The sequence below is a fragment of the Nyctereutes procyonoides genome, unplaced genomic scaffold (assembly GCF_905146905.1).
Source record: "Nyctereutes procyonoides isolate TBG_1078 unplaced genomic scaffold, NYPRO_anot_genome, whole genome shotgun sequence".
Lineage (NCBI taxonomy): Eukaryota > Metazoa > Chordata > Mammalia > Carnivora > Canidae > Nyctereutes > Nyctereutes procyonoides.
The window spans coordinates 18275062-18347150 of NW_026575132.1; the positions used below are offsets into that span (position 1 = coordinate 18275062).

General features: G+C 39.2%; 1 protein-coding gene and 1 long non-coding RNA gene across 2 annotated transcripts; one reads left to right on the forward strand and one right to left on the reverse strand.

The window, feature by feature from the left end:
* Positions 1-3444: 3444 nt before the first annotated feature.
* Positions 3445-41125, reverse strand: LANCL1 (LanC like glutathione S-transferase 1). The gene is made up of 9 exons (XM_055345570.1): positions 40797-41125; positions 36371-36488; positions 21971-22178; positions 14049-14184; positions 13351-13497; positions 10065-10247; positions 7731-7907; positions 7214-7286; positions 3445-6597 (listed from the first exon to the last, which is right to left on the reverse strand). Exons 1-9 carry the CDS (start codon positions 40875-40877, stop codon positions 6521-6523), a joined length of 1200 nt encoding a protein of 399 aa, XP_055201545.1. The 5' UTR covers positions 40878-41125; the 3' UTR covers positions 3445-6520.
* On the forward strand, positions 24584-34234 carry LOC129522987 (uncharacterized). Its single transcript, XR_008667027.1, has 4 exons — positions 24584-24663; positions 25717-25852; positions 27518-27596; positions 33970-34234. It is a non-coding gene; the product is annotated as an uncharacterized LOC129522987 (long non-coding RNA).
* Positions 41126-72089: the final 30964 nt, after the last annotated feature.

Here is a 72089-nt window from a genome sequence, read left to right on the forward strand (position 1 = left end):
GAATAAAGGCAAACGATGCCTCTAGTGTACATTTACTACTCAGAACACGCTCAGGAAAAAAAACATGGAAACAGGAATGTGAAGATCTGCTTTTGCATTTCAAACACCTTCAGAAAGTTAGCTGGCTAATATATAGATTATATATTATAAATTATAAATTTATAAATTCTTATAAATTCTTTATAAATTCTTATAAATCCTTATAAATTCTCAACAAAGGGCAGAGGAGTTTCATTTTCCTCATTCAAGCCTTGATTCCAGATGATTGAAATTAATTCTTTAGTATAGATGTCTTCCATATGATTCTCAAATTACCAGAAGCCTATGACTCTCTTTGGATTGAAAAGACACCACATCTTTGGCAATTTTCCCAGTAAAATTATAAACACATATTTGTTCCAAGTCTGCTTCTTTCACTTGCTACAATAACCAGCACAGGAAATTAATCACCTCCAGACCTTATTGCCTGGACATTACGTGGAATCGTGTCACACAGGAAATCAGACTCCAGTCAGTCCAGTTCCTTCATGCTCTTGGACTAGTGCTTCTGCTCTTTGGCACACATTAATCAGTTCTTCCCGCTCATCGGCCAACTCTTGAGCTTCCTTACTTCTTCTCTACTGAGTCAGGATTCCATGCTCGATGGTCTGGGTCCGTGGACAGCAAACAGTATGATACTGTCTCGGAGCTTGTTAAAACTGTAGAACCTCAGGCCCCATCAGATGGGCATTTTGAAATCATTTTAAAAAGATCCCCAGGTGATCTACATGCATATGTGGTTAAAATGTCCTGACCTAGATTTTTTTTTTAAACAAGTTTCCTTGACTCTCCTATATTTCTATCTTCTCTCCAATACTCACTGAAAGCCAGTCTTTGTGAGATTGCTCATGCTCATGATGTTGAAATTACTGCTTTATATTTATCTCCAGATTTAAATACTCTTGTGAGCGGTATCATCTTATCTTCCTAATCCTAGCTAGACGCTGTGCCTAGCATGTGCTATTAGTATAATTGAAGTTCTGCAGATTAATTGCTATAGAGGTCATGAAACTAGGTACTAAGGGACTCATGACTAATAGTAGGTTAATGAACTACCGTTTTGAAGATTTTTGCATTTTAACTGGATCCTGGAAGGAAAAGGATTTAACCTAAATCATCAATAAATGTGCTGGGAGTTTTTGAGAAGTCAGCCAACTGAATGAAAGTAATTTTGGGGGCAAGTGACTTTATGTGCTCAAATTTCCCTCCACTTCACCCATCATCTGGGTGATTCAAAGGAAAGAGCTCTGAGTGCTTCTGGACTGGCTTTTAAAAGTGTCTTCCTCCCAGTGGGATTATAAAAACTCCAATATCTCCAGATATAGCCAGACACATGGTTCACACAGAAGACCGAGGCATTCTTGAAATTTGTGGAACAAGGAAGAGAAAGTTGGGGGTGAACAGGAATATTCAAATACATTGCCTTGTAATTGCTTGTCTCGTCACTGGTCTTCCTCACCAGACTGAGTCACCGGAGTAGGGATGTCTAGCCTATGCACACAGAACACCCCTGCCAGGCACCTTGCAGGTAAACATACCCATTTAATGAATTTGGGGGATAAAACGGTGTTAAAGCATTGCTCATGGGAGGTTTAAATGAAATGGCATGTTGGCAACAACATATCAGCAGCACTACCATTTGGATTATACCAGCAAGGGGCTGCCCATGTTAATTCCTAAATGCTGAATCCTGAGAGATCAATATTAACCATCAACTTTCACAGAGAGCCGCATCAGTACTTTTGGGGCTACAGATGCCTTTCTTAATGTCCCAGCTCCATCAGAGAAAGAAATTGGACAACTGTGACACTACTTTATAAACTGATTTATCAGGAGTCCTGCCTTCCCCTGCATAATGACTGCCTCACAAATGCTTTCTCTAACACTTGTTTGTAGAGTGACATAACATTGGCTGCAGATTTAATGTCACCATGGCTGTCATTTGCATGTGCATCAGAAACGAACGTGGTGTTGAAATGGGAAATTAAACTGGGGGACTATGAGCAGTGGTCCTGCTAAGATCCATCTCTCCATCCTCATTATTTCACCTGTTGGTTTATTTTTTGCTTTCTCCCATCACTCACGAAATTGTCAGGTCCCTGAGGATGCACAAGCCCAGGACTTCTGGAAAATAGTGTTTCAATAGTTTACATAATGGGACCAGTGAAGCCAGTATGTTCTCCATTGTGAAAAAGCCAATGTTCTCTTGCTTTGTTAATTGACCCTCAGCTTTAGAAGGAAAAGGGTGACTTCAGAGGGGAATGGAATAAGAAAGCAAATGATCAGGGGACTGACTTGTAGGTTTTTCTCAGTTTCAGTGATGCTTATAGAGAATACATGAAATTTTTAATGACACTGAATCCATAGTGGGAACGATCTAGAGAAAAAGAAATGACACACAAAATATTCTTATTCTATTCAGAAGATAGGAGGAGGGAGGCAAAGTTCTTTTCTAATGCAAAGTCAGGAAAAAATAAATCAAACTACTGTGGGTAAGTCACAGGAGATGAATTAGTTCTTCAAGTTTTGTTTGTTCATGAGCTTACCATTGTGGTGCAATTTAATGTGCTTGTCATTGTTCTTCTCCCATTCGGAGGATGAGCCAGGGAGTGGTAAATGGGAGAACAGTGCGGGCTGGCCTTATGCAGCACAATGTCATCTTGTGGAGAGTTAGGGGTAATGCTCCTAAGGCACCACTCTGGAGTCTCTGAGTGGCCTCTGTGAGGCACTGTCCTCTTCCTGCATCTCAAGATGTGATTATCACCATCTATCCTTTCATTTATTAATTCAAAGGAGTGAAATAAACATAAACCGTGCATTTACCTTACTATTATGAGTCATTCAAACACTAGGGTAGGGGTATGAAGGACATTTTAATCATATGTACCAGAGGACAAAATCTAATGCAGGGATGAAAATGAGTATTTTAGAATTTGGCAAATTTCTGTTGTGCACACTACACACCTGTGGCATGAAAATAATGGTATAAAGTCCTGCCAGGTGATTCAACCTTTTCAACCTCTGAATATATATTTTCTGATTAGGCCTCATTTAATCTCTTCCTCTATTCAAAGTTCCTTTAAGAATTGGTCAGGAGGGAAATCAATTTCTAGAATGAGGCCTTTGGTTATTAACCACAGGGTGGATTCTCGTATGTAGGAGATGGTTTAACACATTGCTCTGCTTGGATCCTAGTAGATTCCTCCTAATTCCATAATAATCATATTTAAAAATATTTCCCTCTAAATCCATTTTCAAACACTACTGCAAATCTTGTTTGACAAAACAATGAACAAAAAGTCAGGAACAAACTGTAGGGAATGTGTGTATAGAGAAAAAGCCCTCATTTACCATATAAGGAAAAGATTTCTTAAGTTTAAACCAAAGCAAAGCACATGACACATGTTAGTCCTAATAAAATTTTATTGAGAACCAGTATATGAAATTCTTTACAGAACACAGAAATACTTAATGATCCCAACCTTTCCCAGAGAATGGCAATATATCATTAGGGTGGGTTCCCTGAATATCCCACACACTCTGCTTTATACCTACAGGAGAGAAACAGTTCTACAGCTCAGCAATAGACAAATGGGATGCTCTGACCTATTTAGAAGAAGCAGAAGTAGAATCGGGATTCAGTATGAGTAAGAAAGGACTGCAGATGAGTTCTAGTAGCCAAAGGAGTAGATGAATAAATGTTCACTCTTCACATTCTGTATTTCGAATCAGCTAGTAGAAGGCAGGGCACCATAAGATCAGATACAAATAAACCCAAGGACATGTCTCTCAATTAGTTCTGTAGGGAAGTGGCAATAAGAAGACAGTGGTCTTGGATCCACTTTTACCTAAAACTCTTCCTACCATGAAGGCTTTTGATGCCAAATAATCAGAACTGACATCAAAGATGAAAAGGAGACCAATGACTCTAAGGATGAAAGACCAACTCAGAGTAAGCCAAAGCCCAATGGGATACATGGAAATGGCTGCGATAACTAACGTTCACATATTTTACATGATGAAAAGTTAACCACTGTAATTTCTCCTTACCACAGGAACAGAAACACATGGTGGGATAAATGAACATTGCTCAACACGCTTTGAAGGTTTTACTCCCTAGTCTTTGCATGGAGAGAGAAGAGGTACTGTGGATTTTTTGGGGAAGCAACTTTTGGGAAGGCATTTTTTAATCAAAAAAAGGTAAAAAAGAAGAAGAAATCTGAGAAATATCTGAGGGAAAATGACATAATAGAAATAGAACTACAGTGCTGTCTTTTCCTTTTAAAATGAAGAAGCTGTTATAAAAGTTTCTTAGTTTCCACTACGGTGTTAGGGTACTGGTCTTCGTTTTACAGCTTTGGCTTGAGTTTAAAGTCTTATCAAATTTTCTTACTTCTTAACCATAAATAAAACAACGGCATGAAGAGAAAATCCTGACAGTTAAACAAATTCTAAAAAGCTAAGGGAAAAAAAATGAAACTTGATTTGTGTTTGTACTGATGAATTCCTTAACGGATGACAGTAGTTAAAATGCAATCTAAATATTAACAAGAATCTTATTCAAAATGTTCTTCTCCCTGCCCTGAAGTTTTCCCAGGGTTAAGTTAATCAAGGCGTTTGGAGATGAACTGTGATTAAGGTTCCTCTGGCTAAGAGAAAGTGTGTTTTGCTCTCTTTCCCTTGGTTAGTAATTACAGTAGCTGGAAGTACAGGCACACTATAGTGAGATATCTAACTATACTAAATGGGTTTTGTTCTTTCAAGTTGGACACCCAGCCAAAGGCAAATTAGCTTTACTATGAATGCCAACATTGCTCATCAGAAACGAGCAACTCGTTTGCTAACCAGGAGCACTGGAGAAAGGCACAGCTAACCAGCAGCACCTCAGACCACAGAGAGGATAAGGTTTTCCCAACTAGCATGAGGAATAAGCTAATTCTAGGAACTAAGCAGTGGGCTATTTTTTTACTCCTTCTGTCAGTAGCCTTTAAAGGGTCAATTTCCAATATAAGATATTTTGGTGCTGAATGTGAAGTAACAGAGGACTTCTAGCCATAGGAACCAACATATACCCATAGATTTGGTTCAAAGTTAAAAATAGCATGCTTTTGTGATGGAGAAAGCCATGAAATAGGCACATTTAAAGTTTTTCAACCCTGTTTTTTTAAAGCTGCAAAATATTCTAAAATCACTTGAAACATACAGAAAAGATGAAATGAGCCTGGGAAAGGCAGCGAAGGAAGGAGGAGAAGGAAAGCTGATGAGTTGGAAAATTTATACAGAATGTGAAGCACCAGAGGTCCTTCATCTACCAAATGAATACATGACCTCAGGGGCTCAGAAATTGATGAATGTTAAGCTTAGGATACGCAAAGAGGATCAAGCTGTTCTAAACATTTTCATTGGATAATACCTCCTAAATAACAGCATTTCTATGAAAAGCTTAGTGTTTTTGTTCATGTTATTGGCTACATAGCACTCCTCGACCCTTTTTAAAGAGATGCAGCATACTGTACTATTTAGTGAAAAGACAAACATCCTGATAGATTGAAAGGAAGGAAAATATCTTATGGCTTGTAAACAAACAGCGAGCGCTAAAGCATAGTCATTGCCAAGGAAGTAGAACACAAGTCAAAGTGTAGGAGGTCAGTTGGACAGGGTGGACTCAAATCCTGTCACAACATATTCACATACAGAAAATTTGTTTCTTGATCTTATATTAATACCAAAGAACAAACACATTTAAATAAATAGTTCAAAAATACACTTGCTTATTTTAGAAAAGCAGTAAGCTTTTTGTTAGCTTATCTTGAATTAACCTTCAAATCAGAAATTTCAAAATCACATTGCATTTTAGAACTTTTTGATAACAATGTTGATTTCTAGAGACTGGATGCTATACTACCAAGCAGCAGCAAATTGGAAAGTATCTTTCTCTCTAGTTAAACCTGCAATGTGAATTTGAAAAATGATAGTTAGGTCCTTAAACCAGTTTGCAAATCTTGCAACTTCTGTCTCAGAAGCATATACTTAATATTTTTGTCCCCCTTCATAATCAACCACCTAAAGAAAAACAAAGTCATAAAACTGTCTGCCCTAGTGGAGGAAAAATACTATAAAGATAAAGGGTAATATCCACCAATAACCATATATTTATCTTTATCTACATTTAGTTTCCTTTAAACATGTTTTAGAACAGCAACATATGGTTATAAAGCTTTAAATAAGAGTAAGATTTCCTCCAAGTTCTGAAAATATATAGATACCTATGCCCTCAAAACACTGTACATATCACTCATCCTTCCTTTAGGAAGAAACAGGTTAAAGTTAAAAGATTTCCTTGGATATTTTTAAGTAAATGTAAATGACAAACAAAAGAAGCTAAAGACTCTATGTTTCCTTGAAAAGCAATGAAAGCACTTAGTCCAGTTTGACATACAGAAAGGGTCATGCAGTGAGTTGCAGGGGGTAGGCTTTCCTTTTATAGTTCAAACGCAGGGAACCTGGCTTTTGTGGGCACTAGGAGGTCAGCCAGGAAATAGATTGTTCCAGCCATTCCTGAAGGAAGAAAGAGGAAGTTATTACACCAAATGACTCTGTTCTATGCAGTGGCTGCATTCTGTAGCATCAACATTAAGACACTAATGGCAAGGGCTTCAATGAAATGGGCATCTGCCTATAATTATAAATGTTGCAGGTCAGTACCAGAGGAGATCGCTAGTAAGGTACTCAGTCCCTTCATCTGGGTGGAAGACAGGAAGGAGTGTTGAGCCAGAGAAGTTCAAGGCACAGCCCTGCCATTTATCACAGGTCAGCTCCTTCACATGGCACCATGGGCCACTTACCTGTCTGAGCTTCAGTGTTCTCACTGTGACACGAGGAGAATATGCCTGTATGTTTTTGGAGATGATGTATGATGGCATCTGCAAAATGCCAAGCGTGTGCATGACTCCATAGATGGCAGTCACCATTATGACTACTAGTCTTAGGTCTGAGAGAGTCCATGTACAATCTGATTTTTAATACTGAGTTTTCATATTAGGATGTAAGAAGTAGTTCAAGGAATGACTATAAAATTAATTCACTGATAAAGCTCAAATTCAAATACATTAATCACCAAGCAGAGAAGGAGATGCTGACATTATAAAGCAACTAAGTAACGTGTGGAAAATACCTTCGAAGAGGGAGAAAGGGGTGTCCGGTGTTCTGCAACCGTGTTCTCCGTAATCTAAACACCACTCAGCAAACTGAAAATGAGACAAGGTTAAATTACTGTAGTGACTTCTTCCAGAGACCCCCAAAAGTTGATAAAGATTATCCATAAGAATTACTCTGAAAAGTCAAAAACTATCTTCAAGGCAGAAAAAACGGGTTGATACAGAGACAGGTGGTCTGAAAGAGCGTATGAAGCAAGGGAGGGAGGAATTTTATGAGCTATGAACCACTATCTCCGAGGTTATCAGAAAACTACTTTCTTCTCTCCCCCCATAAATGCTTTTGAGTAGAACTGGGTCCTTATATAAGAAAGTGAATTCAACTGAATGGCTTTTGAAGGTTTTTTTCCTTAAGTAACTGGGTTTGTTCTACAGACTCATGGTTTAAAAGATAAATTAATTAAATCAGATTAACCAGAGCCCCTTCTACAATCTCCTGGAGGCAGGTGTTTTCCTTGTGACAGTTCTGGCACCTACCTTACAGGCCCGATACAGGTACTTCATGTCCTGTGTGAGGTTGTACAGTGTCAGGAAGGCGTAGGCATTCCCCGCAGTGCCATGGCACAGCCCATACCCCTTCCTCAGCAATCCGTACCGCCAGATCACATCAGCACACTGATGGGCGTCATTGAGATAATGTTCTCCTCTGAATGCCTGTAGAGCCAAGGCAAAGTCTTACTAGAAGGGATAGAAAAGAAACTTCTATTGACATTCCTTCTTAATGGGAAAGGCGGAGGGGAGTGGGAGGTGAGATGGAGGTGGCTTGGCAAGAAAAAGGGTAAAGGGATTTAGAGCCAGAGAAATGTGTCTCATTGGTGGGGGACAAATTACAAAAGTTTACTAGTTTTGTTTTTGCTTTTAGATAACTGCACATGACCTTGCCTGTACACTTTGTGCTTACGGATGTGGGCGTTACTGGAGAAGGAGCATTATTTGACTTGTGACTTGCTATTATTATTAGTTACTTTCCAAAGGACCACATACTATCTTCTCTGGTTAACAAAATGCCTTTCACTATTAGGAGATTTCTTTGCACAATGGAGAAGAAACTGTTTAGAAAACTGATTACAAAAGACAGATTTGATTATAAAATGCTATACTTTGTCAGAAAAATAGAGATATACCTTTACAATCTTTTGTGGCATCCTATATATTGATCAAAGATTCAAGAAGTACTCTGAGTAGACATTTCTAATATCTCATTGCAAACTAAGTGTTCTTAAAAGTAGAATAAGACAGTTTAAAAAGCTTTTCCATGATATCTAACTTCTTGCAAGTAAAATTTGATACACTAAAAGCTTATTTAGGGTATGGGATGCCAATGCTTGTTTATAGTTCATAGATTTGTAATTTGTAGATGTGGCATCAATGGACACAGATATCTTGATTTACTTCTATTTTTTTTTCTTTCAATTAAAACTCTTTTTATTTTTTTATTCTGGCCCTGCGATAGCATGCTTTATAGAAGTAGTATTTGTGTTTTTATTATAGTAAAATAAAGAAAATGTAAAAATTACAGTTCTAATCACTGGAAGTATACAATTGAATTGCAATAATTACCTTCACAATGTTGTATAATCATTACCACTATTGCCAAAACTTTTCATCACCCTAAACATACTGTGTACCCATTAAGTAAAAATGCACTCCCACCCCAGCACCAGTCCCTGGTAACTTCTATTCTACTTTCTTTCTGTATGAATTTGCCTATTCTAGATACTTCATATTAACCATCACATCATATAAAAGGATTCATGTAGTATTTGTACTTTAGTATCTGGCTTATTTCACTTACCATAATGTTTCCAAGGTTCATGCATATTGTAGTATGGATCAGAAGTTCATTCCTTCATATGGCTGAATGAATTCCATTGTGTGCATAAATACCACATTTTGTCTATCCATTCATCTGCTGATGGACACTTGAACTCTTTCTACCTTTTGGCTACTGTGAATAATGCTGCTGTGGAACATTTGTGTACAAGTATTGATATGAATCCTTGTGTTAATTTTTTGGGTATATATGCCTAGGAGTTGAATTGCTGAATCATCTATTAATTCTACGTTTAATTTTTTGAGGAACTACCACAGTCTCTTCTGTGGCAGCTGTACCATTTTATAATCCCACCAGCAATGCACAAGGAAGATTCTATCTTTTTTAAAGATATATTTATTTATTTGAGAGAGGGAGCATGTGGCAGGGAGGAGCAGAGGGAGAGGAAGAGAGAAACTTAAGCAGATTCTGCACCGAGGGCGGAGACCAATGTGGGGTTCAATCTCATGACACCAAGATCACAACCTGAGCCTAAACCAAATTAGACACTTAATTGACTGCACCACTCAGGTGCACCCCTTCATTTTCATAAAGAGAGGAAGAGAGGGCCGGGGGCAGAATGTTAAGCAGGCTGCATGCCCTGTGTGGAGCCCAATGCAGGGCTCAGTCCCATAACCCTGAAATCATGACCAGAGCCAAAATCCAGAGTTGGACATTTAACCAAATGAACCAATCAGGCACCAAAGAAAGATTCTATTTTTAATTGAACTTCTGGGATACTTATCTTGGCTCTGCCACTGATCCTATAACTTGGCTATTCTATCAATGAAGCAGTCTCCTTATCTATGAGATAGTGTCTGCTGTGATATAGATGGGTACTGTGAGAAGGAATTATAATTCATTTAGCAAAGTGATTATAGGTCCAACAAGTTATTTATACATTGCTCCTTTAAAGATTATGCATAAAACAATAAGAAGTTATAGAATTTTATCTTACAGTTTCCAATTTATTTTGAAAATGAGAAAATTCACAGTACCTTATAGGCCTGGATGAGCATGTAGATCACTCCAGGTGAACCGTGACACCAATGGACTAGAAGATCTCGATTGTCATCCACACAAGGAGGATAATTGCCGGAAGGAAATTTCAGCTGGCAGACATAATCTACACTGGGCTTGACCAAATTATGTAACTTCACATGGCTCACTTGAAGACTGGGCTAAAAATAAGAAAGGGAATTATTAGTTCTGCTAAAGCAAACAGGTCTTCCTAAATCTCAAGGTTAAGTGGCTAGTGTGTGTGTGTGTGTGTGTGTGTGTGTGAGTTTAGTGAGGGAGACAGAGAGGGAGTACGAAGGGCAGAAGGAGAGGGACAGAAAAAATCCTAAGCAAACTCCACACCCAGTGCGGAGCCCAAAGTGGGGCTTGACTCACAACCCTGAGATCATGACCTGAGCTGAAATCAGGAATTGGATGCTAACCAACTGAGCCACCCAGGTGCCCCTGGGATTAATTTTAAACTAGAAAGAAAATATGACCAAAAAGAACTAGAAGTTAAGAGGCTTTGGATTCCATTCCAATTTTTTTTTACCTATCAGAACCACCTAAAATTAGGCTACCAGTTACCTCTTGGGACTTTATGTACATACTATTTTTCAATATTTATTGTGTATACATACATATAAATATTTTCCTAAGTCAATGCATGAGCATAAGAGATGTTTCCTAAGGTTTTAATACCTTAAGCATATTTTATTTTTTTTAAATTTTTATTTTCAGTAGGTTTCACACCTAGCATGGAGCCCAATGCAGGGCTTGAACTCATGATCAAAACCTGAGCTGAGATCAAGAGTCAGATGTTTAACCAACTGAGCCAGCAAGATACCCCCATATCTTAAAAGCCACAAAGAAGATGCATTAGACAACATAAGTGGAATTTTCATTATTGCATTTAGAGAAGCAGCAGATGTTTCCAATAGAAGAGGAAGCTAACAAGTCAGGAGACCTAGAATCTAGATCCCAAACTGCTGTGTGACTCTAGATTAAGTCTTTCTGCAGAGGATTTGGGACTAGTATTTATGTAGGATTATTATGATACAATGATGTACAAACTTGTAGGATGCACTAACATAAGGCATATGAGCCTCTTTTTTTTTTTTTTAACAATTTGGCCTTCTCTCTCTTTTTTTTTAAGATTTATTTATTTATTTTAGAGAGTGAGAGAGAGAGAGCACATGGGGGGAGAGAGAGAGAGGCAGCAGGAGAGGGAAAGAGAGAATGTAAAGCAGACTCCCCACTGAGCACAGAACCCGACCTAGGTCTCAATCTCACGACCCTGAGATCATGACCTGAGTGGAAAGCAAGAGCCAGACATTCAACCAACTGAGCCACCCAGATGCCCCAAGCCTCCATTTTTGATATTATTTTTTAGTTTCTTTTTGGTCCTATTTTAAGTCATGCACTGAATTAGATGCATACATTAATTAAATTCACTGTTCACTTTTTCAAATAAGTGACTGTCCTCATCAGGCGGGGGTGGGCATGTGGGTAAGGGGATAGGCAGTTGTGTAAAAAAAAAAAAGCACAGGTACTGAATCTGCACTAAGTTCTTTAGGGGCATATATGGATTTTGCTTTATCAGAAGAATATTGTTCAAGCTCAGTTTAAAATGCCACAGTAGTAGGGGCACCTGGGTGGCTCAGTTAGTTAAGTGTCTGCCTTTGGCTCAGGTCATGATCCCAGGGTCCTGGTATCAAGCCTTGAGTCGGGCTCCTTGCTCAGTGGGGAGCCTGCTTCTCGCTCTCCCTTTATCTGCCCCTCCCCCTGCTTGTGTTCTTTCTGTCATATAAATAAATAAAATCTTAAAAATAAAATGCTACAATAGAATGAGTAGATTTTCCTCAAATTTGCAGGAATTTTCCAAAATGACTACAAATAATATTTTGTCTTATGTTGATACATAAGCACATACTGGAATGGACTTTTAGTATTAAAAGTTAAATCATTTCAATTAGACAATAATCTGCCAATGGAAAACTCAGAACATAGATTTCCAGATTTTTCACTGCCACCAAAAGGAAGCAGATGGAAGTAAGATGACTCCTAATGATCTGCTTCAAAGAAAGGTAATGAGGCTGTCCAGTCACTGACATATATGATTCTAACTCACCTTGAAACTTCAGAATACATGAACTCTCCTTTCCTGAAAACTTAATATATATTTACTTCTGGAAATACAGAGCCAGTGAAGGTTTATACCAGAAAAATAAAAGAGTCTAAGTCTGAATTGTCAAAACCCCTCATTATAAAGCTCTTGAGAAGTGCAGAACAAACACGAAAGTTGGTCTCTTACTGCCACTAACACTCAAAGTGTGACTTTGCATTCAAAAGCAATAATAACCTTGAGTTTTTCAGCTTCGTTGTCATTGTTTAGTTGTAGGGAGACGCAAGGTCTGACATTGATTCTGCATTATTGCAGCCAGCTACTCAACCAGCTAATAGTATGTATATCCGAGCACTCATGTTGAACATATTAATGAAACACTTTTCTTTATGCTGCATTGTACTTTGGGAAGGTGAGGGGGGCACCTTTGCTGCCATTAAAAATCAATTTTCTTTTGCTATGAATTCTTATTCACAGTGCCAATTTCTCTTTAAAGAGAGCTAAATAAGCCCCCGGAAATGATGCTCTCAGGAGAAGTCCTCTTCTGACCTCCCCTTCCAGGTTATGCTTGCTGCAGTAAATCCTATTTGTCCTTAGTCTGTTTGACTTTGGCTGATGTTTCCCAATAGTATTAGGTCCAAAGAACTGCTGGGCATATAGCGCATTCAGCTATTTTTCAGGTAAGTTATACAAAATCCACTGAAAAGGCTCTGTGGCTTTGCTCTCGAAGTGAGCCTTAGGCAACATATGCATTTGTTTTCTATTGATTTTGTTCTTACTTTTGGAATTTGTTTCAGTGGGTTGTATCTAATAATATGCAATAATATTAATTCAAGGCTTTTGCTCAAAGAGAAGAGCAGAGCAGAAGGCACTTCATATGGAAGTATAGGTCAAACCCTTCAGTCTGCAAAATGGCACTAGGCATGCAAGTACAGTCACCTACAAATCAAACGCCATCCCACAGCACAATGCTTTTTATGTTTATACACTTTAAAACGCACTGTGGCAAACACTGTCCTTGTTTGTCAAGGCCAGGTGATTACAGGGAGAGTGATGCAGCGGTTGACAGAATGACAAAACGGAGGGGAGCCCCGGGCTTCTCACCCTGGCCAGGGCAATGAGCAAGCACATTTTTGAGTTTCACCAGCTTCACCTCTTACCTGCATCAGCAAATAATAAATTCCTGCCAGGCCGTGAGCAGCCCCCACGTAATATTCTTGGTACCATTCATACATCAGTGGAGTCTTTGCTGTGAAGTTTCTCTTTTGGGCTAGGTTTTCTCCAGAGGTTAAAACTGCTTCACAAATCTACAGGGAGAAAATGGATTGAAATAATGAGAGAATCAGAGAATCAGAATAAAAATCTTCCCGGCGGAGATAAGGAACTTTTCGCTAAGAGAGGTATGGAGAACATGGTGAATCAGACCCAGTCTTATGGCCATGGGCGGGCAGTTTAGTTCTGTGCTCAGAAAGCAGGGGGGACTGCATTCTGCCTAAAAGAGGGAGAGATGGCAATCCTTAACTCTCTTTACTGGAGCTTACAAGAATTCACTTGACCAGGAAAGCTTTGCAGGCACGAAAGGAGACGCCTGCACCTGGGAGGTGAAATCTGGCCCTCATCTTCTGAAGGGCCTCGACACTCCAACAGAGTGGGTTGGACTTCCCACTCTTAGAACTCTCTAAGTGTTTCCAACAGCACTCAGCGTGACACTGTCAGCTCTCTGATCCCACCTGACCTTCAGAAGCCAGCTGACACTTTCCTTCTACCTGGGGTATGCTAACTGGAGAAACAAAACCAAAGTTCACATAGTAACAACTGGGATCCTAACAAGACTCCAAAAAGCACAAAAATGTGGTACCTGCTGAATATGGCTTTGAGGAATCTTTTCCACTCCAAAGTTCTTATTCACAAAGAGAAGAGCATAGACATAGCCCATTCGTCCATAGAGCATTTCATTTGGAGCATGGCGGTCAATTTTATTTAGGTGAATTAGTCTGGGAATAAAAATACATGCCGAAGATGACTTGAAAGGGATCGGGTAGTGGCATATACCTAAAGATGATACATTTAAAAAATACACACAAATATACATCTAAGTATTATAAATTACTATTATAGTTATTTTATTTTTAAAAAGATTTTATTTCAAAGATTTTATTTCTTTATTTGAGAGAGAGACATAGAGAGAGCATCAGTAGGGGGTGGGCGCTGGGAACTTGGGGGGAGGGGTAGAGGGAGAGGGAGTCCTACACAGGGCTCAATCCTAGGATCCTGGGATCACGACCTGAGCCAAAGGCAGGTGCTTAACCAACTGAGCCACCCATGTGCCCCACTAATATAGTTATTTTAAACATTTTAAATATATTAAAATTAATTTAATATATAAAAGGTAAATATTTTCACATATTTATATTATAAATTATATTATTATACATTAAGTGGGCTGAGCTGGATTACAAAGGGTAGTCAGGATTTAAAAATTAACCCTCAACTAAATTTTTCTTCAGTTCACAATGGAACTGACAAATTCAAAGAATTAAAGAATACACATGTGAGGCAGAAGCTACCTGGAGCCTCCCGGGTTCCTCCTGGAGCCTCCCCGGTTCCTCCTGGAGCTATGCCCTGAAACCAGCAGCTGGGAAGGTTAAGAGAAGCTAAGGACTGCTGCCCAGTATGGCATTTAGTCTGGAGAAAGGCCTCAGTCAGTGCTCAGAGGGTCACCTATTTCCATAAAATGAAAGCCTGCTGCACCCCCCCGTTACCTCCTCCTGTGGTTTGTTTCTTAACATGTCATCAGGTCAGGCTTACCTGAGGTGTCTGTATGGCAGCCTGATCTACCGTAATCGATAAAAATGCACAAACGTAACAGTCAGCCTCCCTTGTCTTCCCAGGCTCCCCCTTCTAGCCGTTCTTTTCAGAAATAGCCATGATTACCAAATTCTTAGATATTCCTAGAAGTACTTTATGCACATATAAGCAACTGTAAATATGCCTCTCCCTAAATGTTCTGTGGCTTGCTTTTGACAATACATTTCCACATATATTCTCGATCAGTCTCATTCCTTATCATAGTTGCATAATATTCCATGGAATGGCTATATTATATTAACTCTCTGTTGATAGACTCAGTTCAGCTTCTCAGAAAAAGTTATTTTTGGTTTTGGCTTCAGGTAAGATGGAGTAGATATATGCCCCACCCTGACTCTCCCAGTAGATGCAGCTCCAAGACCTGGAGAGAGGGCACAAAGCGGCATTTGAGGGCTCTAAACAGTAAACATTAGCAGGCAGAGTGGGGAAGACCAGAATTTGAAGTACCACCAAACCAGTGGTGAGTCTGCTATATTTTCATCTATGGTATTCCCCTGGCTTGAATTCAGAACAGCCTCAAACCTGGAAATGGGTAAAAAGAGCTGAAAGAGAGAGTCCTGGAAGAAGCCCTTTAGTTCTGTCTCAAGAAAGAATGGGTAAGGGAACTCCTAGTATCAGAGAGAGTAGGTCAAGCCCCTCAGTTTTGTTTCCTTGCATTCGCTCTGTTTATCCACACCCGAGGCCACAAGCAGTCTCGTGGTAGCAGCAGAAATGAAGGCAGGAGTAGTCCACAGAAGCCAGGTCTCTGAGGGAAGGACCCTTCCTCATAGGTTGAAGGAGCTGTGGCCCCATGAGGGTGAGGTAAGCCCCTATCGCTTTACTAATCTTTCTCGCCTCCCCATCATTTGGCCCCAGATACAGGCCCAGTCATGGGAATACTTGGTAGGGCAGGGTAACAGAAGCCCCAGATTTCTTTCCAGAGAACATGGGGAGTCCTAGGAAACCAGAAAGCAGGTGACAGTCACAGGAAATGAGCTCAGGAGAGCAACCATATTTGCAGTCTAAACTCAGAGAATGAATTTTTCTTCTTTTTGAGGGGGATAAGGGATGTGTGGAGGGTATAGGAAAGCAAATATCATAGGTAGGGAAAGTGTCTTTATTATTTGGATTTTATTACATGAAATTTTGAAAGCACATCTCAGTATCTTTAAATTATCCTATATATTCAAAGTAACACCATTTAAGTCATTAAAACAATATAATTTTTGGTGGTGAAGATGGGTGGAAGGTTTGGGAGGTGCTTGCTACAGGTTCTACTACTGTTTGATAAATAAGATCTACTAAGATTGTCTGGGGACAATATGGTTTTCTCTGAGCCGTAAGAATAGGGCAGGAGACTACTCGTGTGTATGTGTGTACATCTTCCTAATTAATGTTTGTACACTTGGTTTATTTGGCAGAATTTGGTCCACTGCTTGTGCTTTCATTTTAACATACTTAGTTATGATTATAGCTGAGGGGGTATATAGCTCCTAATAGCTACAAAAAACAAAAAACAAAACAAAACAAAACAAAACAAAAAACAAACAAACCAAAAAACAAAAAAACACCCTAAAAAGTGCTGCTACCAGGCTATAACCACCAGATACAGCAAAGTGTGTCTGGGCTCCCAAGGGGGGGTACTTGTGAAAGAGCAGACAGTTGCCGTCTCCCAACCCTACCTTCCCCTTCCATAACCCTGTGGGGTAAGGGGAGAGAAACACAGTTTAAAATTAAAAAGCCATGTTTAAATAAATAAATAAATAGCCATGTTTTAATAACCAGAATGAGGTACTTTTCGTGACTGAGAGGGGCTAACAGTTATAAACAAACTGAAAAAAAGTTATAAAAGTATCCACTCCTCATCAGGAAAGAAGGGTGTGAAAAAGCATGGCGGGCTGCATAACTGACAAAGTTATGTTATAACTCAACAAATGAAGGCATCTCAATAAATTGGTTACACATGCATGGTTTTTCTTCTGTAAATATAGCCATTAAACTCATAGTGGAATAGTGGTTATCTTAGGATTAGGGACATGGTGGCCAAAGGTTACTTTTCATTTTCTTGTATACTTTGAATTTTTCCCCCAATATCAACAGGGCTGTTTGGATGGTAGAATTATGGGTCATTTTGTTTTCTACTTCAATATCATACATGGACACACACACACACACACACACCCCTAATATTTTTAAGAACTTAAAAACATTTATTAAGAGAAATTCTATTTTTTTCTCATGCCAAAACTGGAGGTTCAGTAATGTTGAAATCTTAAGAAAATAAAATCTTTTTACTAGATACAAATGCAACTGTTGTAGTAAACAGAAGGAATATCTCAGAGTTTTGATTTAAAAGTTTATTATCAAGTTTTAACAAAGTATGTCAAATTGTATAGAATTTAAATATAACTACTTTTGTAAGGAAAATTTAATTCAAAAGGAAAATTAGCACGAATTTTTTAAGCAAATAGCTCCGTGGGAATTATCTGGAAGAATTATTGCATTAATTCCAATGATGTTCTCACACCTAAATGTGTTTGAACACATTTCCTATTTGCCAATGTTAGGGATCACACTACCCCTAGGTGGCGATATATAATTAGCATTCCAATTATTTTGCAGCCAAACTCATTTGCATTTGGGATGTTTAAAGTTGATAGCAAATACCTTTCAAATACCTGAAAATGAAGTATTGCTTAGAGTATCCTGATAAAATTATATTTCATAATTTAGGGTAAGAAAGGAAGTATTCCTTTTTTTTTTTTTTCTGGATTTGGCTTCAAGTCATTAAAACTCATGAGCTAGGTCTGATGATCAGTAAAGGTAGGACTTTTAACTACATGTTATACATGCTATAGTCTCAAAGTGAAGAAATGATAGCATTTATAAATCATAAAGATTATTTTATGTGTTTTCAAAAACTCTCAAACCCAGAGGCACATCATTGCAGCTCCATTTGTTTTGCTATGTTGATATTAATAGCAACCAATCTTCAGAAGAGACACATCGCTGAAATGTCACTGAAGGGAGAATAGACAACATATAAAGTGGGGGCAGTTCTGTTCCACTCCTAGCAATATTTCTCCAGGGTTTTACTGGGAAGAGTTTTGACCTTGTATCATCTAACTTTTTAAAAAAGAAGTTCTTTTCTTACTCATCACACTACAAAAAAAAAAAAAAAGTATACACTTTCTGACCAGAAAGCCGAAATTCTTCATCCTTCTGAGTTCTGGCCCCAAAGCACTGGACCTGTCAGGTTAGTCACTTAATTGCGTACTGTAAATAGGCAACTCTATCTCTTTGTGTAGTGGCACCAACTATCTGTGTGGAAGGAAGGTGAAAACGAACACGATACAAATCAAACAGCAGGAAAAATCAGTGCTGTTTATTCTCTTCCTTGCCACCTGCCCCAGCCCACTGTAGGACATTCTGCACATGAACAGATATACATAGGAACACACACTCCTTTTGGGGGAGTCACAGACTCCTCCAAAAAAGCATAAGTGTTCTCTCCATGCTGAACACGATTTGGGGATTTTATATGTACCTTTGGAAGCCCTAAGATTCTCAGGGCCCCAAAGTTAAGAATCCCTGCCTTAGGGAAACATTGACTTCTTTGATCTCTAAAACTCAAAATTATGATTCTGAAAGACTATTATATTAAGAAACCATAGGAAAGGTAATCCAAAAAAATGACGGTAGTGGAGGACAACACAGATACCACATAGAGAACTTGAGTGTCTCTGGTATTGCCAAAGGACTGTGTGATATGAGAAAGAAGGTTCAGTAAAAAATGAAACAAGTAGGTTTATTAAATACCTGATGACATCAAATTATTTCAATTGAGTTACAGAGACTTACAGATTTTTTTTTCCCTTAAAAGAGAGGAGACGTGAAAGCAATTACAAATAATTCCTTTTTTCTTCCTGTTCTTGCTATGAACTCTAAAAATCTGAAAAATCAAAACGGTGGCCATAAATGGCCTATTTTCCTATCATTATGCTCATTCTATATATTTTTTAAAAATTTTTATTTATGATGGAGAGAGAGAGAGAGAGAGAGAGAGAGAGAGAGAGAGAGAGGGCAAGACACAGGCAGAGGGAGAAGCAGGCTCCATGCACTGGGAGCCCAACGTGGGATTCGATCCCGGGTCTCCAGGATCACACCCTGGGCCAAAGGCAGGCGCTAAACCACTGCGCCACCCAGGGATCCCTCATTCTATATATTTAATCTTAAAAAATCTACTGGCTATATATAAAATATTGTTGAGCCATTGTAAAAGTTTTTAAAATGATATAAATAACAAAGTCATCTTTTTTTAAATCAAGGTATCAAAAAATTTTTTAGTTTACTTTTAAGAGTGTTAATAAACCAATATTAATATATAGTACTATTCCTCAAAGAGTGTTTGTTAAAACAGTACACCCTAAAATGTCATGAGGAAAAGGGTTGTCTACTTGACAAGTTTGGCAAATTCCACTCCCTAGTCTCTGGAGTTTCCTCCATGTAGCAAAAGTTACTCAAGACTCTACTCTGAGCAGCTGGTAGAGGTGTATATTTAACTTTGCTTAATTAGTGTTTCCCCAATCTGAATGCACAAATCTTGTTTTCATTTTTCACACAGCATACCATAACTACCTGGCTGTACGTAAATTGAGAAAGGCTGGCATTACATAAAAAATAACAGGACCCCTATGGCTTATTTTTATGATACTTAAGAGTGATTCACTGAATGAGACTTCTTTCTCAGCATATGTGTGGCTAATGGCTTTAAACTAGCTGTGCAAAGAAACAGAAAGGTCGTGTCTGTGTTGCAAATTTAGATAGTATATGCATTTGTCAAAACTCAACCAATATATATAAAACTTGGGCAGCTCGTTGTGTGTTAACTATATGCCAAAAGAAGAAAACTAAATGGGTATTGAACGCTGGTAAATGATATATGAGCTTTAGTATTTAGAAGGAAGGATACTGATGCCTGCAATTCACTCTGAAGTGCATCCTCCACCCCTAAAAGGATTAATAATGGATAGGGGAATGGACTGATGGATTAGATACGTGATAAAGCGAGTATAAAAAAATGTTAATGGTAGAATCTATGTAGTTAGATATACAGCTACTCACTGTTGTTTCAACATTTCTGTATGTTTGAAATTTTTCAATAAAATTTTGAGGAGAAAAAACCGTAGTTATCAGAATTTTAGGCCAAAAGCCTGTTAACGAAATACACTACTGCACAGTGTAAAATTAACCAAAGATCTTCTACAAATGAAATCAGTGATGTTGCTGGACCTAATTAAAAACATGGCTAAAGACCTTAACAGACACTTCACCAAAGAAGCAATGGTAATGGCAAGTAAGCATATAAAAAGATGCTCCGCATCATACGTCGTCAGGGAGTTGCAAATTAAATCATCGAGATACCACTACATATCTACTGGAATGGCCAAAATCTGGAACTCTGGCAAGGATGTAGCGCACCAGGGACTTTTCATTCATCACTAGTAAGAATGCAAAATAGCACAGCCACTTTGGAAGATGGTTTGGAAATTCTTACAAAACTACACACACCCTTACAATATGATCCAGCAACTGTGCTCCCTGATGTTTACCCAAAGGAGCTGTAAACTTATATCTGCACAAAACCCTGCACAATTGGATGTTTACATTAGCTTTATTCATAACTGCCAATACCTGAAAGCAACCAAGGTGCCCTTCAGTTAGGTGAATGGATAAACTGTGGTCCATCCAGACAATGGAATGTTATTCGGTGCTAAAAAGAACTGAGCTATGAAGCTTTTCAGGCCATGAAAAGACATGGAGGAACCTTAAATACACATTTTGAAGTGACAGAAGCCAATTTGAGAAGACTACATATTGTAATGTTTCCAACTATGACATTCTGGAAAAGACAAAACTATGGAGACAGTAAAATGATCAGAAGTTGCTAGGAGCCAGAGAGCAGGAAGGGGGATTAGCAAACAGAGCATAGTGGATTTTCAGGAAGGGAAAGTACTCTACATGATAACAGAATGATGGATCCATGCAGAATGCACACCACCAAGATGTAACTAATATAAACTATGGACTTTGGCTGGTAATGACGTGTCCGGGTACCTCCATCCATTGTACCAAGTGTACCACTCCAGTGGAGAATGTTGATACTGGGGGAGGCCATGTATATGGTGGGCAACAGTAGGTATATGAGAAATCTCTGTACCTTTCTCTCACTTTTTCTGTGAACTGAAAATTGCTCTAAAAAGTAAAGTCTATTAAACAACAAAACACAACCCAAAAGCTCTGCTGGAATTGCAACTGTGTGTTAACATGCTCAGTGGGAGCCTAACAGCACTATGTGCAGAGCTGCATGGCAGCCAGATTTCTTCATAGAAATCTCTGTGCTCCATAAAACCTAGTAAAATAATATTTGTAGTTTATTAGTACACAAGTTTAGTAATTCTTCATAATTCACAAGCTTCTAGTAGGCTTCCCTGATCTATATTAAAAAAAAAAATCTAGATTTGCATGTTCATTTGCTCCTAAGAAAAGCAATTCTGAATCAGTTTGTAGTTCAAGAGGAGGCCTCCCCCAGCCCACCACAGGAGATGAACCACATTTTTCAAATTATTGATCTTGGATAGCACCCTGGATTTAGTAATCACATGATTAGGCTTTTTTTTTTTTTTTTGTTATTAAACTGGTGTTTGATCTGGTGTGTGTCAGTGTCATTACATCTTACAATAAAATAGGGACTATAAGGGTTGTTCCTTAACTACCCTGGAATGATGTGAGACGTGATCAAATGACAGTAATAAGATTTACTGCGGAGAGAAAAGTAACTTTACTAAAATGTTCTTCTGCTAACGCACACAGAATCAATATGTAAATACGTCTAGATAATAATCCTCAAAAAAAAAAAAAATCCAAGATTACCGAGTGATGCAGTCTTCTGCTTGCTTCTCATTGTTCATCTTGTGATACACCACAGCGCCTATGGCCAGGGGGCCTGCATCCCCGCAGAGGAAGGTGATGGAACGCTTAGTCAAACTGTTCAGACTTTGCTTTACATAGCCATGTGCCATCTGTAGGTAAGCAGGGTCCCCAAACACATCATAGAGATGTAAGTAGAGCAGAGCGATACCTGAGAAGCAATAAGAAAATAATGTAAAGATGAGGAATGGCCTGTTGGCTGTATTATTTTGGTTTGTTGCCAACAGACAGACACTTCACCAAAAAGCAGTTGGACTGTTGACAAGCCATAACACATACGTAAATTAACCGTAAGTTCGGATGCCCTTAGTTCTAGACTCAGCTTCATTACCAAGCAGCTCTAAGAATCAGACACAGGCACTTGCTCTGTTTCTTCATCATGGCAACTGTAAATAACAGGCACTCTAAGACCCTCAAAGAATGCTAACTGAAGTTTATTATTAATCCTTGTCTCACTCAGACTGTGTGTTAATGTGTTATTCTTGATGATTAAATGACAGATTATTGAAACTCCGGTTCTAAATAGTCACCTGTTTAACAAATAATCATTTACTTAATCAATAAACAAGTAACATTTGTTCTTGTGAGCTAAAGAAATTCAAAGACTAGGGAGTGAAAAACTCAATTTTTCTTTATATAGAAGATAGTTTTTTTGAGTGAGAAGGTAGGTAGAGTAACCAAATTCCCTACTCCAGTATCATTCCAGGCAGGGATTATAGGAAAACTATTAAGTTATGTGAGATCTGAGAAAATAAAGTCAATTCCTCCTTAATTTTGTTTTCTCTGTGAAGGACTCAGCCACTTTAGGAATTATACTGTAAAAACTGCCAATGACTTTTGCTTTGGGCTGTACTCGATTTGCTTCTTACCCTGCTCTTGAAGCCTGCTATATATATAAAATTGAGGCGTTGTCTGAATGTCCTTATTCCAAATGCTTGTCACAGTAGATAGAGCTTCTGTCTGAAGCTGACTGACTGGTCTCAGGGCAGACTCAAAGATGTGGAGTAGGGGACCGGCCTGCCTGCAGCATTTCTAGAAAGTCATCTCTCCCCTTAAAGTACATTTTCCAACTCATTTACCATTTTTAGAAGATATAGAGCCTCTGTTTAAATCTAAATTAATAGAGCCCATCTCTTCATGGATTTCAGTGTAGTAAAAATGCAGTCTGCAAAATTACTTTTCACTGTACTGAGGACAATTTTAAATTTAGATAGTTTTCTCATTTTGCATGGGTAATCTCCAAAGCTTTGTTCTACAGACAATTCAATTTCACATGTATATTAAGGCCAAATTTTCACTTCCTGCCAAAGTTAATAACCTTGTCTGCTCTTTCAAAGTGGCTTGGTGTTAGTAATTCCACAAGCTGATGATCAGACATACCAATGCTGAAGGTCTGTAGACATAAGTGTACAAAACCACGCATGTAAGGCGAAAAAAAAAACTCCTTTTCACAAATGATCAGTGTCAAGAGCTTCTTCTACAATTAGGTTCTTAAATGGCTTCATCTCCATCCACACTAGGCATCTGCCGGCGATCCGTTTAAATTGTTACCCTTTCATTTTGGCCTCCTATTCCCCTTGCTGCCTGAACTCCCCTAATTAAGTTCTGTAAGCACCACAGCCAGATAATGACATGACTGAAGTCTGAGAAAATACAAAGTGATTAAATACAAGCCCAATGATTGTTTTCCTTTTCAGACCTTTGTCTCTCATTATAAACAATTCCTCTTGGCCTAAATCTTTAACAAACAAAACCCATTGAAGTTTGCAACTGTAAGGTCGGATGCATTTCTCAGACAAACAGGTAGTCATTTCTCCAGTCCACAATATTTCATTCATTTGAAAACCTTTTTCGTTTTTATCAGCAGGATGATCTTTCTGGCTTCTGGGATTCTACAACCTCAGGTTCTGTTTCTCTCCTTTCTCTCATACTGGGCCTCCGTGTCCATATATTTTGATTAAGCAATCTGCTGCACCTTGCAGTTTGCAGCAACCACCTCCCCCCTTTAACAAAAACACCCATGAATGAAACGGTTTAAAGTAAGGAGTGCTGCTGCCAATTCGAGAAAGTTTCCTGGACAAGCCTACTAGAAAACAATCTAGGTCTAGGGTACAAGACAAAATGTAGAAGTCAAAGACATGTAATGCCCCAATATTCTGTACCCCAGATGCCCTAATCTAATAGACAAATGGAGGAACTGTGTATAGCTAAATGTCTTGAACTTGATCCTTATGATCTTCCAACAATATTCACACACATGACATCACCTTAGCATAAATACCAAATGCTGAGAGGTAACTAGCAAGGTGGGAAATAAAGACACAGCCCTTAGGGCCCGGCAGAGAAAACTCACCCAGTCCCCTTACATATACAGTTATGCTTGTATCCATTCATAAACTCATCCCCAAGTAGGATTCCATTCTCCAAAGGACACTGAACATCATGAGAAAGAACACCGTAACTGACTACTAGGATAACAACCATCAAAACTGCTCATGAGACTCAACACATATATGGAATTTAATCTTTTTAATGTTTCCTTTTTCTTTTTGTCACAGGATATGTTATTTAATCAGAGTGTCTGGAGCTTAAATTTGAATAGTGGATAAAATTTCCTTCTATATTATTTGCAAAAGGTAGGATAAAGGAGATTTGCTTCCTTCTTCTCTTTCACCTTTTCTTCCAGAACAGAAAAGACTGAAGTGAGATTTAAATTTTGATTGCTTTTAATTGTAAATATGCTCCAAATCATTTTAGATTTTAGATTTTATTAAAAGAAAAAAAGAAACCCACTCCCCTCCCTTTTAAATCTGGAGGGATTTTGACATTTTCGTTGACATAAAATTGATGTTAAATATTCTGTTTCTTAGATGGTCCACTCTACGATAACTATTGTTATTAAGCTATGAAAACTAATGCTTTTTTTGGTCTGAATTTTATGGTCTTTTTAGATTTAGTCATATATATGACTTAAATTTATTGACATATTCTAAATGGGAAAATATTCCACATGAAGAGAGATACAATGAGAAAGGAATAAAGCAAAATCTAATCCATTATTTGCCCATTAATACCAAACTTATTAAAGATGACCAATAAAGCATTTGGGATAACTAATTCTGTTAGGTAATGAGTCCTCTCCTTCAGGAATTGGAGGTTATTCCCACTCTGGTTGGTCATACTTCATTTCCTAAAGGGTATAGGAAAGTTGTAATAGGGATGCCACTTCTATTTTACATGAAATCCAGACAAATTTAATATCAGTAAAAAACCAATCAAGTACCTTTTAGAATTAGGCATGTGAAATCAGTAAGCGTTTTAGAAATGCCATGTTCATTCTTAATTCACAGCTCTGGAGACTGGCTTAGTGGAGAAAGAATTGAGAGAGGTGGACAGAGTATCCCCTCCATCTCTGGGGAAAAAACAATACAACCAAGGAGAAGGAAGTATGTATGGAATGTGGACCAAAAGGGGAAGGCTGAGAATGAGCCAGTGCATAGTACTCCCAGCAAGTGGAATTACCTAAAAAGTTCATGTGGATGGGAAGGCTAGGGGATGACATGGTTAATAGAGATAGACTCCTTGGGGGTTCAAATTATCAAAAAATCAGACACAGGTTTGATGCTAATCTATGGATGGTTTATATAAAGGAGTAGTATTTCCCTCTAAAACCTTTTTTTTTTTTAAAGTAGGCTCCACACCCAAGCATGGAGCCCAATGTTGGACTTGAACACACAACCCCAAGACTGAGACCTGAACAGAAATCAAGAGTTGAACGCTTAACCAACTGAGCCACCCAGGCGTCCCAAAAAGGATTTTTCAAAGGTAACCCTATGGGTCAATCCAGATGCGACTGAATATGCAGGACTTTATTAGGGAACTGGATCCTAGTCATGTACCACATGAAGAGTGCTACAGGGCATCACACCAGCTATTACATGCTTTGGCTTGGAAGCCATACATGCCACTTCCAACTGCAGCCCCTGGACTAGAAGAGGTCACCTCACCTAATTACACTGAAGTTGAGCGGTTTAACCCTCCTGGGAGTCCAGAAAGAGGGGGACACCAGATATAGGTGAGCACGAGACATATCTAACACAGGGCCTGGTAGTGGGGAAGAGGCAGAGACAATGAGCCAAATCTTTTACAGTTCAGGTTTGAGATGTTCATCAGACATCCAAGTGGAGAAGTCAAGTAGGCAGTTGGATGTGTCTTTTCTTAGGGAAGAGAGTCTGGACAAATGTCCTTAAAAGGTGTGGGGAATCACTGACTACTAGAACAGTCAGTGATTCTCTGATGCACTTTAGGAGCAAGTGGGCTAGAAGATTCATCAATCCAGTGTAGGTAGGGGTTGTTTTTAATAAAAACAAAAGCAAAATACCCTTCTTTTTGGTCTGAGGCTAGAAGAAACCCAGACATATATTACTTTGTTCTTACAACTCCTAGAGCTTGTTTGGTTGCTTACAACTGTGGTGTCCGATATGAGAGCTTATAACCATAAGTGTCAAGGAAGTTAATTAAAAGTAACCAAAATTTAAAATTCAATTTCTCACACTAGCCATATTTCAAATGCTCAATAGCTACATGTGGCTAGTGGCTGCTGTAATGGACAACAAAATAACATTTCTATCACTGCAGAACATTCTAAGGACAGCACTGCTCTGAACACCAAAGATAGATGTCATTGTGCGTAAGAAGTTCAGGAAGTCTGGCACTGCCCTCATATCCTAGAAATCAGTTTTTGGAATGTTGACAACTAACTTACTTGAAAGAAAAAAAATAATGACATAGGGACCGAAGAAAACTTTGCTGTAATAGGAATCTGTCCTGGTTCTTAGTATGGAAGCTCTGAACTAGATTTTTCTACTGTTTCCTTCTGTAGCTATTACTCTGGGAAGGGAGGGTAAACTGCTTAGGGATACTTCTAAATCTGCAATTTCCTTACTCAGCTACTTATTCCCAGTAGTACTATAAATATAGCCAGCTGTTGAGAAGTAATTAATACTAAGCCTTCACATTTCTGAGGGATCATTAGTCCTATTCATCTTGACCAATCAAGACCTTCGTGCGTCTCAAATGTATGTGGACATGATAAAAATCTCCACAGATGTATGAACTCTCAAAAACACTTGTCTGTAATCCTGCATTTTAGAGATTATCTCTTAACATTATTCATTTATTTTATAACCAGTCTGCACTGATGTGAGAACCTTTGGCGTGGTACTTCCTCTGTAAGGTATATCCTTGTAAGTGAGGTCTTTTAAAGATTCTCTTCATGTACTCTGGTAGGGAAAGTCATGCTTATATTCAAATACTGCTGGAGTCACTAGAGGTACCCAGCTAACACCCAAAGAACAGGTGTCAATAGTTTTGAGTGTTACTGAAACAGAAACTCCCTAGAAGGGTGATGGGTTAATCTGAGTTTCAAATAAACGGTTCCCTAATCAAAACTTTGAAAGCTCATCAATACCATGGTTTTTTCCCTTTCAGGTTTATGAAAATGTGACAGTTTTCTCTCATTAACTCATTAACTCCATACAGGGTATGATCACCTGTCTTTCTACATCAGGTTGGTACTTTCTGATACTGTTTTGAACTGTTTCTCAGTTTTGTGAAGGTGTCTAAGTGTATTTTTATTTTTTCAACAAAATTACAGTTGTCTAGGGTTGCCTGCATGGTTCAGACCACTAAGCATCTGACCCTTGATTTTGGCTCAGGTCACGGTATCAGGTAGTGAGATCAAGCTCTGCATCAGGCTTTGCGCTCAGCAGGGAGTCTATTTGGAATTCTCTTTCTTTCCCTCTGCCCCTCCCTATCTCTTTCTCCCTTCCTCCCTTATTAAAAAAAAAAAAAATTATGGTTGTCTTGAGGGCAGGATTTCCATTCCCAGTCACTGTCATTACTGTGTACAGTGCTCTCCACAGAGCCTGTATATCAACACTGTCTCGACCTAGTATATCTGCTCAACTGTCAGCTTAAAGTCAAGCATCACAAGCTGCTGTCCACTGAGAGCTGCTCTTCTCCAAATACTTGAGTACAAGTAATATGGCAAAACCAGTTGTGACTGTGTACCATTAACTAAATAGTATTATCTCAAACAAAGTAGTAAAGAAATGAGGGCAAAGATGTGCACTCAGAAGATGTGCTTTTTCTCTTTTTGTATTTCTAGAGCTGATTGTCTAATAGGAAAATTCGATTTTTAAAAAAGGAGACCTCATACTTTCCTCTTCCTTCCCTCGGTACCCTGCCTCCTATCAAAATAGGAAGTGTCCCTAGTCTTTTATTCAGGCTGCCATTAACAGGTGATCAATCTTTCAACAGAGTAGTCATTAAGAGAGCAGGCTCAGGAATCAATGTCTGGGATTGAAGCTGCCAGTTACTCGCTGTATTTTACCTCATTTACTAAACCTATCTATGCCTAAGCATGTTTATCTATAAAATGGAAATAACAGTAGCTACTCCATTGTTACTGTGATTCATGCTGAACATTTCAAGTCCTTAGCACATAGTAACTACTCAATAAATGCCCAACCCCATTAGACTGCGAGCTTCAATGAGTGTTGAATCAGTCACTTTGTCTCATCTCTGATGCCTGATTGAAAAGGACAGAAAGGGGATCCCTGGGTGGCGCAGTGGCTTGGCGCTTGCCTTTGGCCCAGGGCGCAATCCTGGAGACCCGGGATCGAATCCCACATCGGGCTCCCGGTGCATGGAGCCTGCTTCTCCCTCTGCCTCTCTCTATCTCTCTGTGACTATCATAAATAAATAAAAATTAAAAAAAATTAAAGAAAAAAAAAGAAAAGGACAGAAAGTACAGAGGGAAGCAAACTCTTCTTCCCATGTTCCTGCCTCTCTCCACCCTTACTGGCTCCTCGGACTAGAAAAATGTTTCTTGTACTTGTGCCATCTGGCCCCTCTCTTGAGCTTTCTGGGAGTCTTATCTGTCTCCAGGCATTCCCTCTTCTCTCTCCTTTTTCTCATATAGTAATCCATATTTGGACTATCCAGATGGTTTGAGTTTAAGGAGGTAAATTCAAGTCAGGCAGCAAAAAAGACACCCCCTTTATATCCAGTGCTAAACAATAGGCTCTCTCTCCAGCTTTACAAAGTATAGAGCAGATATTATGAGCTCTAATTTCTTAGTTCATTTCTCAATTGGACCAGAAGCCAAGGGAAAGAGATGTGATCGACTCTTCTACATCCTAAGAGATATGAAATAAGTTGAATTCCACTCCTTCCCCATTCCTAGTTTGGTTTAAGTTATTGTTTTTAGTTTGTATAGGTGGTAGCTTGAATAGTAATGGCAGGACACTCTCCGTTTGTTCGTTCATTCATTCAATACATATTTATTAAGCACCAACCTTGGACCTGGCATTGTGTTAAATGCTTAAGTTACTGGAATAAAAATGACAAAACACTTCCCCAGTCTCCTCGCTGTTATCTCTAAAAGGCAAGTTGCTTAGATAGGTCTTCTTTCTTTCCCTCCTGTCATTTCTTTAATCTATCAACATATTTTTCCTGCTTTCGGTGTTTCATCCAAGCACACTGGTAGCATTTAAATCCTATAGCTGTTTCAAGCCTATATCTCAGCCACTTAAGATAACCTATGTACAATGACATCAGCACTGCAGAAAATGCAGTCTGAAAGGAGCAAGTGGCAATGACACTCTGGCAGTTCTCTATCTAGTAGTCACTGCAAAGGGCTGTAATTAATCCAGCAGAGATCCATGCCCTTTATTCCTTCTGCTTGCCCAGACAGCTCTGGCTGGGAGGCATAGGTGCTTCTCATGAAGGTGAAGGACATCTGCATAGATCTCACATTAGACACTGAAATGCTGGCTCTGACTGAAGAGCTATGTAATAAAAAGATCAAATTGCAAAGAAAAGATACCTGGCCAGAGTGATTCCTTTCAAATAAGTCTGTTATCAGCAGAAACTAAGCCCCAAATGCTAAAGCTGGAGCTCAAAGGCTATACATTTGGCAGATCAGAGGAACAGCATCTTGAAACACTTTAATGACTTGCATTTAGAGCGCAAGTTAATATTACTCCAGGGATTATGCTGCATATCCTCTTATTTAAAATGTTATCTAATACTTGAAAAGAGGAAATATATGCTGATCTTAGCTTCATTAACTTTGTGAGTTGGTTATAGAAGATTGGGTTATGTCTTTTAGAACTAAAGCCCCTAAGAGTCCTGTGTGTATTTTTTTTTTTTTAAGCGCGAGCTGATCATCATTTCCCTTAGGAATCATCAGCGTTAAGAGTGGGAAAAAATGAAATTAAATGAGGGCTGGCACTTTCTCTCATTCTCTCTTAAAGACACTGGTGAGATCAGCTATCCCTTGGGTTTACTTACCTCTTCTACTATGTTATCTGCAAGGGAAGCAATCTTTTCTCCTAAACGCTTATTTCTAACACAAGAATATTTCATCTGCTCATTTAATTCTCTATAATAACAATTCCTCACTAGTGTCCCATAATTTTCTAATTTATAAGGCACTTTAGAATCTCTTCCTCCCTGAAACCTACACCTATCTGGAACAAAACCCAGAGCAGCCCAAACATAGGTGCTGTTAGACCCTCTGGTGAGTCCCAACAGATTCCTGGACACCACTTTGGACCCCTTGACAGCTGGCCATGGGGTTCATCTTAAGGGCCCTGCATGCCTATTCTTTGTCTCTACTGTCTGCTGCTGTGTGCATAGGCATAAAGAACACTTCTTGATGCAGCATATAAAGAACCGGAATGTTTGCCTTGCTTCCCAAGCTGGGAGTGCATTCTGTAAAGAACTCTTAGGTAAATCTACCAGGAAAGGATTATGGCTAAGAACAAACAATTCAGTGCTTATTGGTGGCATATTTTATACAATAATATAATGATGCGTTATACTTCAATGTACTAAATTTTATAAAGGACGACTCCAGTGAAAAGAACTATTTCAAGGGCAGCCCAAGTGGCCCAGCGGTTTAGCGCCGACTTCAGCCCAGGGTGTGATCCTGGAGACCCAGGATCGAGTCCCCCATCAGGCTTTCTGCATGGAGCCTGCTTCTCCCTCTGCCTGTGTCTCTGCCTCTCTTTCTCTGTGTCTCTCATGAATAAATAAAATCTTTAAAAAAAATTTAAAAAAAAGAACCATTTCAAATATCACTTATTAACAGCTGTAAGAGCTACTGATTGTTTTCAGACTATGGGTGATACTTCATATAAGATCCTCAACGAGTCTTTTCAAATACAAGCAATTATGAGGAAATGCTTCTGTTTTGGCCCAGTTAATTTTCTATCCTGAAACCATATCCTAATTCAGGATTCGGAAGTACAGAAGCAACTTTGGTAGCAAAATGCTGGAGATAACATTGTTCTGGCTACAAATGCCCAAAAATCCTTCCAGGTTTACTTTATGTCCAGTCCCAAACAACTTCTTCCTGGAGGCTATTTAATAGTAATGATTTCTGCCTATCTCATGTCCCTCCTTCTTTCCAAATTCCTTTCATGTTCTATCTACTCTATTTTTTTCCTAAAACACTTAAGACTGACTAGTCATTAGCCACTTCTAAAATGTTTGCACAGCATGAGTATCATCATGTTACCAGTGTTCGAATTACTCCATCTTACAAATTATGTGTAGACCTTCTTCACTTACAAAATATACGGAGTGAACCCGAATATAGAAGTGGAGAGTAAATACACAGACAAGGGCACACACTGTCATGGGGTAAAGACCAGGTTTCTAAAGCCAGACTCACTGAGTTGAATCCTCACTTTCTCACTGGCCATGTGACCTTGAATAGGTACTCAGCCTGGTTTTGCTTCAGTTTTCTCATCTGTGAAACAGGGATACGTATAGTATCCATGCCATAGAGTGGTTCTGAGGTTTAGGTTAGTCATTCAATGCAAAGCACTCAGAATGGTGCCTGGCATATGACATTAGTTACTGGCATATGTGCACACACACTCTGGCTCCTGTCATTCAAATGTCGATCCTAACAATATCTTACTAATAGCAATCACTTTTAATCTTTACTTTTGTCCTTTAAAATGATCATGAAACTGCATATTGGGGCAGCCCCAGTGGCGCAGCGGTTTGGCGCCACCTGCAGCCTGGGGTGTGATCCTGGAGACCTGGGATCGAGTCCCACATCGGGCTCCCTGCATGAAGCCTGCTTCTCCCTCTCCCTCTGCCTGTGTCTCTGCCTCTTTCTCTATGAATAAAATAAATAAAATCTTAAAAAAAAAAAAAAGAAGGGATCCCTGGGTGGCGCAGCAGTTTGGCGCCTGCCTTTGGCCCAGGGCGCAATCCTGGAGACCCGGAATCTAATTCCACATCGGGCTCCCGGTGCATGGAGCCTGCTTCTCCCTCTGCCTGTGTCTCTGCCTCTCTCTCTCTCTCTCTCTCTCTCTCTCTGTGACTATCATAAATAAATAAAAAAAAATTAAAAAAAAAAAAGAAACTGCATATTGATGATCCTCATTCCCTTGGGAACTAAAATTTACTGAATATATTTATTATTAAATTACTGAATTCTTGTTTCTGAACATCAGTAATAATTTTTTTTAACTCTCAATTACTGTCCGCAAAATTGATTATTCACAATACTTCATTCCTGGATAAGCACTGAGACCCCAGAGCAATATATTGCCATAACTGCCTCATTGGCCAATATGAGACAGCTGCAAGGTTTGAAAATTTCTCCCTTCTTTTCTTTCCAAGGGTCAAGGCATCTTCTCTCTCTGTTATGAGTAAAAAAGGGTAAAAGTCAGGAATACAGGTTATAAAACTGCACTGTGGCAACCCATAGGAGTAAATATGTAGGCTTTAGTGAAAATGATGTCTGAATCCTATTAAAAGCCTATGTTAACTGTTCTCACCACTGTGTTATATCCTCTGCTCCCATTTTACAATAAAACCAAGATAATTTCAGTTGTCAAATAGTTGGTAAAGTGAATGTACTTTCTATAGCAATGATTCGCTTCTTTTTATTTAAACCTGTACATATCACTCTTACCAATAAAGCATTATGCACACAGTGTTTTCTAAAACATCTAACATAGAGGTACAGAAATTCTACTAAGTACCTTGTCACTGTTAGTTTCAATTTTTTCCTAAAAAGACGTAAAATGGGAAAAAATGATGGAAGTCCAATTTTTCTGTTTTAAGTACATACAGAATATTAAAAACACACAGTAGTTCATCTCTTCACTAAAACTCTTTCACTTTCAAGATCAAGTGAGCAACTGAGGCAAATACAGTCATAGCATGAATGTGGTATTATGAAGCTGGGCAGCCTAGCTCTGTTGCTTTTTTTTTACTGTCATGAAGCAGAAACACAATCACATGACTATGGGTTTACTATGGATTGATGCATGGTACAAACAAATTAAGGACTTTATAACCTGTGACAAGCAAACAAGAGTTTGAGGGGAAGTGGAAAGGAGAGGCAGAGAACTGTTTAGTCAAGCTGAGAAAATGTGAACATTTCATAGTATTAAAGTTTAGAACCAGTTGTAGTCCCTTTCTTGATATAAGTTACACTTAACTCTAGGAAAATTATTATGATTTGGCATTCCTACAATATGTCCTTCCGATGGCAGGGTTTATGAAAGACTAATACTTATTAAAAAGAAAAAAAATTAAAATGAGTAAATTTTGAAAAATTTGTATCTTGAAACGAATTCCATATGTTAAGTCTCCCTAGAAACACAGAATGGGCAAAATATTGCTTAAGAAATTTCAAAATATAGACAAAAACTCCTCCCAAATGGACAGACATTAGAGATCTTTTTGCAGATGGAAAAAATGGAGGCTCATTGTCTAAAGGAGAATAAGAAAAAGGATCTCTCTTCTTCTCATACAGGACTTATGGCAGAGATTACTAGGTCTTATCCCCACATGCACTTAACTCTTGCTAACAGACTACATTTACTATTCCTCCTTGCTAACAGGTGTGACCATGTGACTATGTTCCAGCCAATGAGAAGCAAGCAAAATTGAAATGTTGAATGGGGCTTCCAAGAAGTCTTTTAAAATGGGGAGAATGCATTTTTTTTTTCCCCACTGCTTTTTCCTTTCTGCAGCCTGAGAAATTGATGTAATCCGTGAATCTTCAGCAGCTATCTGGCCAAGAGGTAGGAGCCAGTGGCTGAGGGATGATGAGGTAGAAAGAAAGGAATCTGGGTTCTTATTGACATCCTGAGGCCTCTATATCAACTCTGGACTGCACTGGCCTTCTTTTACATAAGAGAAAAAATAAACTTTTATTTAAGTCACTTTATTTATTTATTTATTTATTTATTTATTTATTTATTTATTTTATTGATTTAAGTCACTTTAATTTTGATTCTTTTGGATATATGCAGCAGAATCTAATCCTATTCTAAATCCTAATTCTTTCTGAATGAGCATCAACTATCAGATCATACTTCTATTGGGGAATGAAACTTAACAAAATAGGTGGTAATTTAAAGTTCTACTTAATAATAATCTTGAAGTTTTCTCAAAGTACATAATGATAACTTTTAAAAGCTTTCATTGTAGACTGACAACAAATGCTCAGTAAGTACCAATGCTCTAGAAGGTGATCAAGTTTTAAAGGTTTTCTACAATAGCGTTTCCCAAAGTAATATGATTTTGGACATGTTAGCAACAAGAGCAAACAACAAATTAATATTTACAATTATATGACACTAAATTTGGTGACCAAAGTTAAATTTGGTGAACAAAATTAAAGAGAATCCTTATTTTCCAAAAGGTATCACTCTTTGGAAGACAATATGGGGAACACACGAAGTAACATACAAATCTACACATCATTATGTAAACACTGCTTAGACACACAACAGCAAATATTTTTGTGTCAAAATGTTTATGAATGCATTTTTTGGTGAGAAAATTGCAATAATAAAGAGCTCATACTTAGTAAGATACAATAATGGGAAGAGAAGGCATCGACATGATTTTATGTGTTGAATTAGCTTTAGTTTGTTATGCAATTCGGTTTCATGCTATCTAGATTGAACACTAGCAGGGAAGAAAAGCATTTTATTTACGGTAACATTGAAGGAGACAGTCCATTTTATGTGGGAATAATGGCTTTTTAACAGTGCTCAATTAAGAGACATTTAGGACCCCTGCCTCAAAAGCCATTAGCAAATTTATCTGGAAGATTTTATGCTATATCATAAAACGGCCTAAACTGCCTAGGATGCCAATTTGCCTAAGACTCTTGCCACATAAGCTGCTTTCAGGAGCCAGCAATAAGTATCATAAATACTTAAATATAAAAAGTTGAAGGATATTGGCATTCAAAGGAGATGACACTGTTAACTCACACTGCCAAAAATTTAAACACAATTGCATTTTGCTTTGATGTGAAATTTTTCTATTTCCATTTCTATTTAACCTTTAGTTTTTCAAATAGCCCTGGCAGTAGAGGGCCTGATTGATGGTTTTCCTTAACATGTCAACTATTAATTCAAAATCGAAGTCAAGCTCCATCGTGAGGCCCAGAAATCTGTGTGTTGGTGACAAGCACCAATGCATTAAAGTCAAATTCAAATTCCTTAAGCTGAACACTTGTTCCTCCTTATCTCCTTTTCAGTGTAACTGGAACACACGGAGTCTCTCAACTGTGCATCCTTGAGATTACAAAGCTATCTTTCGGTCTGTCTACATTAGCGAACTGAAGTTCTTCAACATTCCCTCTTAGGTTTGTCTCTCACCTCTTTGACACTATTTGTCACTATTTGACACTATTTGACTTTGACACTATCTACTATTTCTTCTCAAACCTTCTCCAGCCTCTCAATGACTAGAAAACAGTAAATGCAAACCAACCAGCAATGACTATTCAGAAGGATAATTCACAAAATCTCTGGTTTACTCTATGTTGATGTATGGATATGTATTAGGTGAGAACTTCCTTTTTTTTTTTTTTTTTTTTTTTTTTTAAAGAGACATCTGGGTGCGTTTTATTTTCTGTGGATAAATTCTCCTTACTTGTTTCACACACTGTATTCTGGGACTCTTCCCAACTCTTCCCACTGTAATTCCATCTCCAAATTATGTAATGCTAAACAGCAATTTTTCTTTCTACAAGCAGCCATCCAAATTTGTGGCAGGTATGAATTCCATGAATATGCTTACCTTGCCCTAAATTCAGAGCACTGTTAAAAATCCAGATACCGAGGCCCCTAGCTAGGCTGAGAGCACAGCATTCTCCCAGAAGCAACAATTCATATACAGATGCAGGAAGCATTTAAGGGTGTCCCATTCAGTCAGCTCAAAAGGTAACGCTTTGGCTCTTGTCTACAATACTTATGCCAACTCAAGGTGAGCACTTCATACCTGCCCAGCCAGTGTAAACAGTGCTATCCCGAGGGTCTGCCGACTTTAGGCCCCTCTCCATTTGCTGAAGAAGCTCTCGAATCTTATTGTTTAAGCGTTGTGAGAACTCAGGAGTCAGCTGTAGATATTAAAGGGAAAACAAATATCAAAAAATATGGACCACTCAACTTGCTGGACTACAGGCTATCAAAAATAGGAGAGCACTTCCTTTCCACTTAAACCACTTCTTCTGCCTGGGGAAACTGGACAAATTAATAAAACCTAAAAGGGCTATGACATTTTCCTACTCTATGCAAGAAACGTTCTTTAACTTAAATGTTCTACATAAGATTTATAATTAAATACTAAAATAGACTGCTGATGAAAAGGTGGCATGCAGTAATTCCCATCTAAGAGGGAGCATCTCTTATTTAAATCAATATTCTTTATTATAATAAAAGTCATCTTAAAAAATTCAGCACAAATCCGAAGATGTTCACTGTTTTCCAGCCATTAAAGAGGCAGCAATGATAACTCCCTAAGGAAACACTCTCATTGCTTTAGTTATTTAAAAAAATGAGGGTCAATGTTCCTAAAAATCCATTTGCAAAAAATGGATAAACAAATTTTAAAAATTGTACAAGTAGCAGAAGAAAGTCAAAATAAATTCATGGATATCAGGGGCCGTGGGCAGAGTGGAGAGAACATCAGACCTAGCATCAGGAAACCCAGGCCTGCACAATGCCTAGCCAAGTGAGGGGCTTCATCAATACTGCCCAATGAATGAGGCTGAGTGCTCTTAGCTCTCAGCACCTGCTATTAGCTGAGTGCTCTCGCTCTACTCATAACTTCTTTATGCTTCAGTTACCTTTATGAAGTCAGGATAATAACACCTGCCCCACCAACGTCAAAAGGTACTCTGAGGATTAAATGAGATCATTTACATCCGGAGACTGTTAGTACTGTTACAATTTTAAGCAGTCCAGAGGTCTATAACAAGTAATAATTTGGATATGGATTAAAAAGCCTATGAAGGTTGGGGCTGTGGGGGTAGTGACATCCATATGGAGACCCACCCACGCACTGTTATGCATCCTAAAGGCTACTGAAAAATATTTTGCAAGTTCTGTATACCCTGAATCATGAAGTGTCTTAAAAGGTCACTTTAATGTATCCCTCAACAATTTTAGGAACCTGCTATAATTCCCAAACTTGGATTTTACAAAGCAGTAAAATTTCAAAACAGTGTTGGGGAATATTACATGGGCACAAACATTTTATTTCACCCTGCAAGGATTATAAAAACAAACCTAACTACTACCTGTTAACATAATCTCCTTTTGGGATCCCTGGGTGGCGCAGCGGTTTGGCGCTTGCCTTTGGCCCAGGGCGCGATCCTGGAGACCCGGGATCGAATCCCACAACAGGCTCCCGGTGCATGGAGCCTGCTTCTCCCTCTGCCTATGTCTCTGCCTCTCTCTCTCTCACTGTGTGACTATCATAAATAAATAAAAATTAAAAAAAAAAACCATAATCTCCTTTTTTTAAAAAGGGTTAACATAATCTCATTTTTTAAAAAGGGCATCTTAAGCCTGAAAAAAGAAAGCAGGTTGTATCAGAATTATTATAAACGATATTAAATTTTACTTCTGAAGAGCATCTCTGATAAGGCAAATCAAACTATCAACCAAATCTGGACTGATTCTGAAGCACCACTATCATCCCTTATTTCACTCTCTGAAGAAGAAACCAGACTGTCTGACGGACACACTCCCATTATTTAACAATTTCTGCCAAGAGGTGAAGGTTTCAATAAGTCTTGAAAATACATTTAGGAAGATAAAACGTACTTCAATATTAATATAAAAGGTCTATGAATCTCAACTAGATAGAAGAGTACATCTACATGAGAACATGTCATCTTCTGTTCATAGATCATGGATAATTTATCATCTTGCCGGGCCTTACTCTGAGACCGAGAATGAGAACACCTCAGCCTCAGAAACAGAAGTTACTTTCTATTTGTCACATAATTGCATTTAATAAAGGTGACCTGCCTGAGAATACTGACTGCTTGTGGCAGACCACAAAATTATTCAAACTCTAGCAATAATCTGCAGAGTCTCCAAAAGCCCTTTTTTTTTTTTTTTAATGATAGATGCCAGAAAACACTCCTTACTCAACGTCTGTGTTAACAAATTAAGGAGGACAGATCTCTAGGGTCTGAACCTTGATGTTCAACACTAAACAATTTTAGAACTGGTATGCTAGTTTCTTTCTGGAATTGGTCCAAAACCATGTGTTAGGTAATAAATTACTTTGTTATTTTTGGAACAGAGTTTAAATTCTTGAATATCTTTTTTTCTCCCTTGGAAATGGTTAAATTTGTAAAAGCATTTAACTTATAAACAGGCTGAATAGTGAGCTTATTTTATTGAAGGCGTCTGTCATTAGGATAAACCCTCAGGCATGCTCTCTTTGCCAAGTTAGCATGAAACAGCAGGTCTCCCTCCAACAAGACCGGACAAAATACTTCAGCTTTAGGATCTGCAGAGCTGGACAGAACACAGGGCCAAATGGCCAAAAGGAAGCCATATGACATCAAGATCATTCTAAGAAGCTTTGCTTGGGTGGTTCAAGTTTGGTCGTTAAAAAAAAAAAAAAAAAAGAAAAAGAAAAAAATCAGGGGAGCCTGGGTGTCTCAGTCAGTTAAGCATCCAACTGTTTCCGCCCAAGTCATGATCTTCTGGTTGTGGGACTGAGCCCTAAGTCTGTGCTCAGTGTGGAGTCTGCTTCAGATTCTCTCTCTCTCAAATAAATAAATAAACAATATCTCTAAAAAAAAAAAAAATCAGACTCACTAGAGATTCACACACACTTTGGCACCCTTCTATCCTACAACTCTTCTCCACCTCTTTCATCCTCCTACTTGCATTACTGATGTAAAATGAATCCATCGTGACAAATGTTTCAAGGGAAGAACCAAAAGAGCCACACATCAAGTTAACTTGGCAGGTAGGAGAGCTCTGAGGCCATTTAGGGTTCACGAGAAATGCTTTTCGTATGGCGAGTCTAGGAGATATAAACTGGTAGAACTAAAAAAAAAAAAAAGTGCGTGCACTTCAAAGAGATCACTCTTCTGACCTAACCACTCTAGAATTTCTCAGCTGGGTATTCTTAGAAAGAACTGCATCTCCAAGGGACACAGAACATAAAGACTTCTAACTCTGGGAAATGAACTAGGGGTGGTGGAAGGGGAGGAGGGCGGGGGGTGGGGGTGAATGGGTGACGGGCACGGAGGGGGACACTTGACGGGATGAGCACTGGGTGTTATTCTGTATGTTGGTAAATTGAACACCAATAAAAATTAATTTATAAAAAAAAAAAAAAAAAAAAAAGAACTGCATCTCCTCTTGATTAGGTTCACTCAAAGAGGCATGAGAAAACACAGGCCTGGGGGATGTTACAATCAGCTTCTCTTTTGCTCAGTGCTTTACAAATAACATGATTAAAATAAAATAAAATAAAATAAAATAAAATAAAATAAAATAAAAATAAAATAAATTAATTAAAAATTAAAAAATCACAAAATAAAATAAAATAAAAATTAAATAAAAATGAAATAAATCAAAAAATGAATAAAAAATAAAATAAATAAAACAAAAAATAAAATAAAAAATGAAATAAAATAAAAAATTAAATTAAAAAATAAAATAAAAAAATTAAAATAAAAAAATTAAATTGAATTAAAAAATTAAAATAAAATAAAAAATAATAAGATAAAAAATAAAATAAAAATTAAATTAATTTAAAAAATAAAAATAAATAAAATTTAAAAATTAAAATAAAATAAAAAAATTAAATTGAATCAAAAAATCAAAAAAGAATATTGAAATAAATAAAAAATAAAATAAATAAAACAAAAAAAATAAAAAGGTAAATAAAATAAAATAACAGTTATTCCCCCCGCCCCCCCAGCTGTGGGGATGTCCTGCAAAAAGTGGCAACACTAGGGCGATTTTCAGGCCTGTGTCCCCACATTGTAACTTAGCACTTCGAGCTTAACGCTGCCTTTACCGCGCATCCCAGCTTCTCCATGTCCTCGTTTACCTGCCCAGGTTCCTACACACACCTAAGGCTGGAACATGGCACATGGGACATCCCACCGGACTGCTCTCCTCTCTTTCAACTGATCAAAAAAAAAAAAAGAACACAACACAATTGCATAGAAAAAAAAAAAAAAGACACATTCGCCAATTTTTAGGATCTAAATGATCAATGACGGAGCCCATGTCCCTGAGGACTAAGCTCCAGTTGCAGAGCCGGACCCGTGGCTGACAGCGGCATCTCGCGATAACACGCGTCCTAAGGGGGGACGCTCCCCCCTTCCTCCTCTCCACGCTGGGCCCCGGGGGCAGGGATGCGGGCGCGGGTATCCCACACTCACCCGCCCGGCACAATCAAAGTAGCTTTCGGCCAGGGATTTGTTAAAATCGGCGTACGGGTTCGGGAAGGCCCTTTGAGCCATGACGCCGGAGGCGAGCCTGCAGAGCGGAGGGAAGGACGCGGCGGGGCACAGGCCGGGGCCTCGGCGGAGCAGCGCGCGGGCGGGGAGGCTCGGACCCAGGGCCCACGGCGGCGCGGCTGCCGGGAAGCTGCACCTCCGCGAGCAGGCCGCCAGGGCCCAGCGCGCGCCGCGGCACAGGGACCCCGTGCGGCGCCCTCGGCTCTGCTCTCCGGACGCGGAGCAGCGAGCCGCCCGCACGCCCGGCCACGCCTCGGCCTCTCACGCAGCGGCCTCGGACGCCGGCAGCCGCGACGCTTTCACCGCCCACTTCCTGCCAGCCGGACCAATCAGGAGCGTCCACACCCCGGAGCCCCGCCCCCTTCTCGTGTACAGTTTGTTAAAGAGACAGTAGCGTGCTGTCGAAAGGGTTGGCCCGGGTGCTTCCTCCGGGGGGCGGGGGCGGGGCGGGGGCGGGGATGGGTGTCCGTGCCGAGTATTCCCGTGCCTTTCTTCTCTTTTATTTATTTATTTTTTATTTTTTTAAAAAAGAAAAACTAATTCAAGTGCAGACGATTCATTTTATTAAAAAAAAAACTAATTCAAGTGCAGATGATTCATAAGAACTAGGAATTTATCTGGAGAACAACAACAACAACAACAAAGGCTGCTTTGGGGTCTGAACATATTCCTATTTCTACTGCTCGGACTGAATAAAATCGGGGAGGATGATGTGTCTGCAGAGACCTTCCAGACTTTGTCTTTTGCTTCCGAAAAAGCAAAAGGGAAGAAAATAAACAAAACACCATTGCCACCATTAGCAGCTTGGAGGACAAAAAGCAAAAACAAAAACAGAGTATATTGAAGAGCTGCGTCCTGGGTCCCTTGGAGACAGTGATGACAATTCGCCCTCCAGGGCCCAAAGGCCGAGCTGTGAATGGCCGAGGGACCAGCTATCAAAGGGCAACCGAAACTTCAAGGAAAATGCATGAAAACACAAGACTCAAGTAGTCGGATCTGCTCCTTGGCCTCAGGTGGACCCTGATGCCGTGTCTACCTGAATCCTTGGCTACCTGATCATGGACCTGGAGTGACCAAGTCCCACAGAGCAGGATATCCGCAACATTGAAGTTCAATGTTTAACAGTCTCCAGTATCTGAAAATCAGTCCTTTCCTTAACAATTAAATCCCACCGGGTACATATTAATCCCAGCCTGTAGCTGAGAGAATCCTGGAATGCAGTTAAAAAAGAGTTACTGTCTCTACTCTTTTTCCTTCCTCTTGTTTCAGTGGAGGACTCAGGGCATCAAGCATGGAATTCCCGGAGCACTCGGTTGGTTAAGCAGCTGCCTTCGGCTTAGGTCATGACCTCAGGGTCCTGGGATGGAGGCCCGGGTAGGCCTTCCTGCTCAGCCGGACCCGCTTACCCACTCCTGCTATCTCTGTCACTATTTCTATCTCTCTCTCAAATAAATAAGTGAAATCTTAAAACAACAAAAACAACAACAAGAAAACCCCATTCAAGTGGTGAAGCTCAATCCCCACCTCCACCCCCATCTTGGTCTGATATTGTCCCTTTGTGGCTGCCCTCTCACAGTCTACATCTGACTCCCCCCCCCCTTGCTTTTTTTCCTAAACTATTGCCTTCTAAGACATTTGTTAGCGCTTTCACCCAATTCATGAAGATTTAGTAGAGGCCCTCAGTGAATCTCCGATTGGTACTCTTCCCATTTTAATAGATGGATGTGTGGTAGAGCAACTCATAAGAAAGAAGAGGAAAAGGACTGAGAGGCATTTTATCAATTAATTTTCTTTAATTATTAATGGCTTACTATCAGTTTATCTCGTTCGCAGTCTTTATGAGCAATTAGCATCAGTGCCGCATTTAAGTAGATTAATGACTACTAGAGGGAGAGAGGCAACCAAGACAGTAGATTGTGCTTGAGCAGAAATAAAAGACAAACGGAAGGGGGAAGATGGAAAAAGAGTAAGTAGAAGAGTAAGATGGAAAGAAGAAAGGAGCATCTTGAAGGAAAGGAGCATTCTTTGATCTTCCGGTCAGCTTGCAAGGCAGCCTCCCAAGGATCTTAGAAGGTAAATGGAAAATGCAATGAAAAAGTGTAAGGGTTTTTGCTCTCAGCACTATTGATTGTTGGAAAGGGATGTTTCTTTGCTGGGGGAGCCCATTCCGTCCATTAGAGTGTGTTTAGTAGCATCCCCAGCCCCTGCCCACTGAATGCCAGTAGCACCCAACTCCCATGTGGTGATGACCAAAGATGTTTGCAGATGTTGCCAAATGCCAAATATCCCTTGTGGCGAGGAGGAGGGCAACAAATTGCCCCTGGCTTGTGAACATTGAGATATAGCGTGACCAACAACTTTTAGTAAGATTAGGCAACTGTCTAATTAATTCCAGTGTCCTCCTCGTTGAAGATTTGGTTTGCTCGAATAATGTGCAGAAAGAAATTCAGGAGGAACCCGGGGAAGGAGGTTTTTGTTGTATGGGCGTCTGTATTTAAATCTCCGCTGCAGAAATGAACTAATTATACTCCTCGGTTTTTTGTATAACATTATCGGTGTATGCAAGACCTTATTCTATTTTAATTTTTCTCTTAATGCCCAGTTCCCACCCAGTCTTCTCCTCCAGAAGGCAATCACCACAATATGTTTAATTTATAGATCTTTGGAAAATATATCATGAATACTTGTAATAAGTGGAACAGTGCTACAAATACTCCACAGCTTGTGACCTAGATCTGTGTTGCTCTGCGTACAGTTGGTTGTTCTAGTTAATGTGTAATATTTTCATAGTAGACCTCCACCTCATTTTACTTATCCCCCCCCCCCCCCCCCGAGGATGGACATTGTTTCTCACTTCCACATCACAAATAACCAGCCAGGTATAGCCAGGCACATGTTTTCAGAAGGATCTGGATGTGAGTATTCCTGAGATGAACACTGCAGGCCGCCCTCATCTGCCATTTGGCTTTCCGCACTTTCGGTTCCCCCGTAGTCAGCCTTGCTCTGGACGCAGAGGGTCCTCCTTGTGAGGAATCATCAGAAGGTCATTAATAGCCTAACTCTACCTCACGATGTCTGCATCGTTCTCACCTCATCTCACCACAGGGGCCTTTTGTCATCTCACATCATCACAAGAAGAGGGAGCGTCAGTACAATATAATACAAGAAAAGATTTTGATGTAGAGAAACCACAATCACATAACTTTGATTATTATATTTTTATAACTCCTCTATTATTAGTTACTGCTGTTAACCTCTTACTGTGCTTAAGTTATAAATGAAACTTGATCTAGTATATGCCTAGGGAAAAAAAAATATGTAATATATGTAGGATTCGGAGCTACCTGTGGTTTGAGGCATCCACCGGGGATCTCGGAACGAATCTTCCACAGGTAAGGGTGGACTACTGTACCCAAAAGTAGATTGCTGTATCAAAGGACATCTTATCTTTGGTTTCCCTTGTCCCTTTAGAATGCTTTCCAGAACTATTGGACTAGTTTATTTTCCCTCCAATAGTATCTAATCGTTTCTGTCATTCCCATGTCCTCTCCAACACTGGTTATTATCTAATGTTCTAGTTTTCACAGTTCTAATGGGCAACGTGGAAATATCATTGATGGTTAAACTTTCAGTATTTTTGTTGCTGAGGATGTTGAGCTTTGCTTGTTAGACATCTGGCCTTTCTCTGAGATTTACTGGCTCATAAACTTTGGCCATTTTTCTATCGGGTATTGCGTTATTTTCTTGTTGATTTGCAGGAGTTGTTTTTGTTTTTTGTCTGTGCGTGGGGGGAGCAAGTTATTATAGATATTAATCTTTTTCTGCTTTATATGTTGCAGAATCTCTTCTGGTCTCTTAGCTTATTCGAGGGTATCCTTCCTTGTACCATAATTCTTCATTTTAATGCAGTTAAACTCATCCAACTTTGCCATTGTCATTTGAGGATTTAGCTTCATGTCCAAAAAGTCTTTATCTACTCCTAGGCTGCAAAGATGGCTCTCTGCATTTTATTTTTTCATCTTTTTAAGTTTACATTTAGGTCTGTAGCCTCTTTGGAGTTTGAATATAGCATAAGGCATGGATCCAGACTTATTTTGGGGAGGGTACAGAATTGTTTTGAAGGTTCAGATATAGTCAAAGTATGAGCAAGTTCTCTCTTTGTTAGTCAGAAGAACCCATAGATCTGAAATACTAGAAATCATGTAGAACCCATTTCTTTTGTTTTGTTTCGTTTTGTTAGAGAAGCAACCCAAAGAATTTCTCCTTAGTTCTGGCTCAAAAGAAAAACACTTGACGTAGACATACTTGTATTAGTCTTCTAGGGCTGTCATAACAAAGGATCACCAGATTGGGTGGCTTAAACGACAGAAGTTGATTGTCTCACAGTTCTGGAGGTTGGATATCTGAGATACAGGTGCTGGCAGGGTTGATTTCTTCTTCTTCTTTTTAGATTTTATTTATTTTTTCATGAGAGACACAGAGAAAGAAGCAGAGAGACATATGCAGAGGGAGAAGCAAGCTCCTTGCAGGGAGCTGATGTGGGACTCGATCCCCAGACCTTGGGATCATGTCCTGGGCCGAAGGCAAACACTCAACTGCTGAGCCATCCAGGCTTATTAGGGTTGATTTCTTCTGAAGCCTGTCTCTTTAGCTTGCACATGGCTGTCTTCTCCCTGTGTCTTTGCGTGATCTCTGTGTGTCTGTTTCCTAATCTCTTCTTGTAAGGACACCAGTCATAATGGATTATTACCCACCAGAATGACCTCATTTCACCTTAACTACATTCTTGAAGAACCCATATCTCCAAGTATAGCCACACGCTGAGGTTCTGGCAGTTAGGCCTTCAACATACGCATGTATGGGAGGGGGGCACAATTCTGCCCATAACAGTACTATTTTCATCTGTGGCTATGGTGGCTGAACACATTTATGGTTAATAGAGTTTTGATTGTTGATGATTTTTCAAGGCCCATTCCATTTTTTTATAAATTTAGAATAATTTTTTTTTTGGAAAAAAATATTAGAGTTTTACTTCTTTCATTTTGTAAATGTACCTTGTGTAAACTCTCAGGAAATACTCATTGTATTATTGCTTTTAGAACAGAATACCTCTAGAAATCTGGTAAGGTCTATGTTAAACTGAGAAAATGGGTATGATCTGAGAGCTCTTTAGTTTTGTTCTGATATCTTAGTTTCAAAATGTTACAGTGTGTACTAGTTACAAAGAAGGTCAGAAGCATAATCAGTGAAATATGTTTATTTTTCTCTTCATTTCATCTTATTGTTTTTCCCTCCCTCAGTGTGTTATCCTTGTCTGTAAGATCCTCATTGGTCATGGCACATCTGTATTCCAGCTTGTGGGAAGGTCGGTTAAACACAGGGGTGCACTTGCCTCAGCCCTAGGCCTGGAAGTGGAAACCATCACTTCTACATTATTCCACTGATGAGGATTTAGTCACTTTGGCATGCCTAGCTGTCCAGAAGGCTGTGAAATCAAGTCTTTTGCTTCTGCTGAGTGTCCAGCCACAAAGAAAGGAGGAGGAGGACTGATTTTGGTGGCCAGTTTGTGGCTCCAGTGCATAATGGCAGTCTAGTAACTGCTACTATGTGTCTGCTATCAAAGGGGCAACAGCTTATCTTTCTGTTGATGTTACCTTTCCCTCTGACCTCCTAGCAACTACACCTTCTGTTTCCTCCCAGAATTTCCCTAGAGCTTTCTTGGCAACTAGGTCATTGAGAGAGAAGGTCTCTCTTTTTTCTATAATCTATAGTCTTTTTTTGATAGTCTGTTTTTTTATAGTCTCTCTCTTTTTACTCTTCTTCTTTTTTAAAAGATTTTATTTATTTATTCATGAGAGACATAGAGAGAGGTGGAGACCTAGGCAGAGGGAGAAGCAGGCCCCCCACTGCAGCAAGCCCGATGCAGAACTTGATCCCAGGACCCTGGAATCATGACCTGAGCCAAAATGAGATGCTTAACCACTGAGCCACCCAGATGCCCCTCTGTCTCTTTTTTCTAGAAAATTCTCCCCCTTCACAAAGCAAAACATACACACAAAATTAGGCATATAGCTGTTACTTTTTCCACTTTTCTCCTTAGTATTGCATGTGTTGTGGAGAGTACCCTATTTCCTTTCCAGCCCAAAGAAGCATAAAGGAAGAGTTATCTAAGCTTGAGTTTAAAAGCACCATGCTGTTGGTTTAACATCCAGCTGGGACTTTTTAATACTGAAGCAATTTTCTATTTCATTCATAGTGGAGAATTCATGGATTGACAGGAGCTATTGCCAGTGAAGGAAACAAGAGCATAAACACACACACACACACACACACACACACACACACCCTACACACTACGGTACACTTTTAATTTTCCAGAGATAGTATTTCCTATGGTGCTGGCAACATTTCCTCCCTCCCTTGTCAGGACCGTTATTAGTGTGCTGACAGATTCTTTTCTCTAAATGTACCTGCTGGGCAAGAGCCTCTTTCATGTGAAACACAGGTATGCTGGGGTTTTCTTAGGAGATTAAAGACTGTGAGTACAGAAAGTTGGTAAAAAGTGTACAGACATTTAAACTGTCTTTTCCTCTCTGTACTTAATGTTTGAGAAGGGATCTTGATCAACTCTGTTAGCACACATCTTTACAAGCAAAATGAAAAACAGGATTTGTCCTCTGTTGTTGGACGTATGTACCTACATTGCATTGTTAAAATACATAGGTCTCCATTTCTCTATATGCTTAAAATGTATAATGAAGGTAGAAATGGAAAGCGTCCCTTACCAGAGCAACCTTCTTGCAGCAATGAATCATTAATCAGGAGGGTTACATTTTCTTCCACCCCCAGTCAACCATATAAAACTCACCTATGGAATGGAGACGATGTATTGCCAAAGCCCCATAAAATATTGTCACATTTTGAGGTGTTTTTTTGGCATATCGGGCAGTCCTACTTCCTGGCAGGGGAAAGTCACCAACAGAGAGACACTGTGGCTCATATAGTCTCTCTTTTAAGCTTCAGAATTGCCTCGCAGCAGGTCCTTTTCAGTTATTTAAAAGAGAAACTTCAAAATTTTCTGACTTGCCCGGTAGCCACGTTTTTTGTACTTCTTTTTTCCCTTTCTATTTGCCACGAGAGACAAGAGTTCAAATGCACAGGCGAGTAACTATGTGAGAAGTTTAGTTTATAATAAGAGGTGGGCAAAGCTGCTCCTATGGAGCACTATGAATTCAGCACTGTAACTTAGATCTGGAAGGAAACTTCAAGAATTCAGCTACTGCCATGTAGGATCATCTGGAAGGGATCACACAACAGGTCAGCCTGTGACCCTGGTACCAATGGAAGGGGCTGCGACAGGGTCTATAGCTGTAGGGAGGAGCTGGCTCCTTTGCTATCCTCCCAACCCCTGGGTTGAGCCTTGAATTTGAGTCCAGGGCTGTTCTCGAGGTCAGCTGAGAAAGCAAGGATCAGATTCTCAGGCTGAATTTTCTGCCCTCTGAGGGACAGGACTTGGAGTCCAAGAAGCTATACAAAACTTTTTCCCTGGGTAACTTCAAGTTCTTGAGCAGTAATTCTGATATGCCACTGTGGGGGCTTACTAACAATACAGATTTTCAGACTTCACTACTGGAGATTATGATTCAGGAGGTTCAGGTTCAATCTGCATTTTAAAATCTCTATATATGATTGTCTTTCTGACCAAAGTTTGAAAAATAGCTGAGAGAGAGAGAGAGAGAGAGAGAGAGAGAGAGAGAGTCTTGAATACAAAAACTATGGTGCTAAATGGTAACAAGTACACTCTGTGAGTACCATGGCCTCCAGTTTATGTCTGACTCATCATAGCCCTAAGTGTTTCCTGGCTACTGTAAAAAAAAAAAAAAACAAAACAAAAGAAAAAGAGAAAAGAAAGGAAAGAGAAATGTCCATTTACTCTAACCTGTCACAACCTCTACTTAATATCCTCATAACTTCTAGTAGTGCTTTCTTAGAGCTAACCTAAATATCTCTCAACCAGAAGTTTAAACGTGTTTAGAGCAAGGTGGAGAACAACTAGTCAGAACAAGTCTTTTTACCTTTTGAAACTTTAATCTGCTTTCCTTCAGGCAGAATAATTCCACTTTACACCTTCTCATCATGGGGCCTAACTCAGAGCCTTTAGTAAAGCCTTGACCATCACTCCAGGGGCCAGGCAGGGTAGTGCTGAGGGTTGCCTTTTCATCTTCTAAACAGTGTCTTTGGGATCCCTGGGTGGTTCAGCAGTTTGAGGCCTGCCCTCAGCCCAGGGCGTGATCCGGGAGACCCCGGATCGAGTCCCGCGTCGGGCTCCCTGCATGGAGCCTGCTTCTTCCTCTGCCTGTGTCTCTGCCTCTCTCTCTCTATATGTGTGTCCCTCATGAATAACTAAATAAAATCTTTAAAAAAATAAAAAAATAAATTAAAAAATAAACAGTGTCTTTGAAGAGCATCAAATGACTGGCTATTTTGAGGAGTACAAGAGCCTAGTCCCATTGATTCAATCTGGGATCTCTCTGAAGGGGCATCCTAGACCCAAAACTGCCCATGCCATAGGTCGGGTCCTCTGTGGCAACTGCGTTGTGATCGGCTTCTCCAATGGCTTGGGCTGCCCCTTCTCCTTCACCGCCCTCATCCTTGAGGGTACTCAGCAATAATCTCCTACATGCAGCCTCTCTCTTGGGTCAGTTTTAAGGAGCCAGGCTTAAGTAGGACCTATGACTGTCTTCACTTGCTTTCATCCTTCCTCTGTAAATGAATCCTACACTATATATACACACACACAAAGCACATTGAAGCTCATCTTGCCTCTACCAGCAATTTCTGGAAATGAAGCTTAATTTAAGTATATTCTTAACTTCCTACCCTCTCATGGGCTTAAAGAATCTATACGTTGCTTTCTCAGAGGATCTACTGAATGACACGCCACTCTGCATGCCTTTCATGTGGCTCTAGCTGTAGTGTTCCCCCTTCCCTGCTAGCTTATGGTCACTTTTTTCTTCCCCTCTGCCCTTAGCCATTTAGATATTCAGCAGGAGGATTTGTACTCTGGTGTCTTACAAGTAGTTGAAACAAATGATAGGTGGATCCTGCTATATAACAGATTCAATTTGAGTCATCTGAATGTTGTGGCAGCTCCATAATTATACATGGGAGTGGTTCAGGCAGCTGTCTCATGGGGTGGGACGCAGAATGGGATTGTCTGAACCTGCATTTGCAAAACACTTCACATAAGAAAGAAAAAGCATCAGTTGTGCATATTAAGTTATGAGGTTGGTGGAAATTGTGCTGTGTTCCAACAAGCCACCTCTTGGCACTGGCATTCTTTGACTAACTTGCCGTCTTTGGGTTTAAGCTCATCTTGGGTGTTGTTTAGTACATTGTGAGTCTAGCCCACCACCCCCTCACCCCCAGTCCCTTTTAAAGCTAAGTCTGATTTCCCTTTTTTTTTTTTTTAAGTTTTCTTTCCTCCACAGTTTGTCTTTCTTCATTCAAGAGTTTGGATAGTAAATTTACCTTTACACATGTTTGTGCTCACAGCTATACGTATCAATTTGTAAAAAGCCAAATGGAGAACAGTTTAGCATCAGTGAAATGTCAGGAAAATGCCCAGAAGGCACCAATGCAATACTGGAGTTTCAAATTTTGAGAATGGAATTAGGCCACTAAATCAGTTTTCCTGCCTATGTCAGGGACCTTAGGGATATGTCCTAGTTCTTTAAAAAAAAAAAAAAAGGGCATCTGAACCTCACTCAGTATAACTCACAGGTCTTTGTTGGGGACTTGTGGGAAACCTGTGGACTTGAAACTAATTGAATCTACATTGAAATGGCCTTTTCCTTTCTTTATTAAATATCTGATTTGCTCTACAACCTTTTTCTTTGACTTGCTTGCATTATTCTTTTTTAGCTGCACAAATTGGCTATTCTCCAAGGTTGAAAGGGAAGAAAGAAAAAGAAAAGAAAAGATCAGGACTGAATTATGCTGTTTGTTAGATCATGAGTATAACTTTCCCCTTTGTGTTAGAGGAAAGGACACACCTCCTCTGATTTAGTGGGGAGATGAGCCAGTTGTCAGTGTAAAGTATTATTATAATGTTTCCAGTGCCATAGTTAGAGCAAAAACATCCTTTCTGTTTGAAAAGTGAGGAAGGATGGCAACATATGTCTGGGCTCATCATTATCATTCAGACCCATACCATGAAAACTCTGTCTCTGATTGCAGGCTGAATTTGCTCATGACCACATTTATTTTCCAGGGCTTGACAGACTGTGGTTTTCTAACCATCTTCTTATTAGCATGCTGTCGGTTCTCTCTATCTATTCCTCCTGCACCTGCTGTGGTAGTGATTGTTTTGTGTGTATAGGTACCATTGCCTTGAGAGATTAAGGGTGCATTGTGAGCAGAACTAAACCAATGGATTTATCAGTGTACAAATTCCGCCCAGTTTTTTGAACAATAACTGAAGCTTTTCTCTTTGGAAAGTAATATTTCTCTTTGGGATTTCTGGGTTTAAAACACATTTACAACTGTACTTGTATCCCCTTTCCGACTCCATTATGCCTTTAATTTTTAATTTATTTCTCAAAAAGATTTTATTTACTTATTTGATAGAGAGAGAGAGTGAGCAAAAGCATGAGCTGAGGGGAGAGGCAGAAGGAGAGGGAGAAGCAGGCTCTCCGCTGAGCAAGGAAACCAATTCCTGACTCAATCCCAAAACCCTGGGATCAGGACCTGAGCAGAAGGAAGACACTTAATTGACTGAGCCACCCAGGCACCCTTGCCTTTTTACTTATAATCACATCTCATAGCCAGAGAAGTGGTAGAAAGGTTTATTTTTATATCTATAGGGAAAAAAAGTTTTACTTTTTTTCCCAAGTAAGGTTACTGAGATTTTTCTAACAAATATAAGGGATCAGTGGACTGCAGATTCATACTTTTCATGTGTACTTTACTTTTGTACACATCTGGGAAATTAAAGTTGCAATAGATTATTAAGGATTATTGCAATTTGTTCATTGGGGAGCTTAGTAAGAAAATTACTTACTATTTTAACATTTGAAAAATTATTTGGTCTACACTGCAAATTTATAGATGGTGAGAAAGCTTATCTCTAAGGTCCAGAACAGGGCAAACAGCCTTGAAGAAGGAAAGCTTTGATTACCTTTTAGGACTGAAGAGTATATATCCCAGGGTTAAAGAGGAAAGGGGTTTTCCCTTTTGTCTCCCAGCACCTACCCTTAGTTTGCTTTGAAGAATGAGATGTTTAACTGCTGCTGATTTTGTTTCGAATTTCTGGCTAGACAGCTTTTTAGAGGATGGATTAAATCTCTTGGGTACGGTATAGGCAGAGGTGTGTTGTCACTGGTTTATTCCCCGATGCATCTCAGGAATGAATGCTTTCCTCTCTGCATATTGACTTTACACCAGTGGAGAAACCCAGAAACAGGGCTGCTCCACTTTCATGTGTGCATGAGAGAAAAACATCCTTCCCTGGTATATCTATCAACTAACACTTTGACATTTCTCTTTTGGAGGTCATAGGATCAAGTAAATAAGTATTAGGTAAGGAGCAATCAAAGATAGGGAAATCTAGTTGAAGCCAGAATCATAAAATGGGGAGAGAGAGAACCATAAACCAGTTACAGGACCACCTCAGTTATGCTTGCCTTTCCCCTTGCTATCCTAAGAATGTAAGGAAGCCAGGAAGGCAGGCAGGAAGGAAGGAATGAAAGGAGGGAGGAAAGGAAAGGTGAAGGGGGAGGAAATGAAAGAAGGAAGGAGGAAGAGAAAGAGAATAAGAGAAATTTTACTTTACATTATAGTCTCGCTTCAACTGTTATGAGCACTCTGTCATGTCACCATATAACATTATCAGCATTGTTCTGCTTCCCAGAACACTATTTAGGGAACCTCTTAGAGCTGGAGCCTGGTTGATAGCAGTAATACTCTTGAAAATGATGGAGATATTTGTATGTCTATAGACCTACGTCTGACCCACAAACCGTCCCCAACATACATTATAATTGTGCGTAACCCCTCCTCCTCTCTCCTGCACAGCCATGCTGAGTTTCTCTATGTGGGTTGACGTGACTTTAGTAGATCAATCTCAGCATTGGTTACACGAGAGAATTTTCTGTCTAATACATGAATATGACTTTAATACATAAATCCAGAATTAGATCCCAGGTGATTTTACAATAGCATTTTAATGGCAAGAATTGAACATTTAAAAATGATGCATGTTAACATCAAAATTCACCCACTGCATTCTGAACTCCTGTTCCAGTGGTGGAGTCAAGTGTACTGCAACTGCAGAGAGTTCCCGGATACTTGCAGGAGGTAGTGGGGACATGGGGAAGGTCATTTAGTGGCCTAATTGATGATGACAGGATACATCAAATGTCAGAAGAGAGTCTCTGTCCTTTCATTGGTGAGCTATGACCATGATTGCCCAAAGCTGGATTCCTTAGAAAATTGAAAGTGGGGTGGTTCGATTTTTTTACTATCAAACCACCATCTACAATTTGAGCCTCACAGTACACATGTACACAATTAATTTGTTGGCCTGTTCATGTAATTCTTGAGAAGCTTACTTTACACTTTTTCCTGTGTGTGTGAAATAAGAATGTAGTCTATTGAGCCTTAGCTTGTGAGTCCAATTCTGTTTCTACCTCAGAAGTCCCTTAAGACCACTCCGTGGTCTCTGGATTCCTCATCTACAAGATGCGGAATGTTGTCAATGCAAAGCTGGAAAAAATCCCCTTGAGGGCTGTGATGCTCTGGACTAGGACACTTTCTAATGTTTCCAGGGAGCTAATTTCTGGAAGCCATTAGTCAGTTGATAAACAAATGCTTTTGATGTGAAGGTTTGAATTGTGTATTGGCAGGAATTGTTTGAATAATTGACTTGAATGAGTTTAATTGGTTATAAGGGAGTGCTTTGTTTCTTTGGATGATGTAATTACTGCCTGTGTTGGGTTCCTGCAGGAAGGATTTAAATGCTGGATGATGTATCTCGATTGTACTAGTGTGCATTTGATGTCTCTGGATTTGTTCAGTTCTCCCTGGTGGTCTGAGTGTCCTGTGACAATGGGCAGTTACCATCTTGCTATCACCATCAAGTAACCACGTCTCCGTCAGTTTCCCCATAAAAAAAAAATGTAGGATCACCTCAGCACATCTGTGAACACTGGGGATTGAGGATGCCTCTCTCCTAGAGGAATCTTTTTCTGGGGGCCGTATTCCAGTTGGAAGACCAGGGCTTCCCTCCAGCTTATTATCCTGAAAAATAGTCCCACCATTCCACTCTCTCAGTTCCATCGCCTTAACTTGGCAAGGGCTTCAGTGAAGATGTAAACATGGTGGTAATAAAGCTGGCAAGAGTACAACTGAGTAACCAACGCTGGCAGTAACCAACGCTGTGGGTGGGGAGTGGCTGGTGATCAAAAACCTGGTGGCAGAACTGAAGCCAACACAGTTGACTGTTATGAATTTAAGTTGAGGCCATCCTAATATACCAACTGACAAGAGTTAGGAATTACTCTTCTTCCAGAATTCTCCCTCGATGTTATACCATTTTATGACTATATCACATTCCTCATTTGGAAGTCTCAAAATATATTCTAACCAATACAAGGATTTGATCACTAAAGAGCTTCTAGATGTAGTTGTATGGTTCAATGACCCGCAGCTTTATCTTTTTTTTTCTTTTTTTCTTTTTTTTTTACATATAGAGAAGTAGAAGTTCCAAAAGGTTAAATTAATTGCCATCATCCTCTAGCAAGTCACTATAGAAGTCAGACATAGTACAGCTATCATAATGGGTAGTGGGCAATTTCTTTTCTTTTTTAGGAAATGCAAATGAAAGCCTTTCATAGCACTGAAGTTTGATCATCTGCAGAAAATAACTTTTAATGTGTTTGGATGTGTGTAGAGGATGTGTATAGAAGTGTAGAGGATATCTGCCTTCTTCACCCCACCGTAAAGCCCAGAGGGCCACTTGTCACAAAGAATCTAGTAGAGGATATCTTGTTTCTGGCCTTCCTTGATACAACTTTTAGGATTATATGCTCAGGATAGGTAGTAAGAGAATACGGAAGTCAAATTACCAATAAATATAATAAAAGGAGAGGTTTCTCTGTTTTGGAGTTCTTAAGCTTTTTTGTGTTTTGACTGCCTTGGCTTGTCACTCCTCCTCATAATAATATTTTTAAAATAAAGTACAAAGGATTCGAAGAAAACAAATCACATTGAAATATAGTTATCAAAATAATTTAGAAATTGCACTAGAGTAATATATGTGCTTTTTATTAACACATTAAAAACAGAATCTAGCAGCTGGCTTAACAATCATCATAAATCTGAAGTAATGATATATACGCGATTTCAGTATTTCTGCAAAAACTAAAATAAGAAATAAAAAAATCATTAAATTCCTTTGAATTCTATTTACAGACCCTTGTCTGTGGGTTCAAGATTGTCTTCTTCTGGTGGGTTTTCAAGTCATATTCCATCACTTGCTTGTCTGAGATGGTGTTCAAATAGGTTTTTCAAATAGGAGGCAAACTGGTGGCTTCATTGGAGAATTGTGTGAAGTACAGAAGATTGTAATAAGAACACAGGCTGGGTGAGCTCTAGATCAAATTATAAAGTGGGGTTTGTTTTTGTTTTTGTTTTTGTTATTTTGGTCTCATTTACCAGTTTTTCTACATAATCTTCCTCTAAGTCAGGGCTCAATGCTTTTGAGTGATACGAATAATTCAATTAGATTTAATTGTTAGTGACAATGCTTTCAACTTTACATGGATATTGAGTGTGAATATTTACATAGGGTCTACAGGGAGATGGCACTATTAAATCCAAAGGAATCCATTGCCAACCATGGATTTGAGGGTTCTTTTTCGGGACTTGGATAGATGGGCAAAGGGATATTTTTGTTAGTTACTGATACCTTTCCTTCACCTTATGGTTGACTGTTTCTCCCGCCCACTCATAAGCCAGTGGTAGGTTTTATTTGGCAAACAGAGGAAGTAGTTCTTTTTCACTTTGCTCTTGATTCTACTTATCCTGGCAGTAACATTTCCCTAGGGGCAGGCAAATACTCTTTCAAGTTGAACATCTCATTTGCAGCGCTGTCATTTGAAGTGATAGTCATTTGTAGTTTGTAGAGGAATGATTTCATTCATATGAGTGAACAGATGGGTTAATAAAGCTGTCTGAAGTTGTAACCTGGTTCACAAGCTATTTCAGGGACATCCATCATGGTGTCACAATGCTGGATGCTGAACTACCAATAGTCTATTAGATTATAAGCACCTTGAAAACCAGGGTTAAATCTCACCTAAACCAAGTTTGTATTAACACAGTGTAGAGAGGTATGCTTTCCCTCTAGGCTTTAAGAAATAAAGGTGGTGCAGTGTTTTGTCATGGAGCATAAAGTAAGTATTTAAGCTATGACAATAAATGCATTTTATAAAAAAGAACTAAAAGCAGTTTTGTGCTATTTTCTTCTAAATGTGTTTTCTTTATTTCCTAACTTCTCTATAAAATGGCTTTGTCACCTTGAAAGAAATGATCACATAAATGCAAACACACTTTTTTTTTTAAATTTTGATTTTTTTAATAGATTTATTTTCTAGAGAGAGCACAGAGGGGAGAGGCAGAGGGAGAGAGAGAGAGAGAATCTCACACAGAATTCCCACCGAGTGCAGGGCCCTACAATGTGGGGCTCAATCTCAAGACCCTCAGATCATGACCTAAGCCAAAATCAAGGTGACACTTAACTGACTTGACTGTACCACCCACGTGCCCCACAAATACTCTTTTTAAAGAATTGAGATTCTGTGAGTTTTAGGTGAAAGGATTCTTTTAAATTTGATTTTTGAATTGCGTTTCCAAGCTTTCTTACTTTTTGTAGTGAGTTTAGTTTTGTCTTATGCTTCATCACAGTGGCACTGAGATTTGTTTTGAAGCCACATCAGAAGGAAGATAGGGAAGACAGTGATGAGAGGCTGCTGTTTTGCTGGACCCTTGCTCGGCTCAACTGTCAGAGTGCACATGGCATGACCACTGATGCTTGTTAGCATAAGGGCAATGGATCAGCCCTGGCTCCAGCATTAGGATAACTCGAGGAGCTTTTAAAACATACCAATTAAATCTGAGCCTCTGGGGGTGGGGCTGGGCCTTGGGTATGTACTAAAAGCACTCTAGGTGGTTCTCATGTGCAGCCAGTGTTGAGAATTATTGGTAAAATGGATGTGGGCATCAATCTATGAACGTAATGGGCAAGAAATAGAACTTAAATTATTTTGTATTCCTAATCTCAATTTTGCTATTAACCTCATTTTTTCTTCCAGTTTACTCAACTCTACAGTTCTGAGTTCTTACATCGTCCAAAATTTGGGAGAACAGAGGAGCCTCTCTTTATAGGTCATCAGTCCACTGAGGTTACCATTGGGTGCCCAGCATCACACTGGCAGGGGTCTGGTGGTGTTGGGTGGTGTGACTTGCTTAGAACACTGGCGTCTTTCTGTGATGTGCTACAACCAGACACCAGGACTAGGGCTAAGAGGAGCCACAAAACTCAGTATTACATGAATCATCTTCCAATGGGACATTTAAAAAATCTGAATTAATGTGAAAAAATCCATGATGAAGAATACAGCAAAATTTTAAAGAAAGACAGGATCTGTGCACCTTCCATCATCAACCCTCTTCCTAGTGGGAAATACGATCTTTCTCTCAACAGCGTACTTTCTTCCTGCCTGTCCTTTCTGGTTGAGGAAAATCTCATTTAAGCCAAGCAAAATTCTTTGCCTTCATGGGTTCCTGTTTCACTTGCCTATTTGATAGGAGGAGTATTTTCTCGTATACTTGCCCCCAAAATGGATTTGACTTTTGGAAGCAAAAAATATGAAGAAAAGTATTTAGCAAGCAACTTCCATTCCTCTCCCCCTCAATTTATTACATCTCTCTTTTTCGTCACTGAGCCCAGAATGCACTACTTGAGGTATGTGTGAGTGTGTGTAGGTGTGTATGTGTGTTTGTTGGGGGCAGAATAAGGTAGCATAGGTTGTCTCTCTCTCCCTTGTTCCCTTCTTTCCCCTCTCCCTCCTATCCTTTCCTTCCCTTCTACAGACAAATTGGTAGGCAACACAAAACATTTTTTATTATTTCTCAAAAATTCAGATCTTTGTTGTCACCAAAGTGCCCTGTCCCCTACACCAAGTACTTCTTGGAATGTATCTTATATCATTTTTTTTCCCCAGAAAGCTCAACCCAACAGGTTACCTCCGATGCACCAGAAGAGTCCACGGCATCTGCTGCTTTCTTAGGTGATATGATTTGCTGGAGAAAATGTCTACATTTCCCGCACAAATTTTGCTGTTTGAGGAATTTTATTTTATCTTATTTTTTTTAAAGATATTATTTATTTATTGGAGGCACACACACACACACACACAGAGAGAGAGAGAGAGAGAGAGAGAGAGAGAGAGAGAGAGAGAGAGGCAGAGAAACAGGCAGAGGAAGAAGCAGGCTCCATGCAGGGAGTCTGATGTGGGACTCCATCCCGGGTCTCCTGGATCACACCCTGGGCTGAAGGCGGCGCTAAACCGCTAAGCCACCGGGGCTGTCCAATTCTATCTTATTTTTTAAAAAAGATTTTATGTATTTATTCATGAGAGACACAGAGAGAGAGGCAGAGACATAGGCAGGGGGAGAAGTAGGTTCCCTGAGGGGAGTCTGATGTGGGACTCGATCCTAGGACCCAGGAGCATGCCTTGAGCCAAAGGCAGACACTCAACCACTGAGCACCCAGACGCCCCTATTCGAGGAATTTTAAAAAACTGTGTAAGTCTCTGTGTTCAGAGCCCTATGTGGAAACCAGCCCTTCATTGGTCTTTCAGAATAACTTCAAGGTCTAGGAAGAGCCACCATCTTCATATTTCCCGCTTCTATTCCCTGGGTGTTCTTGAATAAAACCTTCTTCTCGGGCCACAAATAAGAGCCATGTAGGAACTGACTCAGGGAAATTGAATCCTCTCAAGATGCCCTCGTGCAGGAATGTCTGAACTTTGGCAGTTCATCTATCTTGGCTTTAATTAAGCTCGACTTCTCTCATTTTCTCAGACTCAACATCTGATTCCTCAGTAAACCTTGTCAGCTCTGACTCAGAATAAATCCTGAATCCTTTCAGTTTTCACCAGCTCTACTGTCATCACCCTGGTCCCAATCAGCATGATCTTCCCCCTGGATAACTGCAGTAGCTTCCTAACTGGTTGTGGGTCGGAGCCGTGAATGCTTATCTGTATGCAGACTCTTCCCTTCTTCTTGGGCACACCACTTGCCTACATTTCCCAGGGCTGCGGCACCCAGATGGAGCGTACGGCTGGTTCTCACCTTTAGAATGAGAGAGGGTGATGTCCTTCTCCTTAGGTGGGGGAGTGTCACCCATCCCACATTCCTCCTCTTTCCATTGTCCAGCTGAATAGAGAGAAGAAACCCAAGGACCTTGGGGGGAGAGCAGGGCCCCAAAGTGGAAGGCCTGGAGTTATGAATTATTGTTTGGGTTAGAATCATCACATTGACCTGCGCTGAGCTTCACGTGAGTAAGAAATAAGCTTACTATGCAGATAGCTGCATCGCTCTGTGTCCTACCTTCCCTGCAGCATTTTTCCTGGTTACCCCATTCAGTACTCAACTGTCCTCCCCTGCTCATCTTTCTTCATAGCGCTTATCACCATTTAGTACTATATGGGATTTACTGCTTTTGTTTTCTGCCTAAGACAACTGTTCTTATTCTGAACAACCAGCCTGTTTTTATCAAATAAGGAATGAGAGTCTTGTAACTGATAATATGTCCCCTAAAAAAACAAAAACAAAAACAAAAACAGAAAACAACTAGCTTCCAATAAGCACAGGAAAATTTGTGTGAGATCTAATTGCAGAGCTGTATACTCTTTCTGATTTTGTCTTACTATTTGGTCTTCATTACCTTTCACTCTGATTTAAAATAAAAAAAATACTGTTTTATATCTACCTTTGTTCTAAATCTTTGTTGAGTTGAGGCAGGTTATAGATCAAGAAAAATCTATCTTTGTACCTCTAGTGTCAGGAAAATTTGTACGCAAGGAAGTTGTTAAAAAGGAGCTTAATAAATGTAATAAAAAATATTCTTAAAAACCTACATTCTAAAAAAAACCCTACATTCTATTCATTTTTGGAGATTTATACCTTTTTATTGTAAAAATAATTTTTTCACATGGATACAAGGTCGATTTATGTCAACATATATTGATTTGGTTTGAACGTTTTTGGATGTATTTCAGGAGAAGGAAGAGAAAAAAGAAAAGAACAAAACAAGCCCATTCTAAAGGGAGGTCATGGGGTGAACACATGGGAAGTGGAGGGAGGGAGAGGAGAACCCAGAAAGGATGTGGAAACTTTACACTTTCTCGAGACTTGGCCCTATATGTCTCTTCATCTGGTTGCTGATATGTATCCTTTATCATATCCTTTAAAAAACTGGGAGATGTAAAAACAAATCATAATTAACAAATAAAGGAAGTCATAGTTCCAGTCTGGATGGTGCATCTTGCTTCCCTCTTGCCCTGCACCTTCACAGTCTTGTGGCTTTCACCTTAGTCTGGTAAGACCCCACAATTTGGTTGAGGGCCTCCATTCCCATCTCTGCCCCTCCAGCAACTGAGTGATGAACAGTAATCCATGCTTCCTTTCCACACTAAAACAAGGTGGGGGGTGGATTAGCTCATTGTTCCTTAAGGGTACATTCAGCCTAAGGGACCTGAAGAACTTTTATAAACTACTATTTCCAGGAACCCTGAAATTCTGATTCCTTTTATTTGAGTAAAATAAGTTGTTTTATTCAAAATCATTTTGTAGTGTCATGAGTATTTGGACATGAGACCCACATACTAATATATGTTTAAAGAGCTCTTCATGTGATTCCTTTGTGCAGCCAGAGTCAAGGCAATTGGTCTTGCTACCTTCTCTCCCAGCATGGAAATGGAAATCCTGTGATGGAGTAGATTTAGGTCTTTCTTTCTTTCTTTCTTTCTTTCTTTCTTTCTTTCTTTCTTTCTTTCTTCTTCTTTCTTTTCTTTCCTCTTTCAAGTTTTTTTTTCAATTCCAGTTAGTTACAGTATAATATTAGTTTCACTAATATGTTCACCCTATGACCTCCCTTTAGTGAAGGAGTAGAATTCATCATTTATCTACAACAACCAGTGCTCATCACAAGTGCCCTCCTTTTTAATTCATTAATTATTTATTTATTTAAAGATTTTATTTATTTATTCATGAGAGACACAGAGAGAGACAGAGGCAGAGACACAGGCAGAGGGAGAAGCAGGCTCCATGCCGGGAACCTGACATGGGACTCAATTCTGGGACTCCAGGATCATGCCCTGGGCCGAAGGTGGCGCCAAACCGGTGAGCCACCCAGGCTGCCCCACAAGTGCCCTCCTTGATGCCCATCACCCATTTAACCCATTCTACCCACCCCCCACTTCCCCTCAGGCATAGGTCTTTCTAATTCTATAGACAATGAAGTCAGAAGCTCTAAGGATGGCGTCCACACCTCTGGGACGTTATAAGACATGCTGCCACTAGATGGCACAGGCAATTCTTGAGATGGAGGAGATTCTGGTAATTTGGAATTTTGCTTTCCCTGTGCGGTATACTCGAGACACCTAGCTTTGGGAGCTTTGTGGGGACATGACACTTTAGTTCCTTTCCCTGAGCTAGAAGCCCAGAAGGTGCAGCTGTTTTGCTTGACAAGTTGATAGAGAGAGACTCATTAAATACACGTTCTATCGTCTGAAGGGAGAAAGAACGCGAACCTCTGCATAAATATTAGCTCACATTTTTCTTATTCTTTCCAGCAGGCATGTGCTTCTTTCTTCTTTTCTGCATTTGTCCTCTCTTTTTCTCTGCTGTGTTCTCTCTTTTCCCTTCTTTCTCCTCTTTTCTTGTTTTCTCCTCTTGTCGCTATTTACAATCTGGTTATAACTAATAATAGATTATATTTTATTTTGGTACCTTTGTCACTGATAAAAACTTCATGAATCTAAAAATGATTCAGACACAGCCTTCTTAGAAGGGTGAACATATTCGGGTTACAATGGAGAAATTCTTATTCAGGGGCTTTCTTCTGCAGCAGCTGTAGCAGCACCAGCCAAACCCAGGAAGAAAGAAAGAATTTTATGTGCCCATCAGGGAAAAACAGCCAAACTCCTCTCCTTTTAACAGCACAGTTCGGGTGAGGGCCAAAGCTCTGGGTGTACATGTAAGTAGGGGTTTTGCACAATAATAGGGTGTGCTTCTCCGTTGCTTCCCATTGGAAGATCTCAAAGCACACTTGCTGCTTTATTCTGTAGAGCTGCCTCTTTTCCCTGGGCTGTCAAAATAGGAAGATGTGTTGTGATTTTTTTTTTTCCAAAGAGATTGCATTCCTTCCCTGGCTCTGTTCCAGCCCAGCTGCTTGTCGTTCAGGGAGATGCTATGCTGTTGGTGCCAGGATATACCACTGTGCTTTCTTCTTCCCTGAGTGACATATACTGATGGGTCACTGTCTGGAACAGGGGAGCAAAGCATGGTGTGTGTCCATCCATGAAGATCCCTTGTTGTTTACTCTTTTCTGGTTTCCATCTGGCAGCATCAGATACCAATCTCCATTAAAAAACAAAACAACTAACCAAAGAAATGCAAAGACAAAAAAAATACAAGAAAAAGTCTTTCTTTAATATAGTTAACATTTATTGTGTGCTTATTGTTTGCTAGATCCTGTTTTAAACACTTGACATACAGTCTATCCTGTAATCCTCACATCAATGTCATGACCCAGGTTCTATTATTATCCCTATTTTACATATGAGGAAACTAGGTAAAAGTAGGTTAAGTCAATTGCTCAATGCCGCAAAGCTGATGAGTAACTGAGCCAAGCTTTGAGCTGGGGCAATCTGATACCAGAGACCCTACTCTCTTTATCCTACATTCAAGTGGTAAAGGGTCATGTATTAGAGTCCCACATGAAAAAAGGGTAGATTCTCCAACTGGACAGTCATTAGGAACTTTCCTAATGTGTATTTCCTGTTCTTGTAGCTATAGGTTCCTTGGTGTAAGATTGAATGGATGTTGCAAACCCAGTTCTTGCCCATTCTGTACGACCTAAGTGCATTCCAGTATATATCCACTTCTTATTGGTCAGACAGCCAAGAGGAGGCACACTTCTTAATTGTCACTGGCATCGTGCAGTATGCCTACACAATCTTAAATAAGCTCAGGAAATAAACGACTGAGAGGATCACCCTAGTTCATTTTTTGCTGACTCATTTCTGTGTTACTTGAGAGGGGACAGAGACAAGGACTAACAGATAAAACTAACAGATGGCATTTGGGAGCTTTCCGCACAAACACTAACTTCTTTAGATTCAACACATCTTTCTATCTTCACACATCCTGTTCTCTCTACTAACTCCTCTTGGCCCTCAAAACTTGGTTCATGCCACTCTCTTCAGAAAGCCTTTAAGTAATATACTCAGCTGTATAGTTAAGACTTTGATTTTTCTTTGTTTAGTATTTTCCCAATTCTTTTCTTTTCCATTTCTTTGGGTGGCAGGCTTTTCTTCCTCGTTATCAGTTATTTGTTGAAATATTAGCTTTCTTTCTCTTATTAATCATTCTCTTATTAATCTCTTCTTTACCTCTATGCATAGGTTAATGTATGTTAATTGACACCACATCTTCTTTATGTCCCTGCTTTATTTCTCTGCAGATTTGCCCTATAATGTTTTATAAAAAAGGAAATATTTCATAAAGGAATTGCATATCCCACTTTATTCATGGCCTGATAATGACAACCTAAGGAAAACCTGAGAATAAGCCCATTGAACTTTTCCACCTCATTCTTTAACTTAGTCTTCTTGTGTAATAATACTGTTCTTTCTCAGCAGGTAAAGGGGCGGCTATATCAAAGATTAATATGGTTTATTGGTGCATAATCTTCAAAGAGAGTCATAAGGTCTCCCAACAAGAGAGCTAGCGCAAGGATGGGTCAGAAGTCCAGGGGGAATTCATGTGTATAACTTATGGAAAGGTAAAGGTTTCTATTTGTCAGCGATAAGGCAAGTAGGCCAAGAGCAGCCCCATTCATAAATTTGGTCTGGGTCAGATCCAATTCATAGATATTCAACCAATAGAAGTGTGAGTTGCAATTGTTAGCGGCCTTGAACTGCCCCACCTTGGATCCTGGGAAATCAATGTGGCTTTGTTCAGCAGTGGCTGCCGGAAAGGACCATAAATCAGGAGCTTCCCTACAAACCTTTATTGTCAAGGTAATGACAAAGAAAAATGATGGCAGTTATTCCATTTACACAGTTTAGGCTTTTTTCTTTTTCATTGATGTTTCCTCCAATTTTTTTTTTCTCTCTCTTCCTCTTCTTCTACTTCTTTCTGGTGGTGGGGGGAGAATCTAATAGAACCATATAGCTTTTAAGTTGTTTTTAGAGGAATTTGTGACTCAAAACAGATTATGGTTGTTAGAAGGATGTCTTAAATAATTTTTTTTTTATTTTCTGGAACTCATTCAGGCTATGCCATAGTGTGAACTGATCAACCAAGTGGTTATCCAAAATGAGAGTTTTGTTTTTTTTTGATAATTATAAGCCATTTCTAAGTTCATATCATGATTCTATATTAGACACAGGACATCATACATGTTATCCACATGACTGGGATTTGTTCACTTGCTTCTATAAAAAGTGACTGATGATTAGTAACCTCAGATGGGTATGCCGTGATAGTTTAATTACCATCAGTGTGGCTCTGTGCACTCATGGGGGATTTCATCCTTGGATGAAAATACCAAACACTTGAAAGGACCTTTTGCAGACTCTGCTACACTATCCTGAGAACTCTCGCTGGCTGCTGTCATTCCCCCAACTCAACCAGCTTCAGGTCCTTAAAGACAAGGGTGCACTGGACTCTGCCTCAGTCCTCTTTCCCTGAGCCAAAACCTGAAAAGTCTTCCACACTGTAAGCTGGGGCAACCCCAGGGCTCACCTCATTGGTACTCAGTCTGTTAGGGACTCCACGCCCCCACCCCCACCTCCCCATTTTGACTTCCTTAGTCTTGAAAAGCAGTTGTTTCATATACACTGGTTTTTGTTGTTGCTGCTGTTACTTCACATGGTGGTGGGTTGTATCCAGTTCTTTTTATGCCATCTTAGCTAAAAATTTAAGTCTTCAAAGAGAATTTTTAAATTCTAGTTTATATACCATAAAATTTACCCATTTTTCAGTGTACAATTTAATGACTTTTGATAAATTCTCAGAATTATACAGCCATCATTACTATCCAATTTGAGAACATTTCCATCAATTCAAGAAGATCTCATATTCATTCACAATTACCTTTGTCCTCACTCCCTGTCCAGACAACTACTATGTTCCATCTCATAGAATTGCCTTTTCTAGACATTTTATCCAAATAGAATCAGAAAATATTTGCATCAACTTCTTTTAGTTAGGATGAGGCATTTGAGGTTTATCCACATGGCAGCCATTTCAGCAGTTTGTTCTTTTTTGTGACTGGATAGTACATATGGATTTTGTATGGATTTATCCATTTACCAAGTGGTGGACATTTGGAGTGTTTATACTTTTTGACTATTATGAATAATGCCTCTATGAATGTCTGTCTATAAGCCTTTGTGTGGACATATGTTTTTATTTCATGTCTTTTGAGTAGATATCTGGCAGTGGAATTGTTGGGTTATGTACAAAATTTATGTTTACATTATTTTTTTATTTTTTAGGTATGTATGTATGTATTTATTTATTTATTTGACAGAGAGCTAGAGAGCACAAGCAGGGGAGTGGCAGAGGGAGAAGCAGGCTCTCCCTCTACTCATGTCTCTCCTCCCAGGCCCCTGGGATCATGATCTGAGCAAAAAGCAGATGCTTAAGTGACTGAGCCACCAGACACCCCTATTTTTTAGGGTCATTTTTAAGAAACTGGTAAACTGATTTCCAAGCACCTGTACCATTTTACAGTTCTACCAGCAGTGAATGAAGATTCCAGTTTCTCTGTATCCTTATCAACACTTGTTATCTTTTTTAATTATAGTCATCCTAGTGGGTATCAAGTAGGTATGTCACTGAGGTTTTAATTTATATTTCCCTAGTGATCACTGATGTTGAGCATCTTCTCATGTGCATATTAGTCTTTTGTGTATCTTCTTTGGTGAAATATCTATACAAATATTTTTATCCATTTTAATCAGATTATTTTTCTTATTATTGAGCTATAACAGTTCTTCATATTGTGGGTACAAGTCTTTTATTAATAATATGATTTGCAAATTTTCTTCCAGTCCCTGTCTCATCTTTTTACCACCTTAATGCCTTAATGGTATCTTCGAAGTGTAAACAGTTTTAATTTTCATGAAGTCCAATTCATTATTCTTATGGGTCATGTTTTGGTGTAGTTAAGGCTGTTATCATTTTAATAAATTCTTTGTTTCTGTTTAAACTAACCAGGGTGGATTTTTCTATTTACACCTAAGAAATGTAACTGATAAGATAATTAAGAAAGGAGACCAAAAAAAATTATATTTCATTCTGGGAATTGTGAATCCAAAATGGGAGCAAGCAAATCTAGAATCATAAAATTTTATTTTGGACAGTTGAAATTTTTGTTGCTTGCCTTTACTGCTGTCAACCAGAGGGTGCTATTGGCGTGCCTATCAAGAGACTTCTTTATCTGGATGGTTGATGTATATTGATCTGAAACACACCAGAGATCATAGTGGACATTCTATATTGCTTCTTGGGTCCATGGATCTCATCATCATCGTAGATATCATTACGTTGGTGAGACCTCAAAAAGAAAAAGGATACCTCAAATTTAAAACCTCTTATGATAAACCAATGGTTTGGGGTTCTTCTTTGGGTTCTAGTTTCTTATGAGAAGCCAGTATACCATTTCATTGGACATCATTTGGATTGAGAAAAACCTTCTGAAAGATAGAGGTGAATAATTAAATCGAATTAAAATACTATTTAATCAACAAGTAAAATAGTTAACCTACCATTTCTTATTATAAACAGCTTAAAGCTACCACAGAATCTTAACATCTAAATAAACTGATGAAACAAGAGAGGTGGACTAAAAAATGGGAGTCCCCAAGTCAAGTTCTCTTCCCAAAACTAATGAGCTCCAAGATATTGAGCCATCTTATTTTCCTTATCTGAGCCTTTGTTTTGTCGTCCAGAAATTAAGGATGGGTAGATATTGCAGAGTTCCTTAGTTTTTTCTAGATTTAACTGTCTGTAAAGATAATGATCTAGAAACACCTTCTTTCCTCCTTTAAGCCATCAGTCTTTATTTTAGGACCAAGTGAGCCAGATTCTTTCCACTTTAGGGGCTGGGGAGAAGGAAGTTCTTGAAAACTTGACTGATTGTCTTGTCTGAGAACACATTTAAAGAGAGAATGTAGGCATGTATAAAGTGGTTGGCGATATTTCCCTGTTGTGGGCGTGCTGGAGGGTGGGGCAGAGATGGGCTGGAGGGATTGTTGTTTCTCTGACCAGTGATGCTGACCCTTTGCACTTTATCAGAGCTGATGGCTTCATTGTGTAAAACAAATGTGTGCTTAGTGGAGGGTACCTTAGGTTGAGGCCCAACCACACACACAATTATGAAGTAAATAAAATTGCATTTCTGCAGTAGTCATTACTATTTATGTATTCCCTGAAATTTTGGTATGCCATATTTGGTGAGATAGCATATTTAAAAGGGCCTATCAAATTAGCTATCAGAAAGTAGACACTTAATGAATATTATTTTCCTTCTCTCATTTTCCTTCTGCCTTTCTCTCCAACATGTACTATGCTATTTATCTTTTGTAAGCCTCTGGAAACTTCATATGGTTCTCTGTTCATCAAGGGTTCCAATAGAGTCTGCCTTAGTTTTTTTTTTTTTTATTTATGGTAGTCAGAGAGAGAGAGAGAGAGAGAGAGAGAGAGGGAGAGAGAGAGAGGCAGAGACATAGGCAGGAGGAGAAGCAGGCTCCATGCACCGGGAGCCCGACATGGGACTCGATCACGGGTCTCCAGGTCTCCAGGATCGCGCCCTGGGCCAAAGGTAGGCGCCAAACCCCTGCGCCACCCAGGGATCCCTGCCTTAGGTTTTGATCCTTTTAAAAACCTTTTCCTTTTGAACATTTGCCTACTTGTAAGAACCATTAGATAACTAGAACCAAAGGGATTTAGAGTATTAAATTGTTTTAGCTCATATTTATTGAATGTTTACTAATGTAAGATAATACACTAGTGATGAAGATATATTAAGAAATAGCACAAACAAAAGTCCCTATCTCCATGCAGCTTACATTCTAAACATGGAAAAGTAGGGATATGAATCAATAGTGGATATGTTATTTTTACTGTTCCAAATTCCATTTATATATTTTATTTCTTGGTAGCTACACCCCAATATTTCTTTGGGAAACTTATCCTCCTTTGACTGGAGTCTTTATGGGGCTGTCCCTCAAGTTACTCCACTCCTATCTCCCTTAGCCAGTTTGTGGACACATGACAATGCTGTACCAATCAGATGGTCTGTCAGATTAAGTAACAAAAGGGAAAATTATTGGAGTGAAGTCAGCCCAAAGATGGCACTCTGACAAATGCCATTGATTTCTGTTACCCAGAACCCCAGAGCCTAATTCTGGTTATTTCCAAAAACTTCATTCTTTGATTGTTCCTTCCATGAAAAATCTTCAATGTTTCCTTTTTTTTTTAAAGTTTTATTTATTTATGATAGTCACAGAGAGAGAGAGAGAGAGAGGGGCACAGAGACATAGGCAGAGGGAGAAGCAGGCTCCATGCACCGGGAGCCCGATGTGGGATTCGATCCCGGGTCTCCAGGATCGCGCCCTGGGCCAAAGGCAGGCACCAAACTGCTGCGCCACCCAGGGATCCCCTCTTCAATGTTTCCTATTTAAGTTGTTGAATTCATGTTGCTTGGAACCTAGTAATTGTAACTATATTAAATTGGTTAAGTAAGAAGTATCATATTTCTTTATCTCCATTTACTAACTTAAACTTAACTCTCAGTCTCATCCACAGGACTGGAAGGAAATTAAATCTAGTTTTTTTCCCCTTGAGATTTTATTTATTTGTTTATTTATTTATTTATTTGGGAGAGTGAGAGAGAACGTGCACACGCGAGCACGCACATGAGTGCGGGAGGGGCAAAAGGAGAGAGAGAATCCTAAACAGGCTCATGCCTAACATGGAGCTCATGGTGAGGCCCAATCCCACCACCTGGAGATCATGACCCAAGCTGACACCAAGAGTTGGATGCTTAACCAACTGTACCACCCAGGCACCCTTCCTCCTTTTTTTTTTTTTTTAGGATTTATTTATTTATTTGATATATATATATATAGAGAGAGCATGAGCAGGACAGGCAGGGGGAGAGGGAGAGGGAATCCTAAGCAGACATTGCACTGAGTGAGGAGCTCCATCTGAGGCTTGATCTCACAGCCCTGATCACTACCAGACCTGAAACCAAGAGTCGGTTCCTTAACTGACTGCGCCCCAAATCTAATTCTTTTTTTTTTCCAAATCTAATTATTAAGGAGAGTCCTTCTTCCTGTAGGGATGAGAACTAAAGAGGCTCCTGCTGTCATTAGTCATCTGTCCACATTGTTCATTGTTGGAAACAACCACTATCTACAACACACCAAGAATAAAGGAATCTTTGATGTGGTTGTACATGCCTGAGTTAGGGTTTGGTTTACAGGTGTACCATGGAAAACTCAGTGCATGTAATACATAATTTCTCTGAAACTTTGTACTTTCCAGCTAATTATTCTGATGCAAAATCTCGCTCAGACAGTTAACTTATCTGAGAGCCTATGCTATCTTTTAAGAACAGAGGGCAAACTATCATATTCATTCTGTCTTGTTTATTTACCTGTCTTCTCTAAATGAACCTGGATTTATATACTGAACTCTAGAGAACATTTCATTTATTTATTTATAGCATGCATTTATTTTTTTGCTCTATCCTTTATGAGATTCTGGAATTACAAAGAATAACCTCCTATAGTTTATGGCCAATAGTGACTCAGTCAGGGGAAGGAAAGTTAATTGTGAGATGGTGGCTAAATTATCAAATAATTACGGCAGTGATAAGTGTTACAGCAGAGGTTTAAAAATAGGCATAATGGGGGTCCAGTGGATGCTCTTGAGTCTGGTTGGATATGCCATGCTATGGGTGGTTTGCAGAAGGAGAAGATAACTGGGTTGAGTCTTAGGAAACAAATAGGAATTTACTTGATATACAGATAGAAGAATAGTGTTATATTCCAAACCACGCAAATAGAGAGGAAGAAGTGAGGGGGAGAGGAATACAGAGAGAAGGAGGAAAAGATGGAGGAAAGGGAGGAGGAGAAGACTGGGAAGAGGAGGCTGGGTGAGAAAAAGAGTGCCCTATGTAGAAAATGCAAGCAGTCCATCATGACTGGTATTGGAAGGAAGAGTCCACTGGAGGACTCATGGGAGATGAGCATGGAAAGGAGGACAGAAGATAAAGTATAGTGGGTAAAGGATGAATTTTATAATTAGGCTGTCCTATGTGAATACTCAAGTTCTGCCCCGTAAGTGTGGTCAACTTAAGAAAGTTACTTAACCCAGTGTCCTTGATTGTAAAAGGGAGAAGGTATAATACCTTCTTTTTAACGTTATTGTAAGGATTAAAGGGTTTCATGAATGTGAAGTACTTAGCACAATACATGCCACACAGCAGAATTCAAGAAATCTTTCTCTCGCTCCCCCTCCTCACACACCTTGACATTTATCACAAAAGCCATAAAACTAAAGGTTACTGATAAAAAGTGCTTGGTGGGTGCATTTGGGAAGTAGTGGGAAATCATTTGAAGAGAGAGGGTGAAACTGAACGAAAGAGATCCTTTGAAGTGGAGTGGAAGTTTTTTGATATAAAATCACAAGCTTAAACACTACTTAATTGCAAGCATAGTATTAAAATGAAACCAGAAACCAATGATACAAATTGCCATGATCTTGTCACCTAATCAATTAATACTGTTATTTATGCATGATATTTCTTTGGCGGGACCAAAATCTTTATATTTTCAATTTTTACAGTTTTTTACGAATAGTATATAAATAGAATATATTTGAATTTTTACTTAAAGTTAAATCATGATATTTTAAAGTTATTCTATGGCCTTTTTTCTTCTTCTTACCTTCTTTCTTCCCATTAGGAAATCATTGTTAATACCTGGATGTGTTTCCCTCTATGTATTTCTCCACACTCACAAAATTGTAGAACAACGAAAGCACTAGTACACTGTTGTTTCACTTTCCTAAAAATGGAGTAATCATCTACATTTCTTTGTAACTTTCTTTTCTTACATAAACATACATCGGAGACATCCATCTGATTTCAGGACTCCTGTAATATAGAATGTTACATACATACTGAAAAGTAATCATAAAATCTTTTGATCTATAAGGGACCTTAGAAATCACCACTTAGTCCAGTGGTTCCCAAAGTTAGGTCTCTTCAGTTAAATTACATTCCTAGCAGGCAGAGTTTTTGAGCATAGGAGAAGTGTTGGAAGTTCTATCAAAGATTAGTTTGGCAGTGGTGGGGAAAAAAACATTGGGAGGGAGGGATCTGGGGTCATCTTTCCAGTCTCATCTTCAATATTATTTTGTCAGGGAAGCTTTCCTTGATAACCTTAACTTGGATACATCACCTTCTTATACATCCTAATAGAATCTTCTATTTATTCTTTGTTACATTCATTAGCATAATATTAATAAATTATTAGTTATTAATCAGCTAGTTATGATCCATATTTTGCACAGTTTATATCTCCATCACCTAACATAGTGCTTGACAGATAAAAAAAGATTCAAATATGAATGAATGAGCATGAAAGTTTTAGTGAGGGTGGGGATTGTTATACAGATGTTGAAATTTGATGCAACAGAGTGGGAGTGGGGGATGAGAGTCAGTGACATGAAGGTTGCATAAAGGGCTCAGAGACCAATATTTTCCTTGTGAATTTGTGTCTGTTAAGGTTATATTCCTTAGCATGTTAAGACCATAAGCCACCTTTTATTGGTCCTCTAAGA

Excerpts from the sequence above, each read along its gene's own strand:
- LANCL1 (XM_055345570.1), bottom strand. The coding sequence starts at position 40,877 with ATGGCTCAAAGGGCCTTCCCGAACCCGTACGCCGATTTTAACAAATCC. Across the intron at positions 13,498-14,048 it reads CTCAAAGCCATATTCAGCAG|ATTTGTGAAGCAGTTTTAAC; the intron begins GTACCACATTTT and ends TTCTCCCTGTAG. Across the intron at positions 6,598-7,213 it reads CCCTTTCTCCCTCTTCGAAG|GAATGGCTGGAACAATCTAT; the intron begins GTATTTTCCACA and ends TTCTTCCTTCAG.